The 52,030-nt window shown below is 44.2% G+C and overlaps 2 protein-coding genes across 3 annotated transcripts; one reads left to right on the top strand and one right to left on the bottom strand.

Annotated features, from left to right (window-relative positions):
• Window positions 1-2,864: 2,864 nt before the first annotated feature.
• Window positions 2,865-24,549, top strand: LOC124281268 (organic cation transporter protein-like). 2 transcript variants are annotated; one of them, XM_046717296.1, is made up of 11 exons: window positions 2,865-3,086; window positions 11,826-11,989; window positions 17,287-17,512; window positions 17,752-17,855; window positions 18,020-18,174; window positions 18,536-18,704; window positions 18,900-19,118; window positions 21,003-21,229; window positions 22,227-22,408; window positions 22,580-22,731; window positions 24,377-24,549. In XM_046717296.1, the coding sequence occupies exons 2-11, from the start codon at window positions 11,844-11,846 to the stop codon at window positions 24,474-24,476; spliced, it is 1,680 nt and encodes a 559-aa protein (XP_046573252.1). In that variant the 5' UTR covers window positions 2,865-3,086; window positions 11,826-11,843; the 3' UTR covers window positions 24,477-24,549. The 2 variants fall into 2 exon arrangements, with proteins under 2 accessions (XP_046573252.1, XP_046573253.1); XM_046717297.1 differs by having other exon boundaries at window positions 3,080-3,199.
• Window positions 24,550-26,889: 2,340 nt separating this feature from the next.
• Window positions 26,890-51,794, bottom strand: LOC124281267. The gene is made up of 15 exons (XM_046717295.1): window positions 51,663-51,794; window positions 48,861-48,991; window positions 48,194-48,297; window positions 47,900-48,040; window positions 47,291-47,535; window positions 43,682-43,766; window positions 32,447-32,620; window positions 32,051-32,124; window positions 31,420-31,602; window positions 30,903-31,076; window positions 30,540-30,695; window positions 30,372-30,449; window positions 29,657-29,840; window positions 29,150-29,349; window positions 26,890-28,536 (listed from the first exon to the last, which is right to left on the bottom strand). The coding sequence occupies exons 2-15, from the start codon at window positions 48,961-48,963 to the stop codon at window positions 28,368-28,370; spliced, it is 2,070 nt and encodes a 689-aa protein (XP_046573251.1). The 5' UTR covers window positions 48,964-48,991; window positions 51,663-51,794; the 3' UTR covers window positions 26,890-28,367.
• Between the last annotated feature and the right edge of the window lie 236 nt (window positions 51,795-52,030).

Below are 52,030 nucleotides of genomic sequence, written 5' to 3'. Positions count from 1 at the left end.
GGAGGCGGTGATGACAACATCTGAACTTAGCGAGGGCCGATCGGAATTTTGGAATTGATAAATCTTTTATGTAAAATTCAACACCAAATGAGATTTTAAAACAAGAATAAAGTGAAAATGTATGACTATTTACAAGCGATGTGTGTCATTCTTGTTCATAACTTGCTCTTAGTCTAAAAGCAAATTCTGATATGAATTTATCAGCATTATGTAAATTTTGCTGATCTTCCCACATAAAGCCAAATCCCAAAGAGTAAAGAATATTCTTAATTTTTTATATCCAGTTTATTTTACCATTTACAGAGTCTAAACTAAAACTAGCATATTATATCATTTCTTTACAAATCTATAATCGGGCATTTTACATAGTTTACACCAATATTAAACACCTTATTTATATAACAACAATTATACGTATATATATACATTGGATAACGGCCACATTCTCCCCTAACTACATGGTTCGAAGTCGACCGTCTGACATTTAAAAGCCGTTTACAACAAAACATATGTACAACTTCGACTTCTTCCCATATTTCAGCTCCATACAAAATAATTGGACTAATTTTGGTATCGAATATCTTATCGAAATAAATCATAAGGAAATGGATTAAACCTGTAAAGATGCTTTATAATACCATATGCAATTTTCTTAGCTTGCAAAGCAGCGTTATTCACATGGGGAGACCAAGATAGTGAACGTGCAAATAAAATACCCAAATAATTGTAAGAATATTTGTTTCCAAAAGAATTCCATTGAAATACCATATATGGTTCTATAATGGTTCCCCTGTTGAAACGGTTTTCCTTTTATAGGTATTTAGGATTAGTTTTCACGCCCAAGCATGTCTGGAGTTAAGCCCAGACACGTCTTGCATCTCAGGCCTCTAAAGCTATAATGTCTTTAAATGGTTTTCAGAGGAAACTTGGTAACATAGTTTGTACTGATCTACTTAATATTTTCTATTCAATGGCTGTGCCTATTCTTTGTTATGGCTCTGAAATTTGGGGAATATGTCATTCCAAAATAATATATAGTCTGTACGAATTAAATTTTGTAAACAACACTTAAGGGTGAAAAACAACTACATTAAATGGTATGGTTCTTGGCGAGTGTGGCAGACTCCCCATTGCAGTATTTGTACATGTCAAGAGTGATCATATTCTGGTGTAGACTTATACATATGCCATAAATTAGACTCCCACATCAATGTTATTTAATGTTCAGATCATTAGATAGCTGGGTAACACAAGTTAGACACATACTCTTTCAATGTGGATTTGGTTATGCTATTGGTGGAGTATTTTGTATATCTATTGAAGCTAAGGCTAGGAGATAACTTAAAACAGCCATGGTATTCATCAATCAGTGAATGTATATTTTATATTTTAGTTTAAAAGTTTGTTAAATGTAGAAAAATATTTGTGTTGTGATATTCCTGTGCATTTAAGAATTGCTATATCAAGGTTTGGGTGCAGTAATTTTAATATTGAGGTTGATTGTGGCAGGTATAATGGAATTGAATATAACGAAAGACTATGCCCTTTTTGTAAAACCAGAGGTCAACATTATATAGAAAATGAATATCATGTACTATTTATTTATAATGCGTATGATAAACTTACAACTAAATATATAACAAAGTTCACCAAAGAACCACGTCGTATTACTCTTTAGAAATCGTTTGCCAAACCAAAATGATGATGTTACATACAATGTTGGCCTACACTTATATCATGTACAGAGATTGATAAACTCCATGACGTAGAGCGGCAAGGTTAAACTGCACACCCACTAAATACATTGTCATCTGATTGTTTTACGGGCCGACGGCCCCTTTACTGAATAAACACTGTATATCTGTCCTTTTTTAATATTTTGATAATTTACAACCATTTTTATATACAATAATCTTGTTTTTCCCAAGTTAATTGATGACTTTTACAGAAACCTTCTAGAATATGTATACGTTTGTGTAAACCAAATACAGTGTGTGCAAAAAGTACAATATCATCAGCAAAAAGTAGTAGGAACATTTGTACAACATCAGGGTGAAGCTGTATACCAGGGTAACATGTGGATTCAATTTCCAAAGCTAATTCATTGATAAAGAATGAGAACAATAGCGGGCTTAAAACACACCCTGGTTTTAAACACTGAGCAATCAAACAACTGAGAAAGAGATATCACGCACCCATCCCTTAACACACTTATAGATAGAAGTTAAGGCATTAAGCATCTTAGGGGAAACGCCTCTATATTTGAGAATGGCCCATAGTTTATCCCTGTTAACAAAATCAAAAGCCTTTTTTTGAAAAAAAAAATATAGCTTAAAACTTCTTCTTTTTCTTACATCGGTAACGTTGGACAACAGACTGTAAAATAAAAATATCATCAATTGTATTGTACCCTTCCCTAAATCCTGTGTGTGATTCTACAACCTTTTCGTATGTATTTGCCCCAAATGTTAATCTACTGTTAAGTACAGATGAATATAATTTACTGAAAGTACTAAGAAGAGATATTCCCCCTGTAATTATTTGGATTATTACGATCACCCTTCTTAAGTAAAGGTATAATAATTGCTGTACTCCACCTGTCTGGAAAAGTGAACGACTCGAACATAATATTGAACAATAGTTCCAGTTTTATTAAACTAAGGTGTTCGTATTTCATAAACAGATCTGTTGTGTCTGTCTTGCATCCTGTCATATTCAGGGGAGTAAGTGAAGCCTGCAGTGAGCTCTCGTGTGTGCCCTCGGGGTACGGCTGCATGAATTATGGATACAGCTGTTACGTGAACATATATCTATTGTTCATTCTGGTTGTAATATTTTCAAGCTATCCTATCAAGTTTGGATTTTATACAGAATGAAAAGGCTCAATATCATACCTGGCATATATACATAAGATGACATTTGCGACATAAATGTTTATCAAGACTGAAGTAGTCACTTCCATCACGTATGTAGATGTTGACATGACATCGGAGGTCACCACTAACGTTTCATGGCTGTTGGTCTATCAAACATTGTAAAGCGAGGAGAGCGAGTCCACCGCGCCATTGTCTGCTTCTCATTATAAGGTAAGCCATGGCAACCTAGGCAGGAGCGTGGCCGTTGTTGTTGAAGGGAATTTATTATCCTGAGACATTGGCGGGATCTTAGTCTACGGGACGGAATCGAGTTGATTTTCAAGGTAAGGTCCAATCTATTGTCTACTGGCAACACTTACAGATGATATTGCTTTCATGAAAGAATGGTTTAACATTGTCATATGTTTTCAGTGATTCCATGTACATGAATGACATGGTAAATTGAAACTAGAATTATTCTTTCATCAACAGGTTAAATGATGTACTATAGGTTTGTCACTGAGAGGTCATTCCGAGCGTTATGGGAAGACACCCACCATGTGACTAACACAGCTGACAAAGTGTATTGTAAGATGTTCGTCACCAAACTACAACCCATTCTGTTATACCGCTCTGATGTGTGGTGACCAGACACCCACCATGTGACTCACACAGTTGACAGATGTATTTTAAGATGTTCGTCACCAACATACAACCCATTCTGTCATACCTCTCTGATGTGTGGCGACCAGAGACCTGGCATGAATTTATATACTATTGCCGTGTCCTTCATGTTTAAAATACTGACATAACTTACACTTAACTTACTTAATTCTACACAATAATAGAATTCCTAAGAAGGCTTTTGATATGCTGATGTGCTATTATGTTTGCGGTATCAGACCGAGTCATCTTCAGACATAGATTTATATTTTTATGGATTGCACAGTGCATTGGGCATAAGTAGTATAGGGAATGGGGGTTCTGTGACAGGCCGATTAAGAGCGTCATTATATATCTATTCCGCTTCCAGCCCCTAGTATAAATTAACGATTTCAAGCAGAGACACCATTCGATGCACATCCCAGACCCCTATAGGAGCCTTAACATCTGTAGGGTACCATGAGTTTCGGCAACCCCAGGCGGGAACGAGGACTGCAATACGTCCCCAAGCCGCAGACGGTGCCACCAGTTCCCAGTGAATAGGGATTCTGTGACAGGCCGACTAAGAGTGTTATTATATACCAATTCCGCTTCGAGCAGAGACACCATTCAATGCACATCCCATGCACCTCTACGTTTTCAAGCAGAGACACCATTCGATGTTCAACCCATGCACCTCTACGTTTTCAAGCAGAGACATCGTTCGATGTACACCACATCACCACACGAGCCTCCCCAAGCATTCATAGAAGTCCTGGACGGGGAGCACAGTTGGCTCTGCAGCGGGCAATACGCTGCCGGCAGACGTCTCACTAGTGGCTGCGTCTGTGCGGGGGGTCGGCGCTTTCTCTCCAGGGGCTGTATTCCATATTTTGCGTAGTCGATTGGAACCGATGCCGAATCGTTGTCTAGTTTCTTGTGCTGGGACTTTTCCACGCATCTTGCGAATCTCCTCCACCTGGTCTTGCGATAGTTGTCTTTTGGGAGGCATTTGGTTGTGCAGTATATCCACATTCGCAAAATATTGTCTATATGGGAATCTAGGGCACACTAGACATACGGGGGGTACACTAGACAGAACCTAGAAGTTTGCTTGTTTTGCTAAGTATTGCTAAGTATTGCTAAGCATTGCTAAGCATTTGCTAAGTATTGCTAAGTATTGCTAAGCATTTGATAAGCATTGCTAGGAGTTTCCTGGGAAAGGTTGGGATTCCTTGGGAGGATTGGGATTCCTGGGAGGATTGGGATTACTGGGAGAGGATTGGGATTCCTAGGAGAGGATTGGGATTCCCATATAGGCATATAGGAAGTATGGGTATATATATGACTAGGAAAAAACAACCATGCCACCAAAAAGAGATTTACCTTCGGATAAGATCCAAGAAATACGCTCCCTTCGAGGGGTGCTCCCAGCAAATGAGGTTAAAAAGCGCTTCGGTATTGGGTCCACAAGACTCTACGACATATGGAGAGATCCGATCGAAGAACCAGAAGTATCGTTGCCAGGCGACAACCAACAAGTATCGTTGCCGGTCGACGAACCACAACAGGTGACTCGGGATAGTTCGAAAGTAACAATACCTGGTAGTACGTTACCAACCATCCAGGACTTCTACGATCGCCTGGGGAGTCTCGAGACTCATGTGGAGCAAACCGCGAATACATCATCGAATTTGTTGGTTGACATCCTGTCGAGGTTGGACAATGATGAAGTCCTGGAGGAAATAGAAGAGGAACAAGAAGACACCCGTCTGGGTATCCAGAAGGTGCGGGAGATGGTAGAATCAGCCCAAAGGTTGACCTATGTTTCGATAGCTGCCGTATTACTCTGGAAGGTCATCCACAAGACCTGGAAGCATAGCAAACCAGTTTCCCCAGCAACACCCAAACCCCAAACCCCGGACCCCTTTCACATGTAGTAACATTCATTTAGACATTTGACTCCGCATAAGGTATACACCATGTGGCCCGTGGGAACTCATTATTGTAAATGGGTATTGCTCGGCAAGCCCACAACCTGCGGCAAACGCTGTATGACTGAATATTGCCACTCGCATGCCCACTGTGTGAGAAAGGGTCATGTCAATTATGTTTGCAAAGTATGCGGCATAGGGGTCAAAGGACATTATGGGTTGTGCAAAGACCATGGAAGGGACGTAGTTCGAAACCAACTTATTTACGATAAGAAGAAAGACTACCTCAACGAACGTAACCGGCTGCTCAGGACGAAAGTTTAAGGGGCGCTTCATATTTTTTGAAGGCTGACGGGATTATCTGCACATTGAAAACGCCCTATTAGACATGTGCCTCCGCATATGGTATACACCATGACTACTGTCGTCGAACTCAAAGCTCTCACCAAAAGTCGTGGACTGACGGGTTATTCCCGCCTTAGGAAACCCCAACTGCTCACCTTGCTCGATATGAAATATACCAAGCCCCCTACCATGCGAGACCTCAAACTCCGTGCTAAAGAACGGGGATTGAAGGGTTATTCTCGCATGAGAAGAGCCGAGCTGATCACCTTGCTGGAAGACACCAGGCCAGTCGAGTTGAGATTTGTGCAGACGGAGCACGCCGTGGGTAAGTATCTCGGGTTGGATAATGACGGTTGATTCCAATATCGATACCGGTACAGTCAAACCCCCCATCGCTAGTAAACTCCGCGAAGAACTAGGCGACTTGAAAAGCATCAAGTACCAACTAACGATGAAAATGGAGCTCCAAAAACAGAATACGGACGGCAGTACTGAGTACGTTGCACCTTATTTCAGAGGCAAACAGGAAGCCCTGACCCAACCAGAATTGATTGAATCCTCCATCGACGCATCGTTGCAAAAATACAAGAGTCGTTGGAGAGATATACCCACCTGGGCTCTGGATGGGTGGTAGACAAAATCAACACCATTTATCTCGACATAGCGAACTACATGCCGCTCAAAGGTGGGACGCACATACCGGTGCCCAAGCATTTCAAGGCTAAAAAGGCCCTCGTTAACCCCAAACCCCAAGGCGATGATGTTAACGATTACTGTGCGGTGGTGGCGGTCATAACTGCTACGCATGAACCAAGGGGTAATCCGGGCAGGCGTTCCAGCTATCCATCGATCGAAGAATCCAGGTTCGACTTCACGGGTGTAGAACGCTTAACACCCATCTCTTACTGGACGCAATTCGAAAAGCAAAACAAGGTGGCCATCAATGTGTTCGGCCACGAAGGCGACAAAACCATCGTGCATAGGATAAGCCCTGTGGATGATAAAACCGTGCGTAGAACCAATATATTCCTCATCGAAAAAGACGGCCAGTATCACTACACGGCAATAAAAAATCTGAGCCGGCTGTTGCACGATCAATCGATGCACAGAGAAAAGAAACACTTCTGCGAACGATGTCTGCACGGTTTTACGCGAGCCGACCTGCTGCAAGCACACCAGGGGGGATTGCCTAGGTGTAGGAGAGACGGCGATCCGAATTGACATGCCTAAGGAAGGCGACAACATCTTGAAATTCACCAACCACAAACATCAGATGCCTGTGCCTTACATGATCTACGCAGACTTCGAAGCCCTCATCAAACAGGTCGACCACGACGTGCCCAACACTGAGCAAAGTTTTACGTGCAAAACCCAAGAACACCAAGCCTGCGGGTTCGGGTACGTGATCGTCCGATGTGATGGGCAAACGAATGCTCCAGTCATCTACCGAGGTCCTGGCGCGGCCGAACGATTCCTGATGTGTTTGCAACAGGAAGAGAAAATCATCAGGAAAAGGCTGTACACCGCTGCCCCCATGCGCATGACGCGGAAGGACCAAGTCGCTCACAAGCGTGCTGAGAATTGCCACATATGTCAGGGGCTGCTGAATGGGGATGTTGTGAGAGATCACTGCCACATCACCGGCCGGTACCGAGGTGCCGCCCATAACGCGTGCAATCTCCAGCTTAGAATCAACCCTAAAACAATCAACATCCCCGTGGTCTTCCACAATCTGAGAGGGTACGATGCCCACCTGATCATGCAGGCCATCTCAAAGGTCGACGGTGATATCAAGTGCATCCCCAACAACATGGAAAAATACATCTCGTTCTCGCTCAACGGTCTGAGATTCATTGACAGCGCTCAGTTCCTCCTGTCATCGCTCGATAGTTTGGTCAAAGCCAATGACACCTTCCCCATCACTGGTCGATACACCAATGCCGAGACTCGGCCCCTGCTGATGAGGAAGGGTGTGTACCCATACGAGTACATGGATGATTGGTCTAAGTTCAACGAGACCCGATTACCTCCTATCAACCAATTTTACAGCAACCTGACCGAATCCCATATCTCCCAGGATGATTACGTCCACGCGCAGAACGTGTGGGAGAAACTGGGATGTAAGAATCTGGGTGACTACCACGACCTGTACTTGAGAACGGACGTGCTCCTGCTAGCCGATGTGTTTGAGACGTTTAGGAGGACGTGTTTGAAACAGTATCAACTCGACCCTGCATGGTACTACACCAGCCCCGGTCTATCGTGGGATGCGCTGCTGAAGAAAACCGGAGTTAAGCTGGAATTGCTCACGGATTACGACATGCACCTGTTCATCGAGAAAGGCTTACGAGGTGGGATTTCCATGGCCGCCAAACGGTACGCAAGAGCCAACAATGAGTACGTGGAAGGCTACGACTCTAGCAAACCCACCAATCATCTCCTCTACCTAGACGCCAACAACCTGTACGGCTGGGCTATGAGTCAGTCTCTGCCTACGGGTGGGTTTGAGTGGTTGGACGATGAGATCGATATCACGAGCATCGCGCCGGATTCGGGGAAGGGTTACATCCTGGAAGTGGATCTGGAGTATCCCGAGGCATTGCACGCTGCTCACAACAGCTACCCGCTGGCCCCCGAACGGTTGATGGTCTGCCGAGACTGGATGTCCGACTATCAGCGGGACTTGTTGGGTGAGAACACCCTGGCTCGGGTGGAAAAACTCGTCCCGAACTTGATGAACAAGACCAAGTATGTCGTGCACTATCGCAACCTGCAGCTGTACCTATCGTTGGGTATGAAACTGACCAAAATTCATAGGGTGCTGAAGTTTGACCAAAGTCCTTGGATGGAGCCCTACATCAGAATGAACACGGACCTGCGAAAGCTGGCCACCAGTGACTTCGAGAAGAACTTGTATAAGCTCATGAACAACTCGGTGTTTGGTAAGACGATGGAGAACCTGAGAAAACGGGTGACGGTCAAACTCGTGCGATCGCAGCAGGAGGAAAAACTCAGGAAACTGATCGCTAGCCCGGCCTTCAACCGAAGCAAGCTATTCGATAACGACTTGGCGGCGCTGCACATGAACAAAAGTCACATCAAGCTCAACCGACCCGTCTACGTGGGGATGAGCATTCTCGACCTGTCCAAACATCTCATGTATGATTTCTACTACAACCGGCTCAAGAAGCAATACGGTGATCGATGCGAGCTGCTGTACACGGACACAGATTCCTTGTTGCTAGATATACACACCGAGGACGTGTACAAGGACATGGCAAAACACATACACCTGTACGACACCAGCGATTACCCCAAGGACCATGCCCTACACAACACGATCAACAAAAAAGGTCCTTGGCAAGATGAAGGACGAATGCGCGGGCACACCCATCGCCGAATACGTCGGCTTGAGGCCTAAGATGTACTCCATCTTGAAAGCTGACAAGGGTGAGATCCGAAAGGCAAAGGGGGTCAAGAAATACGTGGTGAAACAACACATCAAGCACGTCCTCTTCAAACAAGCTCTGTTCAAGAATAAGACGTTCAAACACCGAATGAACGCGTTGAGAAGCGACAAACACAACATCTACGGCATCACCCTCAACAAGACGTCGCTGTCGCCCATGGACACCAAACGGTGGATCGCCGCCGACGGCGTCACGACTTACGCGTATGGGCACACGCTCATAAACCACTGAGTGGTTGGCCTGGGCTGTGCATCGAATGGTGTCTCTGCTCAAAGCGGAATTGGTATATAATGACACTCTTAGTCGGCCTGTCATAGAATCCCCATTCTATGACTGGGAACTGGTGGCTGCTTAGCATCCGGCACCGTCTGCGGCTTGGGGACGTATTGCAGTCCTCGTTCCCGCCTGGGGTTGCCGAAACTCATGGTACCCTACAGATGTTAAGGCTCCTATAGGGGTCTGGGATGTGCATCGAATGGTGTCTCTGCTTGAAATCGTTAATTTATACTAGGGGCTGGAAGCGGAATAGATATATAATGACGCTCTTAATCGGCCTGTCACAGAACCCCCATTCCCTATACTACTGCATACATTTGGTTTCCTTAAACTGAAGATGTAACTGACATGCATAATCAGCCTTGGAATAGTACCACCAGAGTGAGTGAGTGAGTTTAGTTTTACGCCGCACTCAGCAATATGTAATAAATCGAGTCTGGACCAGACAATCCAGTGATCAACAGCATGAGCATCGATCTGCGCAACTGGGAACCGATGACCTGTGCCAACAGAGTCAGCGAGCCTGACCACCCGATCCCGTTAGTCGCCTCTTACCTTCACGGGTTGTACCACCAGAAGAGCTCAACATATACTCTTCAAAAGAGTAGTGGAACTTCATTTTTTATTTACGAATGAAAAAAAATGGGAGATATATCGGAGTCAGTCAATGTTGATATGATAATCATGAATGTTTTGAGAGTGCATCACTTCTTGCACTTCCTTATGACCATAGTTGCTTGTACAGTAATCGCTCTTGAAAGATGACTGGTGTGTGACGTGAAATTTGCATGTGTACGATTTTCATTTTCAAACAACAAAGCACAGCCAGAAACAAACACTAACAACTGTGTGATGCAAGATGATTGTCAAAATTAATGGTCTACAGCGATTTATCGGCCTTCTTGAAAACCGTCAAAATGAAGAATGACACCCAGTGCACGTGGATGGGACTAGTGCGTTGTTGCAGGTGCAACTCATTCGTTGTGTTTAGGGATGGTGATAAGGAGAAATGGTGAAGCGTTCATAAGATGTCTGTCTTTGAAAAGTTTGTTAACGCATATAGTTCCCATCCAAATTGAGAGTTCAGGTTCCCCTTCTGATTTTAAGAGTATATAACATGCGTACATGTAAAGGGGTAATGGTATCTGGAAAGTACTTCACCCTTTTAACAGAGATGAAACAACGTCATAGAGTTGTTACAATTTAAGGTTTAAGATTGAATTAATAAGGTAACTTTTATACAATCGAGCGACAGAAGACGAATATCCTTTTATCTTAATCTGTCGACCCGTGAAGATCCGGGGTAGAATATGTCTTCAGCAACCCATGCTTGCTACAAAAGATGACTATGCTTGTCGTAAGAGGCGACTAACGGAATCGGGTGGTCAGGCTCGCTGACTTGGTTGACACATTTAATCGGTTCCCAGTTGTGAAGATCGATGCTCATGCTGTTGATCACTGGATTGTCTGGTCCAGACACGATTATATACAGACCGCCGCCATATAGCTGGAATATTGCCGAGTGCGGCGTAAAACTAAACTCACTCACTCACTCACTTAATCTGTAATTCCTAAGAGAACACAAGACACTTCTGTCCTCCTACAGTGTGTTGTCATAATCCAGATGTTTTCAGCTTTGTCTTTTGTCTTCGAACCTTGTCATATTTGAAGACATTGAAGTAAATATCCACGTCAAAGTTACGAGGTAAGACATAATGTTTCAAATATTGGAATAATAACATGCAATCCTCAGTATGAACCCACGTACCGTTGTGAAAGATCCCTTTCTGTGTACTGAAATACAGACTTGATTGATATGTTCAGAACCTGGGATGAGAGACATTTGGAAAATGGAAAAAGTGCAGTGACAAAGCATTGACAGATTGTTGTTTGGATTCAGGTTGTTAGTTGCGAACCCAGATTCCATCCATTGTCTCGTTGCAAGAATCGTTCTGGATGATCTTCAAACAGAGCCAGATTACCTGGAGATTAGTTAGTCCTGGCCCTTTGTCATCAGATGTAAGAAGCTTTGGAAGTCAACGAGCTGGTTCTTGTTTTTATTGCCGAAGCTTTTGGAACGTACTCCTGGGAAGCTCCTATTGAAATGTCAATATGTTTCTCAGATCTTTCATGATGGCTTTTGGTGTTGATCTTACTTCATTACTGCTTCTGACAGGTTTCCCTGCTTTTGTTACTGACACGTCCAAGGGACACCTTTATTGTGTGGAAATGAATCATGTGATGTCCACGATTAACGATATCCTTCCTTCTTTCTAAGGACTATCTCCTTCTCATACCAACAGGCGAACAGATCTGAAGACATGAAGACGTTTGACGAGATCCTTCATGAAGTGGGGGAGTTTGGAACTTATCAGAAGAGACTGATGTTCTTTCTGTATATGCCAACGGCGGTGACTGCCTTCCTAACACTCTCAAGTGTCTTCACGCTGTACATCCCCCCTCACAGGTAACATTCACCAGTGACTTCACGCTGTACACCCCCCTCACAGGTTACAATCAAAAGTGTCTTCACGCTGTACATCCCCCCTCACAGGTTACAATCACCAGTGTCTTCACGCTGTAACCCCCCCCCCCCACACACACACAGGTAACACTCATCAGTGTCTTCACGCTGTACGTCCCCCATCACAGGTAACACTCATCAGTGACTTCACACTGTACACCCCCATCACAGGTAACACTCATCAGTGACTTCACGCTGTACAACCTCCCTCACAGGTAACACTCATCAGTGTCTTCACGCTGTACACCCCCATCACAGGTAACACTCATCAGTGTCTTCACGCTGTACAACCTCCCTCACAGGTAACACTCATCAGTGTCTTCACACTGTACACCCCCATCACAGGTAACACTCATCAGTGTCTTCACGCTGTACAACTTTTCTCACAGGTAACACTCATCAGTGACTTCACGCTGTACGTCCCCCCTCACAGGTAACACCCATCAGTGACTTCACGCTGTACGTCCCCCATCACAGGTAACACTCATCGGTGACTTCACGCTGTACGTCCCCCATCACAGGTAACACTCATCAGTGACTTCATGTTGTACATCCCCCATCACAGGTAACACTCATCAGTGACTTCACACTGTACATCCCCCATCACAGGTAACACTCATCAGTGACTTCACGCTGTACAACTTTTCTCACAGGTAACACTCATCAGTGTCTTCATGCTGTACACCCCCCTCACAGGTAACACGCATCAGTGTCTTCACGCTGTACACCCCCATCACAGGTAACACTCATCAGTGTCTTCACGCTGTACAACCTCCCTCACAGGTAACACTCATCAGTGACTTCACGCTGTACATCCCACCTCACAGGTAACACTCATCAGTGTCTTCATGCTGTACACCCCCCTCACAGGTAACACGCATCAGTGTCTTCACGCTGTACACCCCCATCACAGGTAACACTCATCAGTGTCTTCACACTGTACACCCCCATCACAGGTAACACTCATCAGTGACTTCACGCTGTACACCCCCATCACAGGTAACACTCATCAGTGACTTCACACTGTACGTCCTCCCTCACAGGTAACACTCATCAGTGACTTCACACTGTACATCCCCCATCACAGGTAACACTCATCAGTGTCTTCATGCTGTACACCCCCATCACAGGTAACAAGCATCAGTGTCTTCACGCTGTACATCCCCCATCACAGGTAACACGCATCAGTGTCTTCACGCTGTACGTCCTCCCTCAAATGGAACACTCATCAGTGTCTTCACACTGTACACCCCCATCACAGGTAACAGTCATCAGTGTCTTCATGCTGTACACCCCTATCACAGGTAACACGCATCAGTGTCTTCACGCTGTACATCCCCCATCACAGGTAACACGCATCAGTGACTTCATGCTGTACACCCCCATCACAGGTAACACTCATCAGTGATTTCACGCTGTACAACTTTTCTCACAGGTAACACTCATCAGTGACTTCACACTGTACACCCCCATCACAGGTAACACTCATCAGTGTCTTCACGCTGTACAACCTCCCTCACAGGTAACACTCATTAGTGACTTCACGCTGTACATCCCCTATCCGAGGAAACACTCACAAGTGTCTTCATGCTGTACATCCCCATCACAGGTAACACTCATCAGTGTCTTCATGCTGTACACCCCCATCACAGGTAACACTCATCAGTGTCTTCACGCTGTACATCCCCCATCACAGGTAACACGCATCAGTGTCTTCACGCTGTACACCCCCATCACAGGTAACACTCATCAGTGACTTCACGCTGTACAACTTTTTTCACAGGTAACACTCATCAGTGACTTCACACTGTACATCCCCAATCACAGGTAACACTCATCAGTGACTTCACGCTGTACGTCCTCCCTCACAGGTAACCTTCATCAGTGACTTCACGCTGTACAACCTCCCTCACAGGTAACACTCATCAGTGACTTCATGCTGTACATCCCCATCACAGGTAACACTCATCAGTGACTTCACACTGTACACCCCCATCACAGGTAACACGCATCAGTGACTTCACGCTGTACACCCCCATCACAGGTAACACTCATCAGTGTCTTCACACTGTACACCCACATCACAGGTAACACTCATCAGTGACTTCACGCTGTACAACTTTTCTCACAGGTAACACTCATCAGTGACTTCACACTGTACACCCCCATCACAGGTAACAGTCATCAGTGACTTCACGCTGTACAACTTTTCTCACAGGTAACAATCATCAGTGTCTTCACACTGTACACCTCCATCACAGGTAACACTCATCAGTGTCTTCACACTGTACACCCCCATCACAGGTAACACTCATCAGTGACTTCACGCTGTACAACTTTTCTCACAGGTAACACTCATCAGTGACTTCACACTGTACACCCCCATCACAGGTAACACTCATCAGTGACTTCATGCTGTACATCCTCCCTCAAATGTAACACTCATCAGTGTCTTCACACTGTACACCCCATCACAGGTAACAGTCATCGGTGTCTTCATGCTGTACACCCTATCACAGGTAACACGCATCAGTGTCTTCACGCTGTACATCCCCATCACAGGTAACGCATCAGGTGACTTCATGCTGTACACCCCATCACAGGTAACACTCATCAGTGATTTCACGCTGTACACCTTTTCTCTGGGTAACGCTCATCAGTGACTTCACACTGTACACCCCATCACAGGTAACACTCATCAGTGTCTTCACGCTGTATTACAACCTCCCTCACAGGTAACACTCATTAGTGACTTCACGCTGTACATCCCTATCCGAGGAAACACTCACAAGTGTCTTCATGCTGTACATCCCCATCTGGGTAACGCTCATCAAGTGTCTTCATGCTGTACACCCCATCACGGGTAACGCTCATCAGTGTCTTCACGCTGTACATCCCCATCACAGGTAACGCATCATTAGTGTCTTCACGCTGTACACCCCCATCACGGGTAACACTCATCGGTGACTTCACGCTGTACAACTTTTTCACAGGTAACACTCATCGGTGACTTCACGCTGTACATCCCCAATCACGGGTAACACTCATCGGTGACTTCGCTGTACGTCCTCCCTCACGGGTAACCTTCATCAGTGACTTCACGCTGTACAACCTCCCTCACAGGTAACACTCATCAGTGACTTCATGCTGTACATCCCCATCACAGGTAACACTCATCAGTGACTTCACACTGTACACCCCATCACAGGTAACGCGCATCAGTGACTTCACGCTGTACACCCCATCACGGGTAACACTCATCAGTGTCTTCACACTGTACACCCCCATCACAGGTAACACTCATCGGTGACTTCACGCTCCAATCACAGGTAACAGTCATCAGTGACTTCACGCTGTACAACTTTTCTCACTGGGTAACAATCATCAGTGTCTTCACACTGTACACCTCCATCTGGGTAACACTCATCAGTGTCTTCACACTGTACACCCCCATCTGGGTAACACTCATCGGTGACTTCACGCTGTACAACTTTTCTCACGGGTAACACTCATCAGTGACTTCACACTGTACACCCCATCACGGGTAACACTCATCAGTGACTTCATGCTGTACAACTTTTCTCTGGGTAACACTCATCAGTGTCTTCACACTGTACACCCCCATCACAGGTAACACTCATCAGTGTCTTCACACTGTACACCCCCATCACAGGTAACACTCATCAGTGACTTCATGCTGTACATCCCCATCACAGGTAACACTCATCAGTGACTTCACACTGTACACCCCCATCCAGGTAACACTCATCAGTGACTTCACGCTGTACACCCCCATCACAGGTAACACTCATCAGTGTCTTCACACTGTACACCCCCATCACAGGTAACACTCATCAGTGACTTCACGCTGTACAACTTTTCTCACAGGTAACACTCATCAGTGACTTCACACTGTACATCCCCAATCACAGGTAACACTCATTAGTGACTTCACGCTGTACAACTTTTCTCACAGGTAACAATCATCAGTGACTTCACACTGTACAACTTTTCTCACAGGTAACACTCATCAGTGACTTCACACTGTACATCCCACCTCACAGGTAACGCTCACCAGTGTCTTCATACTGTACATCCCCCCTCACAGGTAACGCTCACCAGTGTCTTCACGCTGTACATCCCACCTCACAGGTAACACTCATCAGTGACTTCACACTGTACACCATCCTCACAAATAACACTCACCAGTGTCTTCACACTGTACATCCCCCCTCACAGGTAACGCTCACCAGTGTCTTCACGCTGTACATCCCACCTCACAGGTAACACTCATCAGTGACTTCACACTGTACACCATCCTCACAAATAACACTCACCAGTGTCGTCACGCTGTACATACCCCCTCACAGGTAACACTCATCAGTGACTTCACACTGTACATCCCCCTCACAGGTAACACAGGTAACACAGGTAACAAGCCACATGAGATGGTATTAACGATAGCAGTGGGAATGTCTGTTTTAGGACGGCGTCTGTCCACATGTCACAAACTGATAAGTGGTGTAGTATTTGCGTTCCTCCAGTCAGATACAAGATGTTCTCGACATTGCTGAAAGGAATATCTATTTTGTCAGGCGGGCAGTAGGCGCCCCTTCCAACATCGAGTATCCTTGAAGATCCGGGCTAGAATTGATCTTCAGCAACCCAGGCTCGCTGACTCGGTTGACACATGTCATCGTATTCCAATTGCGTAAATCGATGCTCATGTTGTTGGTCACTGGATTGTCTGGTCTGGTCTGCTTTTTTCTAGTTGGCGTTACGTCATTTACTTTGGCCTTCTCTTGCTGCAATTTGCAGGTCTTCAAGAAGTAGTAGTGCTGCACCTGCGAGATACAGACACCTTGTTGATCACTCGATTATCTGGTCCAGACTCGATTATTTACAGACCGCCTCCATATAGCTGGAATATTGCTCAGTGCGGCGTAAAACTAAACTCACTCACTCACTCACTTGTGGTTGTTCGATACGGTAATAACATTCAATTACTGGATTACTAGTCGATGCTACACATACTGACCAACTAATACACACATGAAAACAAAAACACAGATGACCTTGAAGTAACCACTATTCAGTTGACTTTCACCTCCACCTCACCTTCGTTGTGTAGGTCATAGAACAACTTTGATGGAGTTTGAAATAGGCAGCACTACTTGACTTCAATTATTTTACAATTTCCACCCCATCTTGGTTTAATTCTTCTCTGTATCCGACGGTAGGTGTGCAGTTCCCGGCCTCAGAAACGACACATACGCCATACAGGGAGACAACCATCGTCGACTGGTCAACCTGACCATCCCCGTTAAAGATGGCGCCTTCTCCAAATGTAATGTCTATACAGATGACGTCACAGACCTTGATCAGAGGGCAGACAACTCCAGCCAGTCTCAGTGCAGCCAATGGGTGTTCGACAAATCAATGTTTACGTCCACCATAACAGAAGACGTGAGTTGAAATTTATTTTATCAACTTCATTTTCAGTTCTTGTTTTCGCGAAACATGACAACCTGACAGTTTCACGTTGACTATTCTAATGCATGTATCAGCTGTTGTGAGACTTCAGGAAGGTGTGAACGTATTGGTGTTTGATCAGGATCAAAGTCTCTATAAGAGTTCCATGTGCGATGGTTATATATTATTTTAGACCAATGTCTTGTTCACGAGGTACATTTGTTATTTGACAGCTCAACTTGATATGTGACAACAAAGTCATGCGGTCCCACTCCAATATGGCCGTGATGGCGGGGAAACTGGTTGGCTCCTTCGGCCAAGGTCTGGTCAGCGACATGTGAGAATACTGCTAGCTTTCCTCTTTCATATTGTAATAATAAATGACACATGAACACATGAACATATTTAATGTTACATTCTGGATGAAGTTCGAACCAACGATTACAAGTCTAACGAAGTTAACTGTTCACTTCTCCATCAATGCTTACTTCTTCGTGTCAGATTCGGGAGGAAGAAAGCGTTGATGATGTTCCTGTGTGTGATGATTTGTGTCGGCTTCCTCAACTACGTCATCCGTGATTTCGCCTCCCTCATCATCATCCGCTTCCTCTCTGGCGCTGGGTCGACGTCTGTGTACATCGCCACCTTCATTCTGGGTAGGCCATGGGTCAGAGCAGGCGCCTGGACTCAGGGAATACACGTGTTTGTGAAGACAGCCAGTCAATAATCTGACGAACAAAGCTTCCAGGCAGGAAGAGATAGTTGGCAAATAAGGGAATTTGCAAATGAGAGAATATATATATTACCCTGAACGTTTCTATCCAGATGCAAAGCTTGAAATTGTTTGTACATTTTGTTTAAATCCCACCAGTCCTATTGCCTTTTGTCGTACGCACACACACACGCACGCGCGCGCACACACCCGTACATACACACACAGCATCAGTATTATTCCAGGACTCTTTACATCTAATACATTCTTGAGCATGATATACAGTTTCCTTGTGTTTGTTTCAGGAATGGAACTGGTAGCTCCTTCCAAACGCTTGTATCCTGGTAACTTGGTGTTGTTTTTCTGGGTGTCGGGGATGCTTCTGATGTCGGCTGTCGTCTACTTTATTCGAGACTGGCAGAATTACGTCCTCACCTTGGCATGTGCTCCAGTTCTTTTCCTCTCCTACTGGTGGTATGTCTCCCCCTCTTTTCCCTTCAACTTGTGGTAAGATCTTCTTATTTGTGGTGAGGTCCCGATCCTATATTCTGTTTTCTGCTATGGCAAGATCCTGGCTCTGAATCCATATATGGCCTGATTGCCAGTGAATCACCATGTAGAATGGAAGTGATTGTCAAGCGTCTAGACCTTGTTTCAACTCTGTTAAAGGCTTATACCCGAGTCACCGAGGTGGCTGATGTCCAAAGGCAGGTTCGAGGAAGCAGAAGTAATCATCAGGAAGTTTGCCAAAGTCAACAAGACAACGGTTCCTGAAAACATGTTTGACGGTAAATATGTGGAGGAGGTTAAAGCTCCAAGTGGTAAAATGTCCGAGCTGCTGACACACAGAACCCTGGCCATTCGCAGTTTCATCCTGTCATTTCACTGGTAAGTCAACGTTGTCGTCTGCTTCATCTGCATGTTCAGCTCAATAGCAAGCTATTGATATTCTAAATGTTACAAAAATATGGCATAACACATGATAGTACAACCTTCCACTCACAATGACCAACAAACCGTCATATATTTAGTTTTATCTTCACATATATTTATCTAAGTAGAAGCGTCTTTTTATCTACATTCTCTTTCCCGATAATGACAATTTTATGGATGAACACCTGCTTCCCCAGACATATGTACGTCATTCAACACCTGCTTCCCCAGACATATGTACGTTATTCAACACCTGCTTCCCCAGACATATGTACGTTATTCAACACCTGCTTCCCCAGATATGTACGTTATTCAACACCTGCTTCCCCAGACATATGTACGTTATTCAACACCTGCTTCCCCAGACATATGTACGTTATTCAACACGTCCTTCCCCAACACCTGCTTCCCCAGACATATGTACGTTATTCAACACCTGCTTCCCCAGACATATGTACGTTATTCAACAACATATGTACGTTATTCAACACCTGCTTCCCCAGACATATGTACAGATATGTACAACATCTGCTTCCCCAGACATATGTACGTTATTCAACATCTGCTTCCCCAGACATATGTACGTTATTCAACATCTGCTTCCCCAGACATATGTACGTTATTCAACACCTGCTTCCCCAGACATATGTACGTTATTCAACATCTGCTTCCCCAGACATATGTACGTTATTCAACATCTGCTTCCCCAGACATATGTACGTTATTCAACATCTGCTTCCCCAGACATATGTACGTTATTCAACATCTGCTTCCCAGACATATGTACGTTATTCAACACCTGCTTCCCCAGACACGTTATTCAACATCTGCTTCCCCAGACATATATTCAACACTGCTTCCCCATACATATGTACATTCAACATCTGCTTCCCCAGACATATGTACGTTATTCAACACCTGCTTCCCCAGACATATGTACGTTATTCAACACCTGCTTCCCCAGACATATGTACGTTATTCAACATCTGCTTCCCCAGACATATGTACGTTATTCAACACCTGCTTCAAGATATATGTACGTTATTCAACATCTGCTTCCCCAGACATATGTACGTTATTCAACATCTGCTTCCCCAGACATATGTACGTTATTCAACATCTGCTTCCCCAGATATATGTACGTTATTCAACACCTGCTTCCCCAGATATATGTACGTTATTCAACACCTGCTTCCCCAGACATATGTACGTTATTCAACATCTGCTTCCCCAGATATATGTACGTTATTCAACACCTGCTTCCCCAGACATATGTACGTTATTCAACATCTGCTTCCCCAGACATATGTACGTCATTCAACACCTGCTTCCCCAGACATATGTACGTTATTCAACATCTGCTTCCCCAGACATATGTACGTTATTCAACATCTGCTTCCCCAGACATATGTACGTTATTCAACACCTGCTTCCCCAGACATATGTACGTTATTCAACATCTGCTTCCCCAGACATATGTACGTTATTCAACATCTGCTTCCCCAGACATATGTACGTTATTCATCACCTGCTTCCCCAGACATATGTACGTTATTCAACACCTGCTTCCCCAGATATATGTACGTTATTCAACATCTGCTTCCCCAGATATATGTACGTTATTCAACATCTGCTTCCCCAGGTATATGTACGTTATTCAACACCTGCTTCCCCAGACATATGTACGTCATTCAACACCTGCTTCCCCTGACATATGTACGTTATTCAACATCTGTCTGTCCCTCCTACAAACACGTTTATTAAGCTTATCCATAGTTAGTTCTCCTGGACCGAATCTTCTAGCGTGACACATGGAACGTGTATCTATGTTTTCAACAGGGCTGTGTGTAGTCTGACCTACTACGGCTTGACGCTGAACGTCACCAACCTCAGTGGCAACGTCATCACCAACTTTGTCCTGTCTGCGCTGGTGGAAGTGGCTGGGTATCTCTTGACGCTGTTTTTGCTGGACAGAATAGGCCGGAAGTGGCTCCATTGTGGTTTCTTCCTGGGCGGGGGCCTTGCCTGTCTTGCCACCATCTTCCCAGTCCTGTATGCTGGAGACGGTGTGTAGCTCTCTCTTCCAATAGCATGTGCCCTGAGACATGTTCATGTCGTTCGATGTGAAACTCAGAAATATGACATAATAGTAATTTCTGGATTACAAACCTGTGTGTTGGTTCCTCCACATGCACATAACACCATCACTGTGTCAGTTTCGAAAGCATAGCGATAACTCTGGAATCGATATTCAAAAATGCATAACCAAATAAGAACAAAAATTAACAAATATATTTAATTTGTAAAATGAACTTTGTTTATAAATCAATATACATTACTGCCAAGTGTCTAGAGCGGCAGTACATAATCCAATGACAGTACAGTTGCATTGGTAGCACCATATACAAAGACAGGGCTATAATAGCAGTCAGGGATAAAATTCACCTAGCATAACATTGATCGGATTTTCAAAAAGCCCTGGGCTGGACATACAAGGAGAAATCAAAGACCTTCACCGGAGGCCATGAAGTAATGTGAGATGACAGAGACATTAGGTCGGAATAGGTCCACATGTCATGAAGTCATGTGAGATGACAGGGACATTAGGTCGGAATAGGTCCACATGTCATGAAGTCATGTGAGGTGACAGAGACATTAGGTCGGAATAGGTCCACATGTCATGAAGTCATGTGAGGTGACAGAGACATTAGGTCGGAATAGGTCCACATGTCCTAACGTTCCATACCATGATGGATTAGTCTTTGCTGTTCTTGAAGATTCCAGATTACATTTGCGTCCAAACGTATCTAGATATTTCAACATCGACACAATTCCTTAACTTAATAATATTAAACATTGTCGGTGATTAATTTTTGTTAAAACACATTGCCATGAATGTTTCCTAAATCTTAAGAAACAATGTCGTACAACATTATTTAGTAATAGATAAATTGCGTTATAACAGTAGATAAAGAATAATGCTTCTATTGTTCATTCTTTGCGGACGTAACGAAGTAATTTAAGAAGTCACTAATATGTATAATTATCGCCTCTTCTGTCCAGACGCCAAGTGGACGCTCGTCCTGTTGTCCTTGATCGGCAAGATGGGGGCGTCAGGAGCCTTCGCCACCGTCTACATCTACACCGCAGAGGTCTATCCAACTCCTGTCCGCAACGTCGGGCTTGGAGCCGGCAGCATGTGCTCGAGACTCGGGGGTGTTATGTCGCCATACATTGTAGATCTGGTACGTAGAGGAGATCGGATGGGCACTTGGTCCAAATACTCACCATACCATCCACAATCATGGTCATTGTAGAGTAATGGAACAAAATAGTCCAACTACAGCCTCAGCAATGTCAGTTAACTTCCCACGTGCTGTTCATGCTTGTTGTTGACCGTATAGTTCTGTCTATAGGGCATCTTGGTGGAGGGAGGGTTTGGAGAAGCTCTTCCCCTCATGGTGTTCGGTGGTGCGGCAGTATTGGCGGGCGTGTTGACCTTCTTCCTCCCAGAGACGCTCAACCAAGACCTGCCGGAGACCATCGAGGACGCCAAGAACCTTGGCAGGTAACAATACTTGGAGTATATCTTGGTGGTGGGGCACTGAGGGGTACGCCAAGAACCTTGGCAGGTAACAATACTCGGAGTATATCTTGGTGGTAGGGCACTGAGGGGTACGCCAAGAACCTTGGCAGGTAACAATACTGGGAGTATATCTTGGTGGTGGGGCACTGAGGGGTACGCCAAGAACCTTGGCAGGTAACAATACTGGGAGTATATCTTGGTGGTGGGGCATAGAGGGGTACGCCAAGAACCTTGGCAGGTAACAATACTGGGAGTATATCTTGGCGGTGGGGCACTGAGGGGAACGCCAAGAACCTTGGCAGATAACAATACTGGGAGTATATCTTGGTGGTGGGGCACTGAGGGGTACGCCAAGAGCCTTGGCAGGTAACAATACTGGGAGTATATCTTGGTGGTGGGGCACTGAGGGGTACGCCAAGAACCTTGGCAGGTAACAATACTTGGAGTATATGATGGTGGTGGGGCACTGAGGGGTACGCCAAGAACCTTGGCAGGTAACAATACTGGGAGTATATCTTGGTGGTGGGGCACTGAGGGGTACGCCAAGAACCTTGGCAGGTAACAATACTGGGAGTATATCTTGGTGGTGGGGCACTGAGGGTACGCCAAGAACCTTGGCAGGTAACAATACTGGGAGTATATCTTGGTGGTGGGGCACTGAGGGGTACGCCAAGAGCCTTGGCAGGTAACAATACTGGGAGTATATCTTGGTGGTGGGGCACTGAGGGGTACGCCAAGAACCTTGGCAGGTAACAATACTGGGAGTATATCTTGGTGGTGGGGCACTGAGGGGTACGCCAAGAACCTTGGCAGGTAACAATACTGGGAGTATATCTTGGTGGTGGGGCACTGAGGGGTACGCCAAGAACCTTGGCAGGTAACAATACTGGGAGTATATCTTGGTGGTGGGGCACTGAGGGGTACGCCAAGAACCTTGGCAGCTAACAATACTGGGAGTATATCTTGGTGGTGGGGCACTGAGGGGTACGCCAAGAACCTTGGCAGCTAACAATACTGGGAGTATATCTTGGTGGTGGGGCACTGAGGGGTACGCCAAGAACCTTGGCAGCTAACAATACTGGGAGTATATCTTGGTGATTCTGACTACTGAGGACGTCAAGACGCTTTGCTGGTTAGGGGAACATACCGTAGCGCGGTGCTCAGTCAACCTGAAGGTAATATACTACCTCTTTGTTTGAATAGTTATTAGTGAAATACGTCGTGAGACTATTAACTTCTAGCGCCTAACAGGCAGCTTGGGTTGTCCGGGGTAGTAATAATCAGATTGTGCGCTTTGTGCAGGATATCTAGCCTGGAGAAGGCGCGTTATAAATATTCTCATCATCATAATTATTACAACACATTATTCTCCCACTAAGCAGTGAGGCCACAGTGAAAATGGTTGTTTCGTTGATTATGAATTTTTTTCGCTAAAGTTGCAACCAAATAAGTCTACAATCAACATATACTAGTACTTTGATATCTTGTAGGGAGTATCACCTATTAGGGGGAAGATTGTTTCAGTTGTCTCCATCGTTCAGAGAACAAATTATATCTTTTGAAAGAGCGCCCCAAACATTTCCATAGCGGTCCGTATTGCCCGACTGTTATCTACTTTATCTTTCAGAACCGGAAGAAAGTCTGCATCAAACGTCTACAAAATGAGAAAGTCACTGGAAGGCCAGGACAATGCTGTGTTTGCTTTGTCTATCAAGAATAGAGATTGATGTGGTTTCATATTGTACCTGTCTACATACGATAAACATATATTTGTATTTGGATTAAAACGTGTTGTAACAATCACAAGTCTAGTCTTACTTGTAGCTAAAGTACATCATGACACTTGGACGCCTTTGCTGATGTCACTGATTTGATGATGTTTGATCTGGTACTATGACATACCCCACACCTCCACATTCAGTGGACTGAGCGTAGCGCTGTCGTCATTCTTTTCAAAAAGAGGTTCACTCACCAAAGATCATGAATCAACGCTTGCTTGCTATTCATGGGGAAGTAAGTCCATCACAAGCGATAATTAAACGTTCAGAATATGAGAAGTTAACTCCTTCTGCGGCGCCTCGGCTGTGTTTCTTGAACCATTTGTAAACACAGGTTAATGTTGTGTTCATACTGATGGAGTACAAAACCATTTTCTTGAGCTTCCTGAGTAGGTTGGCGTCGGTTTCGTGGATTCCCGAAAGACCAGAATAGAGTTTATTATGGCAATCTGTTTGGACAGATATCAAGGGAAAATGTTGTGAAATAGTCATTAAAGATACATTGTTCCACCACGTCCGTGTTCACCAACACTGGCTGCCATGCCGTGACTTCGAACTCACAGAACATCTACGCATGTCCGCCTCTTCCCAAACTTGAAGAATGAACTGACTGGCGATGGTGATGATCTCTCTTCGTGGTGTGGAGGACTTGTTACACTGCCAGAAGGCCGCCGTCTATCCCCAGAAGGGTCCTGGCCCTCTAGCAGAAATGTGCAGATGTAATAAGATCTGTTGTATATAGAACCCTTCAGCTACCTCTTGTTCTCACACCTGGTCCATTGCTGATAAACATTGCAATATTGTTTATTACTCGTGCCAGTTTAAATATATTCCATCGATATTTTTACATTTAACAATGAGGCATTACTATTTTGACGAAGTTTCTGTGCGTTGATGTTTTAACTTTGCATTCTCTCATTCAGTAACTCATATGTTGGTTCTGTTGACCGCTGGTGAACACCATACTGCACAAGTATATTAGCAACTCGATCATTATGGCACCACACTCTGCTTGGGTCAGTGGAATGTCCCTGACTAGTACATACTAATGGCAGACGTATTAATTCCCGTTGTGTGACTGAACTTAAGGATAGCATTGTTTGAATCCATAATTCTGTAACGATGTATCGGTGGGCACTCTATTAAAACTCATCAATGACATTATCAGTACCCGTCATTGGTACTGCTAACCACGAACTTGATACTGTACAGTTCCATGTCTCGCACACTCTTCATACTGCAGCATGAACAGTGTGGAATGTATCAGTGGAAATATGTCAAGACCTTATGGCTAAGACTTTGTATATTGTCCCTACATCAAGACTACAATATCCTAAAACACAGGTATATAGATCGTACTTTGGTATATATCAGTTTTATACATACGACTTATTTACTTATGTAGGGCAGGGGTGGTGGGGCGACGTAAGCTGAAACCAGTTTGGTCTACCCGCAGGTATAGTGAAAAGAAGTATGGTTGGTTTGCTATTATACTTACAGTACGAGGCCGCTTGGAGCATGTATAGTCACGTCCAGGTGACACCAGATCCATCCAGGCAATCTGGACAAACACCGCTCAGTCAGCACGGCCAGTGTTATTACTCCAGAGCGGACAATAGCCTGTGGTCAAGCACACAATGATCTCTGGAGATCTGTCACAGCTTGTGTTCGGTGTGTGTCATTGTCACGGGTATCTCACACGTAGAAGCTCTGATACATTTCTCTTTAAACAAAACAGGAAACATTCTATTATCTGGAGAAATGTGTGACTTGTTTGAATTCTGAAGCCTTCTTTAACCATTACCTGTTTCGATCTGGTACCACTCGTAGAGCTTGAAGCAACAATGACTATGAAGGAAAACTGATTTGTATGGATAGTCAACTTCTTTATTGCAATGAGTGCTCATTGCAATAAAGAAGTTGACTATCCATACAAATCAGTTTTCCTTCATCTTCACAACTTCTAAAATGCCTCTCAAAGAAACAATGACTATGACAGGAAAAGAAGCTCACACAGTATTTTGACAGTTGTAACGGTTTATTAAACCATTTATCCCTGTCCAGTTTAGAGGTAGGTTGGACCTTGCTTTTGACACAAGACTTCAGTGAAAAGGCAATAGAGAATGTATATAAGTTTATTGGTATTGATAATGGCAGCGACCGCCTCCGTGGTGTAGTGGTTAGAGCGTCCGCACGGAGAGCGGAAGGTCGCGGGTTCGATCCCCGACCGCGTCATATCAAAAGACGTTAAAATATGGTACTTGTTGGTACTTGCCTGGCACTCGGCATTAATGGGTACAACAAGGACTGGTCGAGTCAGTATAATGTGTCTGAGTGGGGTATTCATGCTTCACTGTGGCATGGTATCTCAGTGGGCTAGCACTATAAAACCAGCTTAAGTCTGGGTTAGTACAAGCAGCCGCACATACACATACACACGCATGCACGTCGTCATATGAGCGAAATATTCTCAAGTACGACGTAAAACTTTCACCTTTCCTCACCCATAATGGCAGCAAATGAATGAAACGCCAGTAAAATACAGACTGCTGGAGTCGCCATATCAACCGGAAGCGCGATTTACTTGTACAGCTGTGTGTGCTACCGGTAGAGCAGATCATGTCTGCCCTTCTCATGAACACCTGGTGTCACCATTTACTTCAGTGATCGATACATACAAGTTACAATGCCTTATATCATAGACACCGAATGGAATGCCTGACGAAGACGTGTCATAGTACATGTTTACAGTTTGTTAGAGGGGTTTCACACTATGACTGCACCCTTTCATGCTGTTACCATAGGTCGTATCTTTGCTACATTGGATTATTTTGTACCTTCATTCTGGTGTACACTGGTGTCACAGAAAATAATTTGCAGTTATTTGTATTCATTTGTAAACTTTGTTAACTTTAATCGAATTGCAAAACATTTCTTGATCGCTTGTTGGTTTCACACTAAATTCTTAATTCAAGGGTAGCCTAGTGGTTAAAGCATTCGCTCATCACGCTGAAGACCCGGGTTCGATTCCCGACATGGGTACAATGTGTGAAGCCCATTTCTGGTGTCCTCCGCCGTGATATTGCTGGAATATTGCTAAAAGCGGCGTAAAACCATACTCACTCAAACTATGCACTGTAGTATGATACACATGCTCCTGTAGACCGTGAGACAATACGCTACTGATACCATCACAGCAACAGTGTTACGTCACTGCCGCATCGGCTTGCGGGAGTGATCTCCCCTCAGTAAACCGGTAACCATACACATTGGTAGCGTCACATGATGCTTTTGGAGCATGCCATTGTCTGACTTGTGTTATCTGCCCCGTCTGACTGTGGCCTGTGTTATCTGTCCAGTCTTAACATGTTTGTGAAGATTTTGGATACCTATCGACCAGCATGGTATATGTCCCCTTTGGGGGACAGAAAGTTTTCTCTGGTCCTCACAGGAACAGTTGTCAGATCCTCACAAAAATGTGTCGCAGAACCTGGCAGAAATGTATCATAAATCCTCACAGAAATGTGTCACAGAACCTGGCAGAAATGTAACAGATCCTCACAGAAATTTCACAAATCCTCGCAGAAATGTCACAGATCCTCTAAGAAATGCTTCACAGATGTCCGCTAAACAGGTCGCATGTTCACATAGGTTGTCAGATCGTCACAGTACCTATTGACTAGCGGTGGTGGAGACGGTCCTTCATCTGAGGAACCCCTACTGGACAACTCCATTCGGGTTACTGTATCCTCACCACTGTCACAACGTCACCGTCGTAGCAGACGTCAACAAAGAATCCGAGGATTCAGTGGTCTGAATCTGCTGACGTCACAGTGGACCTCATTCAAACTTGACTTCGACCTGGGCGTCAGAGAGGCCGGCGTGTTCTCCTGCCTCGGGTATCACCATCTGTGATTGGATGCGATCGATGTCCCCACTTGTTAATGTAGTATTGGTAGGTTCAGTGACGGCAGGTCCTTCTGGTGGAACCATTCGGTCCAGCTGCTCTCTGCAATAGGAACAAAATCTCAGCAAAAACAATCCAACTGTTCGACACCCACTATAAATCACCATTACAATTACACAAGCGTATTGCACTGCAAATATTATAAGTAGTCGTGAGATTAAGTGTCTAGGACAGCGTCAACGAGCACTATTAGTCGATCCTTTAAACTAACTTCTTGTGATTGTTGTGTGGACAATACGTGCATGTATTATGAGTAGTTGTAAGGTAACAGGTATAGAACTGTCACAATCATTGTGGCAAAATTTTATGGTTGCTGATACATACTAATGTATGATTGTGTGGCGGTGTGGTGCCTCGGCCTCAGTATTGTAGAAAGGCCACGTTACAACTGTGTCGTGCACCGGATTGCGTCACATCATGGATACTGTACATATGCATGGTGTGAACAAACTTAGCAATAGGACCGACGGGAGCTGGGATCATGAATGGAGACTAGATATGTAACATTTGTGCCATTGAAATTCCACGTAATTAGAAATGTCGTGTTGCAGTCGGCGCTATGTCCCTCTGCCCATCTCTCCCTTTGTCCCTCTGCCCATCTCTCCCTTTGTCCCTCTGTCCCTATGTGCACGCTCTCGACCGAGTGTATACTCACAGGATCCGGGTGAGTGTGTATTCCTGTCGGGCCAGGCGGTTCTTGATGGTGAGCAGGTTGAGCTTGTGCGAGTCCAGCCCGTCCCAGATGTCTCGGATGTACTTGTTGAGCTCGTTCAGGGGAGGGTTTTCCCACTTCTCCAACACGTCCATGGGACTGGCAATCTCATCCACCTCCTGGTACTTCGTCACTCGGTATCCCTAGGAGACCACGGTCATCAACACTGGAGATGGGACTTTACAAGTCTATGCTGCACCAAGGCATCCCTAGCGTTAATCTACAGTTCAGATACTGATCTTTCATATCATTATTGTGGCGGCATTGTCTTTATTGTGCTTAAATGTCAATATTTGTGTCGTAACGCACTTTAACTTACTACACCACACAGTATGTAATCTTTGCCTAGTATGGATACGGCCTCTGTTTATCTATAAACAATCTCACCTTGCCCACAAACAGTGTCACATTGCCCATAAACGATCTCACCTTGCCGACATACGATCTCACCTTGCCTATAAACAGACTGTTGAGCTCCACACGGGCAATAATCCACGCCCTGTTGAGCTCCAGACCGCGTTGTGCATCCCGCTGCACGTTCTGGTAGGTGTCACTGAGCTGGGCGATGAGGATGTTTAGGAGGACGACGATGCAGGTGAAGAGGAAGATGACCATGATGATGCAGCTCAGTGTGCTGTGAGAGTAAGTAAGCACAATCACTGGTGATAAAACACACACACACGCGCGCATGAATGCACGCAAACACGCGCACTCATCCCACACCTACTTCACTCGCATGCTCTTACAACCCAAAGCCACAAGCAACCTACATAAAACTCGTTCTAAGAACCGTTTGTTTTGTCCATTCTTCTTCTTGTGTTTCCTGACTTTGTAGTGATTGTAGACGAACTGGAGACTCAATACGATAGGCATTTGGTGGACGAGGTGTTTACAAGTTACCGTAAAGCGCAATCATATTTGTATAATTCTGCCAGTGGTATGTTTCCCTGCTATTGGTCGTATTACAGGAATATCTTAATGAAATAGTTTTATCAGTGGTTAAGTTTCAGCTTGATTAATGCGGCCTCCTCTGCTACAACAGAGATGAGGTATGTGTCGAAACATTCACACGTAGGTTTCTCACACAGACTGTAACTGTCCAAACGTTTGTCTGCACTCTCGGTCATACGTTCAAATCGATGTCCTTTGATCTATCGCGACTCACCTGTATTCTGTGTACTCTATGACACGCTCGCCCTCGATCAGGATCCGGACACCAGTGAAGAGGATGTCCCAGAACGTGCTGTTCAGGAAGATATAGAACGGATTATACTTATCATCAGCACTGCATAACCAACATAGTGGCTAAGTGGATAAAAGGGACCACTCGTACCTGGTTTCGTTGTGAACTTGCAAGGAGTTCTCTCCCCTAAGTGCCATGACGAAGGATCCACTGAAAGCAAGCAGGATGACGGCAAAGACAATGGTGAACTGGAAGAAGTCGTGGGCGACGATGCGCCATAAGATCTGGGCGTAGGCTCCCGTTTGTCTGAGGAAGAGAAGAGGAAATAGCTAGATGCAGTCTTTGCCTCTTAGTAATGGCATGCTACGTTTCTGGAGGATTGAAATATATCAAATTGTCGAGCAACGTCAACATCGAACAGCTTGGAAAGATGACCATGCCTCCTGGAAAACATCTTGGCAGTCTACAGAAGACAGTTAACCTTACACAAATACCTAAAACTGCTTCCCTTACCGAAACACTGCGGCATATTTGAAGAGTCTGAGTGTCCACAGCAGGTAACCCACGGAGAACACTTGCCACTGTTCCTGTTTGTGAGTAAAGCGGAGCGCAGGAACCAGCAACAGGAGAATTGAGGACGATAGGTCGATCCAGTTGAACTTGTCCTTCCAGTAGTCCAGTCGGTGCCTGCACATACAGAACCCGACATACAACTCGCACCACGTTGGATGTTTCCTACCCTGATCACTGACCCAAAATAAAGGACTCCCACAAAGGCACGGGCACGACAGGCCCTGTCCTCTTGGGCTCTGCCAGCAGCCTGTGACTGTGGTTCCTGGTTATGTTTCAAGGTCTACGAGCATCATAACCGTTCTGGTGTGTAAACGTCTGATGGTAGATAAACACAAAATAGATAAACAATGACAGGAGACATATTTGAGATACACATAAGATAAAATGTGATGATGTTGAAACGCCTTCTACAAAAGAACATGGCTCTGTCTGATTACTGCGATACTGTGTGACGTACTTCCGGAACTGGTTGAGCTCCAGGAAGAAGGTGATGACCACGGCCAGGTAGGACCAAACCTCAAACACCGCACGTGCTACTTGGACAGGTGAATCGTAGACTGTGGGGTCTGACGTCATCACGGCCGAGACGGCGGAAAACGTCATCGCGAACAGCGTGATGCAAAACAGGAAACTATTCATCCTGAAACAGAACAAAATGTGTCAATACATCTGTCCGTGTGGAGAGTGTATGCGTGATGCAGCTGCCTATGTGCTTGTTGTCAAACAATTCAACAAGAAAAAGTATTCAAAGTTTATAGCTTCACTGCAATGTGTTGACCAATGTCTGATGGAGACTCAAATGATGCACACAAGAAGTGGTCATCCGACTGAGACCCTTTATGACTGGTAGCATAGTTGTATTTTGGACCCAACGTTTGCAGTGTTTGGTCGAAGGATTTCATCACGGTTGTAAAGTTGTGGCCCCCAGATGGTCCCTAGTTATGAGCCCATAGTGTTATTGTGTCTACCAGATGGTCCCTAGTTATGGAGCCCAAAGTCGTTATTGTGTCCACCCCAAAGAACATGCGTGGTGGTATGGGGCTTCGCCGTGAGAGCTGTTAGATTACATTGATGGCTTTGTTACTCACTGGAACCGGAAGCGAGCATAGCCTTTCCACTTCTTCCTGATAAGGAGCCTGACAACATCGTGATACACCATCGACTGCGAAGGAGGAAACAGAGGTTACATGTATCCATCTATACTAGACAACATAGGTTGTTCTTGAGTGACATCGATGGCAGATATTGCTGTTTCTGTGAATATTTTCTACATCAACTATTAGATGAGTAGTGTCAAAGGCTCAGTGTGTGGTTTAACATCAGGCGTGGTTGCAGAAGCAAAATTATTTTTTCTGAGGAGAACATGTAGCTATTTCGAACTTGTTTCGATTCTTTTTATAAAACAAACAGTATCGCAAAAACGTAAAACAATGTCAAGGGTCTGCCGGATTCCTGATGTGTGAGTCTGCGAGATAAACACTCACCTTATACCCTTCTTTGGCGATAACGTGTAGACAGGACTTGGAGTTGGAACCGAAGGATGGGTGTCGGGGGGATCGACCAAACTCGTCAGCCTCCAGCACGTGGTAAAACACCCGCATGTGCCCACTGTCACCAATAGGATCCATCATGCAGTCCAACACACCCAGGGCAGTCTGCTGTAACACACAGAACACAGACTATACAGTCCAACACAACCAGGGCAGTCTGCTGTAACACACTGAAAACAGGCACCATACAGTCCAACACACCCAGGGCAGTCTGCTGTAACAGAACACAGGCCATACAGTCCAACACACCCAGGGCAGTCTGCTGTAACATACAGAACACAGACCATACAGTCCAACACACCCAGGGCAGTCTGCTGTAATACAGAATACAGACCATACAGTCCATCACACCCAGGGCAGTCTGTCGTAACACAGAACACAGACCATACAGTCCAACACACCCAGGGCAGTCTGCTGTAACACACAGAACACAGACAATACAGTCCAACACACCCAGGGCAGTCTGCTGTTACACACACGAACACAGACCATACAGTCCAACACACCCAGGGCAGTCTGCTGTAACACACAGAAAACAGACAATACAGTCCAACACACCCAGGACAGTCTGCTGTAACACACATAACACAGACCATACAGTCCAACACACCCAGAGCAGTCTGCTGTAACGTACAGAACACAGACCATACAGTCCAACACACACAGGACAGTCTGCTGTAACACACATAACACAGACCATACAGTCCAACACACCCAGAGCAGTCTGCTGTAACACACAGAACACAGTCCATACAGTCCAACACACCCAGAGCAGTCTGCTGTAACACACAGAACACAGACCATACAGTCCAACACACCCAGGGCAGTCTGCTGTAACATACAGAACACAGACCATACAGTCCAACACACCCAGGGCAGTCTGCTGTAACACACAGAACACAGACCATACAGTCCAACACACCCAGGGCAGTCTGCTGTAACACACAGAACACAGACCATACAGTCCAACACACCCAGGGCAGTCTGCTGTAACACACAGAACACAGACCATACAGTCCAACACACCCAGGACAGTCTGCTGTAACACAGAACACAGAACACAGACCATACAGTCCAACACACCCAGGACAGTCTGCTGTAACACAGAACACAGACCATACAGTCCAACACACCCAGGGCAGTCTGCTGTAACACACAGAACACAGACCATACAGTCCAACACACCCAGGGCAGTCTGCTGTAACATACAGAACACAGACCATACAGTCCAACACACCCAGGGCAGTCTGCTGTAACACAGAACACAGACCATACAGTCCAACACACCCAGGGCAGTCTGCTGTAACACACAGAACACAGACCATACAGTCCAACACACCCAGGGCAGTCTGCTGTAACACACAGAACACAGACCATACAGTCCAACACACCCAGGGCAGTCTGCTGTAACACACAGAACACAGACCATACAGTCCAACACACCCAGGACAGTCTGCTGTAACACACAGAACACAGACCATACAGCCCAACACACCCAGGACAGTCTGCTGTAACACACAGAAAACAGACAATACAGTCCAACACACCCAGGGCAGTCTGCTGTAACACACATAACACAGACCATACAGTCCAACACACCCAGAGCAGTCTGCTGTAACGTACAGAACACAGACCATACAGTCCAACACACACAGGACAGTTTGCTGTAACACAGAATACAGACCATACAGTCCAACACACTCAGGACAGTCTGTTGTAACACACAGAACACAGACCATACAGTCCAACACACCCAGGGCAGTCTGCTGTAACACACATAACACAGACCATACAGTCCAACACACCCAGGGCAGTCTGCTGTAACACAGAACACAGACCATACAGTCCAACACACCCAGGACAGTCTGCTGTAACACACAGAACACAGACCATACAGTCCAACACACCCAGGGCAGTCTGCTGTAACACACAGAACACAGACCATACAGTCCAACACACCCAGGACAGTCTGCTGTAACACACAGAACACAGACCATACAGTCCAACACACATACAGTAGGACAGTCTGCTGTAACACACAGAACACAGACCATACAGTCCAACACACCCAGGGCAGTCTGCTGTAACACACAGAACACAGACCATACAGTCCAACACACCCAGGGCAGTCTGCTGTAACACACAGAACACAGACCATACAGTCCAACACACCCAGGGCAGTCTGCTGTAGCACACAGAACACAGAACACAGACCATACAGTCCAACACACCCAGGACAGTCTGCTGTAACACACATAACACACACAGACCATACAGTCCAACACACCCAGGACAGTCTGCTGTAACACACAGAACACAGACCATACAGTCCAACACACCCAGGGCAGTCTGCTGTAACATACAGAACACAGACCATACAGTCCAACACACCCAGGGCAGTCTGCTGTAACACACAGAACACAGACCATACAGTCCAACACACCCAGGACAGTCTGCTGTAACACACAGAACACAGACCATACAGTCCAACACACCCAGGGCAGTCTGCTGTAACACACAGAACACAGACCATACAGTCCAACACACCCAGGGCAGTCTGCTGTAACACACATAACACAGACCATACAGTCCAACACACCCAGGGCAGTCTGCTGTAACACAGAACACAGACCATACAGTCCAACACACCCAGGGCAGTCTGCTGTAACACACAGAACACAGACCATACAGTCCAACACACCCAGGGCAGTCTGCTGTAACACACAGAACACAGACCATACAGTCCAACACACCCAGGGCAGTCTGCTGTAACACACAGAACACAGACCATACAGTCCAACACACCAGGGGCAGTCTGCTGTCCAACACAACAGTCTGCTGTAACACACAGAACACAGACCATACAGTCCAACACACCCAGGGCAGTCTGCTGTAACACACAGAACACAGACCATACAGTCCAACACACCCAGGGCAGTCTGCTGTAACACACAGAACACAGACCATACAGTCCAACACACCCAGGGCAGTCTGCTGTAACACAGAACACAGACCATACAGTCCAACACACCCAGGGCAGTCTGCTGTAAGAACACAGAACACAGACCATACAGTCCAACACACCCAGGGCAGTCTGCTGTAACACACAGAACACAGACCATACAGTCCAACACACCCAGGGGCAGTCTGCTGTAAACACAGAACACAGACCATACAGTCCAACACACCCAGGGCAGTCTGCTGTAACACACAGAACACAGACCATACAGTCCAACACACCCAGGGCAGTCTGCTGTAACACACAGAACACAGACCATACAGTCCAACACACCCAGGGCAGTCTGCTGTAACACACAGAACACAGACCATACAGTCCAACACACCCAGGGCAGTCTGCTGTAACACACAGAACACAGACCATACAGTCCAACACACCCAGGGCAGTCTGCTGTAACACACAGAACACAGACCATACAGTCCAACACACCCAGGGCAGTCTGCTGTAACACACACAGAACACAGACCATACAGTCCAACACACCCAGGGCAGTCTGCTGTAACACACAGAACACAGACCATACAGTCCAACACACCCAGGACAGTCTGCTGTAAGAACACAGAACACAGACCATACAGTCCAACACACCCAGGGCAGTCTGCTGTAACACACAGAACACAGACCATACAGTCCAACACACCCAGGGCAGTCTGCTGTAACACAGAACACAGACCATACAGTCCAACACACCCAGGGCAGTCTGCTGTAACACACAGAACACAGACCATACAGTCCAACACACCCAGGGCAGTCTGCTGTAACACACAGAACACAGACCATACAGTCCAACACACCCAGGGCAGTCTGCTGTAACACACAGAACACAGACCATACAGTCCAACACACCCAGGACAGTCTGCTGTAACACACAGAACACAGACCATACAGTCCAACACACCCAGGGCAGTCTGCTGTAACACACAGAACACAGACCATACAGTCCAACACACCCAGGACAGTCTGCTGTAACACACAGAACACAGACCATACAGTCCAACACACCCAGGGCAGTCTGCTGTAACACACAGAACACAGACCATACAGTCCAACACACCCAGGGCAGTCTGCTGTAACACACAGAACACAGACCATACAGTCCAACACACCCAGGGCAGTCTGCTGTAACACACAGAACACAGACCATACAGTCCAACACACCCAGGGCAGTCTGCTGTAACACACAGAACACAGGCCATACAGTCCAACACACCCAGGACAGTCTGCTGTAACACACAGAACACAGACCATACAGTCCAACACACCCAGGGCAGTCTGCTGTAACACACAGAACACAGACCATACAGTCCAACACACCCAGGACAGTCTGCTGTAACACACAGAACACAGACCATACAGTCCAACACACCCAGGGCAGTCTGCTGTAACATACAGAACACAGACCATACAGTCCAACACACCCAGGACAGTCTGCTGTAACATACAGAACACAGACCATACAGTCCAACACACCCAGGACAGTCTGCTGTAACATACAGAACACAGACCATACAGTCCAACACACCCAGGGCAGTCTGCTGTAACACACACACACACAGACCATACAGTCCAACACACCCAGGGCAGTCTGCTGTAACACACAGAACACAGACCATACAGTCCAACACACCCAGGGCAGTCTGCTGTAACACACAGAACACAGACCATACAGTCCAACACACCCAGGGCAGTCTGCTGTAACAACACAGAACACAGACAATACAGTCCAACACACCCAGGGCAGTCTGCTGTAACACACAGAACACAGACCATACAGTCCAACAACACACCCAGGGCAGTCTGCTGTAACATACAGAACACAGACCATACAGTCCAACACACCCAGGGCAGTCTGCTGTAACATGCGCCTACAGTCCAACACACCCACAGTCTGCTGTAACACACAGAACACAGACCATACAGTCCAACACACCCAGGACAGTCTGCTGTAACACACAGAACACAGACCATACAGTCCAACACACCCAGGGCAGTCTGCTGTAACATACAGAACACAGACCATACAGTCCAACACACCCAGGACAGTCTGCTGTAACACACAGAACACAGACCATACAGTCCAACACACCCAGGACAGTCTGCTGTAACATACAGAACACAGACCATACCCAGCGGGCACACAACGTTGAATCAACGTTGAATCAACGTTGAATTTTGGTTGTTTGGTTGATCAACCTTTCATAAACGTTGATTCAACGTTTATCATGCGACCAAAGAAAGTTAGTCGAGATTCGTTTAATTGTCAACGTTGTTTCAACGTAAGGAACCAACAAAATGTCAACTAATTGTTTCCTTGGCAAATTTGATACATAATTCATATTGGTAATAGGTATCCAACTTAGCAACTATCATTTCGAACATTATTTTCATAAAAAGATCAAGATCGAGCTAGTGACAGATATAATCTTATATATTGTTTGATTGTGCATCGATCAATGGACGGAAATATAACGTAAATCGCAATTTAAGGTATAAAGTCATCAGTTATCAAATTGCAGTACATTTGATATTTTCCAACAAAACTGTGAAAATTGTATAATTCCCCGACAATTTGCTTTCAAACACATGCCAGATGTTGACCTTTCGATCGCCTCGTTTGGCCATATCCGGACATGCGCACAATTATCGCGCGCGCAAAGGCAGCTGATCGTTGTCAGTTCACTTTGCGAAGTTCAACGCAATATCGTTATATTTTCGCCATCTTCACGGCATGCTGGTGTTTATTTGGTAAGTATGTCCTTCAAAATGAAAACGTAGGAATCGTAGCAGGTCAAAGTAGCAAGAAACTCCGAATTAGGGTTTGTTTTATCTCTCACAAGGTTTATTCAAGTACATGTTTCTCAAAATTTAGTGGAAGCCCGTGTTTTCCATGAACTTGTTTTGTTATTTTTCAATATATTTACATAATCGCATTTTATTATATAATCGAATAAGATTTTTTCGTACCAATCACTTGATTTGAATTTTGCAAATATTCATTTTCAAATAATCAATGAAGTACATCAATATAAGGAACCGTTCATAATTAAATATATGGCTGCAGGTGGGGTGATGATTGTAGGGGTGGGGTGTCACCCATTTTTTCAGGGGAGCTAAGGGGTCATCATTATTTTGTACACACGCACTATGTTTAATATGATGTTTAGAAATTATTGGAAGGAGATGGCGTCATAGATAATGTACATGACATGCATGGTGGGCCGTCTCAACATCACCCCAAAGCCATACATTATGAACGGTCCCTAAGGGCAGCTATACAAAATCGGAAAGGATTAATCAACAGTTTATATTGCATCCCATTATTATGAACATTTGTTCGTTTGAATAGATCTATCAGTAAAGTATGCATTGAGCACGCCCTGAACCCTGTCAATATATGTATATTATTTGGGGGGAGGGGGCCGGTGGAGAATGGCGTAAGGAAATGCAACGAAATTTTCACATCAAAATGTCTTGTGAAAGTCTTTGTTAAGGATGAAATTGTATATAATTTATTTGAACTTTTATTTATTTACAAAAAGTGTAACTTCACTAATGATTCTTTGATGGGACAATTAACAAACTGCACCCACAGACTTTCATTCTACACTTACACTTGTTTGGAAGGGATATGATAATTCATGTCTCTTAAAGGTTAAAATCTTACATACAAAAGAAGTAATTTTAAAGTAAGGAACATTTAATTATGAAATAAGGTATAATTTTCATGGAATTTGCAGAAATCTCATCTTCGAAGACTGGGTGGGCAATTTTGTGATCACATAAAAGTGAGCAATGCTAAGGTAACACGTTTTTAACATTTCACTTGTTTCCAGTATATCCACCACAAAGTTTAAGAGAAAGATGATAATGCACTTTCATTACCACCTGTTTTGAATATTTGTGATAATGTTTTGTCATTTTGGTGATACTAGTTGGACTTTATTTTCATTTATATATTAAGGTTGATCATGTAAGAGAAAAATTTGACAATGGTTTCTCCCTGGGAGATGTTTAGTTTAATGAACACTCCCTTGCTTGGCGCCATATTGTTTTTCGCCGTAAACAGCTGGATGGGATAGCACGCTGAGAGGACAGAAATCATACATTTATAGATATATATAGATGTTTATTGCTGGAAGACACACTCCCTTCAGGTATTTGGTCAGCTGTAGAATTTGAATATGATGTTTTTATTATTGTCAAAGGTAGGTTTTTCATTATTTGCAATCTAATATGTGTGCAGTGAAACATACTGAGATTTGAAGTGTCCATTATTTAAAGTACAGGTGTTGTTAGATATCAGCATTTTATGTACATGTTCCTTGTTAAGATCATCTATCGAATATATTAGAGAGAAGGTGTATATTTGTAGTGTTTTAAATCAGAGTTATTTTCAGTGTATGACCTACATTTCAATATATGTTTTGGCCACCCAGATCCCTTTGGTCAAATAGACTAGGACTTCCATTTCTTGAATTGAGAGTCAGAGATGCACTGTTTCCAAGAATTTGCGTGTGCCAGCGATGTTTGTTTACGAGTACATTTAAGTCTTTTGAGTGTAGATTGGAGTTGTAAGAGATGTTATTCAATGTCTTATTATTCAGGGTATGATAGATTATTTCTGGCAGCGTAGAGTTTAATCTCATTATTCTATTGTTCATGATTCAGAGAAGCATAGTTATGACGTCGCAGATAATACGCCCACATAATTCATTATATGAGAGATTTTCTAAGCGTTCCTATAAGAGAGATGAAGTGTAAACATTTATGAATTATAAAGAAGTTATTTATCTGAGTTTTATGAGTGTACAAATGACAAAGAGAGAGAGAGAGAGTAGATAATAGAGAATATATTGTATACTTATGAGAGCTCATTATTGTTTTCAGAACTCCATGATCCTTACTTCCTTGTGTTTGGGAACAAATGGTGTTGGGAGACCTCCACAATAGACTTATTCTTTGACCTGTGAACCACCACCCATTTTGTTTTCTTTATCATTTAATGTAAAATTGCTTTTTGTGAGAGGAGTGAGTGAGTTGAGTTTTTACGCGACTCAGCAATATTCCAGCTTTATGGGGCGGTCTGTAAATAATCGAGTCTGGACCAGTGATCAACAGCATGAGCATCGATCTGCGCAATTGGGAACCGATGACATGTGTCAACCAAGTCAGTTAGCCTGACCACCCGATCCCGTTAGTCGCCTTTTACGACAAACATAGTCGCCTTTTATAGGAAGCATGGGTTGCTGAAGGGCTATTCTACCCCGGACCTTCACGGGTTTTGTTACAATTTATGACTCCTGGTAGCAAAATTGCTACATCAGTACAACTCCTTTTAATTTGAAATAATCATTTCCGAGAATCTCTAAAGAAAACTAAATCTGACAGAATAACAACAATCTTCCATTGTTTTGCAGGACAATGTCAAACAATTTGATGTCAGGAGTGGGCAAAACGGCAAGTTTTCTTTTAAGAATACAAGGTTGTATTCAATCATCTCTGGTAAGTAAATTACTAAGTGCGGCATATTCATCATGACCATAGCAAATAATATATGACAGTAAAGCATCATTTAATTCATCCTAATTCATAGTCTAATTGAATAATCAACTTGCAATTGAGGACGTTTAAGAAAACTTCCATTCCTTCTGCCTGAAAATATAAATTTGTTGACACTTTTCGTCATATTTTGTATTGATGTTGTCTATATGTTCACATGCCAAGTTACAGCAGTGAAATGAACCTTTCAAGTGATTGATTAAACAAATACTTGAATCATTTAAGACAATATATCTTCCATATAACTTATTCTTGTATTTAAATATAAAATTTCAGAATGTGTCCTATCTCATATGGAATGAAATGGGAATGCATCCGAAGCAAATTTCAAGAAAGAGTTAGGGACGTTTCTGAAGTATCCACCTGACCGCCAGGCTCGGGGAGTGGCAGGAAAAAGAGGAGCTGATAATTGTGGCTTTGAGTTGTAATTGTGTTGAAAAATCTGAACTGTGGTATTGAAATTGGTGGCGTAAATGTCACTTTGATGCTATATGCAGATGATATTGTGTTATTAGCACAACAGAGATCACCTACAGACTATGTCATGTGTGATGTTTTACATTATGCATTAAACCATGTTTCTCTGCGTGTGTGTTCATAAAGATTTCATGAAAAGTGACTTGTTTTATGTGCTGTTTTTTAAGGTATAGTTCCTGGTCATCTAGGTCTTGGATCCCTTCATGGTGAAAGTAATTGCATTGTGTTTATTCAGGGTCTGTCTAATAGCTGAAATTCAGACAAAATGTCTTCTCGACAATTTCCACCTTTCAAGGTAACAATACAACAGTAAATAGTTTTTCTTAATTTGGAATACTCTTTTCTTCTTATTGAATTATAACGTCCAACTGATATAAAACTTAAATGAACATTATATTGAATGTGGAATTTTAACCAAGCATTTAATCAGGTAAATATTTTACTGCAATTTTCTGTTTGAACACTGTTTATTGCAGGTAGCTTTTGGGTATTTTAGCTGGATGCAGGAGTTTGCGCTATTTTAGTGTAGTTTAAAGATGAAGTGCTAGCTCTATTTACAGGAAAGCGTAATACTCCCCTGACACAAACCACGGAACAACCCATTTTCAACGTTAATAATATGTCAGACTTCAACATTGATTCCACAGCCGGATATCTACGTCAAAAAAACTTTCATATACAACCACGAACAACCCATTTTCAACGTTAATAATATGTCACACTTCAACGCTGATTCCACGTCAGATATCTACGCCTTGAAAAACTTTCATATATACAACCTTTTGTCAACGTTGATAATCGGTCAAACTTTCAACGTTTATTCCACGCCGGATATCTACGCCCTAAAAACTTTCATATACAACCTTTTTTCAACGTTGATAATCGGTCAAACTTCAACGTTGATTCCATCGCCGGATATCTACGTCAAAAAAACTTTCATATACAACCTATTTTCAATCTATTTTCAACGTTGAGGATCAACCTATTCTCAACGTTGAAACAACGTTGATGTGCCTGCTGGGTACAGTCCACACCCACAGTCTGCTGTAACACACATAACCCAGGGCAGTCTGCTGTAACACACAGAACACAGTCCATACAGTCCAACACACCCAGGGCAGTCTGCTGTAACATACAGAACACAGACCATACAGTCCAACACACCCAGGACAGTCTGCTGTAACACACAGAACACAGACCATACAGTCCAACACACCCAGGACAGTCTGCTGTAACACACAGAACACAGACCATACAGTCCAACACACCCAGGGCAGTCTGCTGTAACATACAGAACACAGACCATACAGTCCAACACACCCAGGGCAGTCTGCTGTAACACAGAACACAGACCATACAGTCCAACACACCCAGGGCGGTCAGTCTGCTGTAACACAGAACACAGACCATACAGTCCAACACACCCAGGGCAGTCTGCTGTAACACACAGAACACAGACCATACAGTCCAACACACCCAGGGCAGTCTGCTGTAAACACAGAACACAGACCATACAGTCCAACAACCCATACAGAACACAGACCATACAGTCCAACACACCCAGGACAGTCTGCTGTAACACACAGAACACAGACCATACAGTCCAACACACCCAGGACAGTCTGCTGTAACATACAGAACACACAGACCATACAGTCCAACACACCCAGGGCAGTCTGCTGTAACACACAGAACACAGACCATACAGTCCAACACACCCAGGACAGTCTGCTGTAACACACAGAACACAGACCATACAGTCCACACACGCAGGACAGTCTGCTGTAAACACAGAACACAGACCATACAGTCCAACACACCCAGGACAGTCTGCTGTAACATACAGAACACAGACCATACAGTCCAACACACCCAGGACAGTCTGCTGTAACACACAGAACACAGACCATACAGTCCAACACACCCAGGACAGTCTGCTGTAACACACAGAACACAGACCATACAGTCCAACACACCCAGGACAGTCTGCTGTAACACACAGAACACAGATAATACAGTCCAACACACCCAGGACAGTCTGCTGTAACACACAGAACACAGACCATACTGTCCAACATAACTAAGACCGTGTGCTAGTCCACGCCTATACTTACCAGCATCTCATTGTGTAGGAGAGTGTGTAGTTTGCATTCTGCCTCAGAGTCTTTGTCATCCGCCGCTGTATGGAGCTCTCGAACCCTGGTTGTGATAAAAATAACATATGGTGTCATTTAAAGGAAATATACTAATGTATTAAAGAACAAATAAACTTTGGGTTTTTTTGTACTCTTTTAACTATTACATATTAATGATTTGTGGTTAGACTTATGCGGAACACCACATTCATTCTTAAAAAACTTGTAGTTAATTAATACCGAGCGATTAAAAGTGGCCAAAAAGTCGCCTGCTTCCCTCTCGCCCGCCAACGAAACCACAGACAGGTTACGTAACTCTGTCGCCAGAGCACTGCAGTGACGTCATATGAGGAACGATTTTCAGTTAGTTGTATACAAAGTGTGTAGCACGCTCATCATTTTGATGATTTCTCGACATCAACGACGACATGCCGAATCGTTGCTTTGTCGTCAATTGCTCCTAGGGGTCGGGCGATGGTGTCACCATGCACAGATTTTCACAGGACCCCGCAGTTCGTGCTAAATGGGTTATGTTTGTGAGTGCGAAGCGAGCGTTGTGGAAGCCTGAAACGATATCTTACTTGTGTTCAGATCGCTTCACGGAAGTTAAAGAATCAAAACTACTTACTAGTTGTAGTAAAATATGTATATGATTGATGACCATAAAGATTTTCCATGACACAACTTGTAACATAACGATTTCTTCATCGGAAGCGAGGTTGTGGTCGAAGTAACAATAATATTGTAAGTAGTATTATATTGACACCCACCTCGCTTCCACGAGAGAAATTGTTATGTTATAAGCTATGTCATGCAAAATCCTATTGGTCATCAATCAAATACATATTTTACTACCAGTAGAAAGTAGTTTTGATTTTGTAACTCGATGAAAACAAACCTAAATAGCATTTATCCTCAGACTGGCAGATGTTCACGACAGGACGCCGCCATTTTTGAAAATCGTAAAGTGACGGGCTAAAGTCTGTTAGACTTAATGAGATTATGGTTTGTTTTCATCAAGTTAGAAAATCAAAACTACTTTCTACTCGCAGTTAAATATGTATTGGAATTATAACCAAAAGGATTTTGCATGACACAACTTATAACATAACGATTTCTTCCAGGGAAGCGAGGTGGGGGTCGAAGTCACAATACTGCGCGATAAATTTCTTGCTACATTCTCGTGGTTAACGTCCACTCACCAGTATGTAGATACTAGTCAATGTGCGTCTTTATATTTGGTCTTATAATCCTAATTAGTTTATTATCATACTTGTATGCATTTTGAAACTAAATAAAAAGCAGACGATCTGCTGATACTTATAGCGAATTTATAACAGAACTGTAATATCTAGACATTTTATAGTTTTCCAATGTGAATCATAATTCGCACACACACCCTAGTGTATGTTGTCTGTCTCATCACACTTCACGGCGAAAACAATGATTCTGTTGAATGCTACGACAAATGAATAAAAACAAAATGCAAATATTAAAATTAAAACAGATTAAAGTTATAGGAACAATGTCAGGCTATTACCTTGTTAGAAGAATGTATCCATCAATATCCACAAAAACGAGTGATATGCCATTTATTTGCAGCTGTTCCAAGTGATGTGTCTGTCTTTTAACAGTTTAATATACGAAAAAGTGATAAATCTTTTCAGGTATTTCACATTGTTGTGTAGTCTCATTGGTCACCCAAGATAGCACACCTAGCAACTAATTGCAGAATGTCCGCCTTTCTTTGAAAACAGTAATTTAGTTAGCCAATAATGGGCAATCAATCAATGTATTGCCGGTTAATCCTTTGAAAGAAGGACGTTGTTTTTAAGCAGACACCGACACGACAGAGTGTATTCAGTATAGATCAGTAAATCTACATACATAAACACTACCTTTTGACAAATCCGCTGTTTAAGATAAAAGTAATTAATCAATCAGCACGTTATCGGTTAATCCTTTGATCGATGTTTATAGTGTTGAATATTTACTCCAGACACAAGAAATGCCAAATGGGAACCTTTGTCGGGTAATCTAAGTGTGTTACCACTAATTATACCTGTTATAAATTCATTAACTAACCATCAAGTGAATGATGACAAATAACATGTGTAGGTTTATACCACCTAACACGGGTTACAACAAGGGAGTATTAATTGCTGTATTGCATGTGAAAACTTATGGGCTGACACTATTTTGAGAATACAAACATATTTTTACATGACATGATTAAATATCGAGGTAAAAAAACTCAGAAATAGGATCAATTTGGATCAGTGATTATACAAATAAGGCCTAACGATACCAATCAATTGTGACAGAATCGTCTATGAAAACAAGTTGTATCTCGGATTGTAGGCAAAGCAGGAGACAAAATTAAATGACAGTAGATTGTGAGAACATATAGCTTTCATTTTCTACAACAGCTGTCACGATTTCAGGTTTATACAAACCTGTAAACAAGATAATTTACCCCCTGAAATGTAGATGAATTCTGCATCGGCCCTCATATCTATTCCTCATATGACGTCACAGAGACGCCCCGCTCTGATTGGTTGAAATTTCGTTCGCGGGTGAGAATTGTGCACTGTTGTCAAAAAGGTCGATTTAAGCTAATTAAAGACCGAAGTGAGTAGTTTTAATGACGGGGTTTCATTTATAGCGATGTCAGTTAGTGATTTATGTATTTGTACCCCCCTAGAGTATATGTGATCTTTAAGCAAAGAGTTGTGTCTTAAAGCAATATATTTGTGGAACATCTCTTGTGACTAGCACCTGACAGCACTGAGACCAGCTTTTGTCAGGGTTGTAACAAGTCTAGGATTATCCTTGAATGACGGCACTGAGATCAGCTTGTGTCAGAGTTGTAACAAGTCTAGGATTATCCTTGAATGACGGCACTGAGATCAGCTTGTGCCAGAGTTGTAACAAGTCTAGGATTATCCTTGAATGACATCACTGAGAACAGCTTGTGTAAGAGTTGTAACAAGTCTAGGATTATCCTTGAATGACATCACTGAGATCAGCTTGTGTCAGGTTTGTAACAAGTCTAGGATTATCCTTGAATGACGGCATTGAGACCAGCTTTTGTCAGGGTTGTAACAAGTCTAGGATTATCCTTGAAAGACATCTCTGCGATTAGCTTGAGTCAGAGTTGTAACAAGTCTATGATTATCCTTGAATGACATCACTGAGATTAGCTTGTGTCAGAGGTGTGACACGTCTATGATTATCCTTGAATGACATCACTGAGATTAGCTTGTGTCAGAGTTGTGACACGTCTATGACTATCCTTGAATGACATCACTGAGATTAGCTTGTGTCAGAGTTGTGACACGTCTATGATTATCCTTGAATGACATCACTGAGATTAGCTTGTGTCAGAGTTGTGACACGTCTATGATTATCCTTGAATGACATCACTGAGATTAGCTTGTGTCAGAGTTGTGACACGTCTATGATTATCCTTGAATGACATCACTGAGATTAGCTTGTGTCAGAGTTGTGACACGTCTATGATTATCCTTGAATGACATCTCTGCGATTAGCTTGTGTCAGGGTTGTGATAGGTGTAGGATTACTCACACGGCGTTTGGCATGTAGTTGAGGATGAGGGCCGCGATGTCGTCGTTGTTGTTGTTGAGGGCCAGGTGGTAGGGCATGTTGTTGTCCTTGTCTCGGACGTGGGGGAGGGCGTCGTTCTCCAGCAGTTTACTACACACCCCTTTGAAGTTCCTCTTGACGGCGTGGTGGAGGGGGGTCTGCCAGGAGCTGTCGCACGTCGATGGGTTGGCGCCGCGGTGCAGCAGGGTGTTCACGAAGATCTGCACCTGAACAGGAACTCAACCTCTTGAACAAAAACCTCTCCACTGAAGCCTGTAATGTCGCGAGCGGTGCATGGCATGGTACAGGAGGATGGCATTACCCCTGAATTTACAGGAACGATACAAATACAGACGTCTCCACTTTGTGTGTTTGTTAATGATGGTGACGCGTATACAATCAGGTTAGGACTACAATATCCAGTGAGTGATATTATGAACAACGATCAATACCGCGGGGCATGATGAAACGCACTGTATATACAGATATGTCTTGGATCTTTCGCACTTTTATTGTGACACCTAAGGAAGTTTGAAATACATGCACTTTAATTTGGTAATTGTTCCGCCTACATTCAACAGCACATGTTACCTTTATTTCTGTGGGGATGTCCGACACTACATACAGCAGCGCCTTGTCCTTCCCCTCGTATCTGTCAATCAGCTTGTCAATAATCACCTCGGTCTCCGCCTCCTGTCGGCCGATGTAGTGTGTCTGTGTCTTCTGCACCACCTGTAGGAGAGAAGGTTGACGAGTACGCACATCACAACGTTTGATGCTGGAGCTAACAGTTTACGAGTATATCACTTGTTTACCAGTCGGTAGAATAGATGGTGTTTCGCTGCCAGTCTTAAACTGTTTGAAATACGATGTCATCTGCAGTACCTCTCTCTGGAAGGCGTCTTCTGTGACGTCGGTTCCAAGGAAGTCCGCAACAGACGCAATGATCGGCAGGGTCGAGTCCTCAGACGTCCTGTTCGGGGACTGACCTGTATCATTGGAAAAGGGGCACTGTTATACCCACTAGTCAACGGAGCAAAAAGTCAAGACACGAGCGCTCCCTCACTAACTACATGTATCACGGTAGTGATCCTCACTCCACACCAAACCATCTACCCCCCCCCCCCCTCCTTGTATATTAATGAGTTTACAGAAGGCAGTCAAGTGACTGACATCATGAACACACGTCTACACCTTGTATATGTCATGTCACTACCAACCACTGATCACCTGAATCTTTCAGTGCCCTCTTATGTCATGGTGAGAAATATTTGGAAGAACACACATTTATCGTTATTAGTGAACAAAGAACTTCATTTGTTGGACTTTGACGTAATTTCAGTCACGCTGCATCCATAACCATATCTACTACTATGAGACGGACTGAGGACTATTTCAGTGGATGTCATATTGCTTCTTTTAATCTGTTGCTAGGAAACTGTGGTTTTTGTAGTAGAGGGATACATTGTACATCGACAATACGACATGAACTGATGACAACGTTAGGAAACAACTGCTACAGAACGGATCTTGTTGCCATAACAACACGTACCGGGGGAACTAAGTTCCTGCATCATGAGGTCTTTCGATTTGTGACGCTTGCGAAGCGGGGCAGGGTCCTCGTCCCGTCCATGTCGATACGTCCTGCTGGACATCCCGCTAGAACCGATCACGTGAAAATACCTGTAAAAGTACAATATGTTTTAGATCTGAACAAACATGTAGCGTGTAAAAAATACAAAATAAGACTCGGAAATGTATTTCACAAAGTGAATAAACCATAGTAAAACGTTTTCTGACACTTAACAAGCTTAAGTCTACTATCAACTACCAGTCTGTTAATGCCCAACAGCATTCTTCAAACGCCCTAACACCCAACAGTTGAAGTCTCCTAACACCCAACGGTTGAAGTCTCCTAACACCCAACAGTTGAATTCTCCTAACACCCAACAGTTGAAATCTCCTAACACCCAACAGTTGAAGTCTCCTAACACCCAACAGTTGAAGTCTCCTAACACCCAACAGTTGAAGTCTCCTAACATCCAACAGTTGAAGTCTCCTAACACCCAACAGTTGAAGTCTCCTAACACCCAACAGTTGAAGTCTCTTGATGCCCAACAGTTGAAGCCTAACACCCAACAGTTGAAGTCTCCTAACACCCAACAGTTGAAGTCTCTTGATGCCCAACAGTTGAAGTCTCCTAACACCCAACAGTTGAAGTCTCCTAACACCAAATAGTTGAAGTCTTCTAACACCCAACAGTTGAAGTCTCCTAATGCCCAACAGTTGAAGTCTCCTAACACCCAACAGTTGAAGTCTCCTAACACCCAACAGTTGAAGTCTCCTAACATCCAACAGTTGAAGTCTCCTAACACCCAACAGTTGAAGTCTCCTAATGCCCAACAGTTGAAGTCTCCTAATGCCCAACAGTTGAAGTCTCCTAACACCCAACAGTTGAAGTCTCCTAACACCCAACAGGTGAAGTCTCCTAACATCCAACAGTTGAAGTCTCCTAACACCCAACAGTTGAAGTCTCCTAATGCCCAACAGTTGAAGTCTCCTAATGCCCAACAGTTGAAGTCTCCTAACAGTTGGAAGTCTCCTAACACCCAACAGTTGAAGTCTCCTAATGCCCAACAGTTGAAGTCTCCTAACACCCAACAGTTGAAGTCTCCTAACACCCAACAGTTGAAGTCTCCTAACAGTTGAAGTCCAACAGTTGAAGTCTCCTAACACCCAACAGTTGAAGTCTCCTAACACCCAACAGTTGAAGTCTCCTAATGCCCAACAGTTGAAGTCTCCTAACACCCAACAGTTGAAGTCTCCTAACACCCAACAGTTGAAGTCTCCTAACACCCAACAGTTGAAGTCTCCTAACACCCAACAGTTGAAGTCTCCTAACACCCAACAGTTGAAGTCTCCTAATGCCCAACAGTTGAAGTCTCCTAATGCCCAACAGTTGAAGTCTCCTAATGCCCAACAGTTGAAGTCTCCTAACACCCAACAGTTGAAGTCCCCTAACACCCAACAGTTGAAGTCTCCTAATGTCCAACAGTTGAAGTCTCCTAACACCCAACAGTTGAAGTCTCCTAACATCCAACAGTTGAAGTCTCCTAACACCCAACAGTTGAAGTCTCCTAACACCCAACAGTTGAAGTCTCCTGATGCCCAACAACTAACACCCAACAGTTGAAGTCTCCTAACACCCAACAGTTGAAGTCTCCTAATGCCCAACAGTTGAAGTCTCCTAACACCCAACAGTTGAAGTCTCCTAACACCCAACAGTTGAAGTCTCCTAACACCCAACAGTTGAAGTCTCCTAATGCCCAACAGTTGAAGTCTCCTAACACCCAACAGTTGAAGTCTCTTGATGCCCAACAGTTGAAGTCTCCTAACACCCAACAGTTGAAGTCTCCTAACACCCAACAGTTGAAGTCTCCTAACACCCAACAGTTGAAGTCTCCTAATGTCCAACAGTTGAAGTTGAATTGCCTGTTACTACCGTTAATCTGAACATCTGAGCGACACTACGTCACCGCCACAACAATACTCTTGAAGTAGCATTATCTGTCATCTCTGTACGTTGTCTCCACCTCGTCAGGGATGTTTGTGTGCTTCCTCCATCTCGCCATCGCATCCTTTTGTCCTCTTCACTGATTACATCCGGATTACATCAACTGAATGAATGACGATACCATGGAGTATCATGGTGAAGACATGCCCCTAGACATGCTCCAGGGTGTGATGAGCGTCACAGGCGGCTGAAGGGATCGGATCTCAGGTTTCATCAGAGACCATATGATTAATGCGGTGTCTGGTCTCACTAATTACTACTTCTCCCCGTCCATTTCTCTATGATTATATGCCAGCAGTATCAACCCTAACGTTGAATGACTTGACAATATTATCAGCTAATTTGAGATATACGAGTGATATTAAGGAGGAACCAACTGACCCTAGACAGGAAGCGGCGGAAGACGCAATATAGATAACATCCGTCTGCACTTGCTTCTAGAAAGTGCGGGCAATATATGCGCGACTTCTGACTTCACAGAATGTTAAACACAGGAAGACACAGGGTGTAAATAGGGGTACTTTGTACTGCATGATGTACATAAGGACTATAAACTATAAACCATGTGCTGCCCGGAGTATATACATCTATATTAAGGGTGGGCAAAGCCGACCGTGTGTGAGCGATGGGTTGTGGGAACCGAGCATGATGGTTAAAACTGGGTACTTCAACAACACACGTGATCAGTAATGAGAGTGGGCCTTGAGGCACTTCCTGGTTGACTCGGGACAAGCCACCATCCGGGCCCTTAAAAGTGTAACTATACAAATTAATACTCACTATAGGTATAGATGTGACCTGTACGTGGTTCCGTCAATGCGAGAGTATCACATGTAGCTCACAGTCGACTTCCGTCTCCTCCAGCAGGAGGACGTATATCTGCTAACTGCCCTATGAGCATAGCTGGCTACACTTGGAGTCACATGACTTCTCGACCTGTTCTGTAACGCGCAGTCATGGTCAACGGCTTGGAAATAGTAACTGCTAATATAATAGTGGCTAATTCAAATACTGAAGAACGCAGCACCACAATGTGACGTTCCACTGCAGTTTTTGTATTCAGGGCGTGGATGTTCGACTGCAGTGTCTGCGGGTCTAAATGTCATCATAAAGTGTGAGGTGATCTGTCTAGCTATCAATCCGCCCTA

Source organism: Haliotis rubra, unplaced genomic scaffold, assembly GCF_003918875.1.
Source record: "Haliotis rubra isolate DU_JTF1 unplaced genomic scaffold, ASM391887v1 Scf281, whole genome shotgun sequence".
Classification (NCBI taxonomy): Eukaryota; Metazoa; Mollusca; class Gastropoda; order Lepetellida; family Haliotidae; genus Haliotis; species Haliotis rubra.
This window is presented reverse-complemented; position numbering and strand designations above follow the sequence as displayed.

Excerpts from the sequence above, each read along its gene's own strand:
- LOC124281268 (XM_046717296.1), top strand. The coding sequence starts at position 11,844 with ATGAAGACGTTTGACGAGATCCTTCATGAAGTGGGGGAGTTTGGAACT. Across the intron at positions 11,990-17,286 it reads CTGTACATCCCCCCTCACAG|GTGTGCAGTTCCCGGCCTCA; the intron begins GTAACATTCACC and ends ATCCGACGGTAG. Across the intron at positions 22,732-24,376 it reads GACGCCAAGAACCTTGGCAG|AACCGGAAGAAAGTCTGCAT; the intron begins GTAACAATACTT and ends TTTATCTTTCAG.
- LOC124281267 (XM_046717295.1), bottom strand. The coding sequence starts at position 48,963 with ATGTCCAGCAGGACGTATCGACATGGACGGGACGAGGACCCTGCCCCG. Across the intron at positions 43,767-47,290 it reads AACTACATGCCAAACGCCGT|GGTTCGAGAGCTCCATACAG; the intron begins GTGAGTAATCCT and ends TATCACAACCAG. Across the intron at positions 28,537-29,149 it reads TACACACTCACCCGGATCCT|AGAGCAGCTGGACCGAATGG; the intron begins GTGAGTATACAC and ends TTCCTATTGCAG.